The 72,089-nt window shown below is 39.7% G+C and overlaps 1 protein-coding gene across 3 annotated transcripts; it reads left to right on the forward strand.

Annotated features, from left to right (window-relative positions):
• The first annotated feature begins 3,643 nt into the window (after positions 1–3,643).
• Positions 3,644–44,097, forward strand: Herpud2 (HERPUD family member 2). Of its 3 annotated transcripts, none has more exons than XM_034510242.2 (8): positions 3,644–3,958; positions 18,705–18,782; positions 21,428–21,541; positions 23,994–24,145; positions 36,390–36,512; positions 41,687–42,010; positions 42,668–42,782; positions 43,233–44,097. In XM_034510242.2, the coding sequence occupies exons 1-8, from the start codon at positions 3,812–3,814 to the stop codon at positions 43,392–43,394; spliced, it is 1,215 nt and encodes a 404-aa protein (XP_034366133.1). In that variant the 5' UTR covers positions 3,644–3,811; the 3' UTR covers positions 43,395–44,097. The 3 variants fall into 3 exon arrangements, with proteins under 3 accessions (XP_034366133.1, XP_034366134.1, XP_076795829.1); XM_034510243.2 differs by having other exon boundaries at positions 41,687–41,981; XM_076939714.1 differs by lacking the exon at positions 3,644–3,958 and adding an exon at positions 4,537–4,646 and having other exon boundaries at positions 43,233–43,543.
• The last annotated feature ends 27,992 nt before the right edge of the window (positions 44,098–72,089 follow it).

The raw sequence follows: 72,089 nt of genomic DNA on the forward strand, positions 1-72,089 counted from the left end.
CGGATCCTCCTGTTTCAGTCTCAGCTTTATAGCTCGGACTATAGGTATGTACCACTGGGACAGCTCTTTCCATTTTCTAAAAGATGCTTTATAATCAAACATCTAAGACCAATTAAGATTTTTTAAAAAAATAAGTGATGAAGTGAGCTAATTTTCATAGGCTTCCAGTACTACAGGTGTTCAGTTTTTTTTTTTTTTTTTTTTTTTTTTTGAGACAGGGTTTCTCTGTGTAGCCCTGGCTGTCCTGGAACTCACTTTGTAGACCAGGCTGGCCTCGAACTCAGAAATCCGCCTGCCTCTGCTTCCCAAGTGCTGGGATTAAAGGCGTGTGCCACCACCGCCCGGCCTTTTTTTTTTTTTTTTTTTTTTTAATTGCACTACATTTGATTGATTAGTTTGTGGCATGACATCATAAAAAAAAAAAGTCAAAGGTGGTGAAAGAAAATGGAAGAATCAGAAGCCAGATGGCCAGTATCACCTTTCAAATCTGCAATTGCAAAATGACTTGACAGAGGCTTTTGTCCCAAGATGGTTACAAATGTATCAACCCACCAGCCAAAGGCCAACCAACAACATCCTGATATTTTAGATTCCTAGAAGGTACTTCAAATTTCAGATAAAGTGCCTAGATTTTGTTTAATTTTTATAAGAAGCTAGAATCTCACAGAATGAACCAGTATATGCTTTTTTTTCCTGCTGCCTTTCCCCCCACCTCGCTGATTAAAAAAGAGCCAGAAGTAAGCAAATTCCACAAATACGGGAAATTACTTTTTTGTTATCTAAAAATAATTTTCTTTTACTTTATTTTTCTAAATAAGCACTACACCATGGACAAAAGTCATCCTGAATCACTAGCGTATGTGTTCAGAAAACTTAATATTGTTGAAGAAGATTCACCAACAATCACAAATATTTCATTATCTGTTACCACTGTACTCTTAAGAGAGCAATGGGGACAATAATAAAGCAAAACCTACCAAAACCCACAAATAACTGAAAAACAACTGTTTTTCTTAGAATGTCTTTAATAACAAATTATATGTGACACATACAACTGTTCTTTTCATTTTCAAATTTATCTGCCACATATCAGTGCCATGGAAACCCTTCACCAACTGCTACCACTTAGTCATCCCTAATTCAAAGCCAAATAGTACCAATATTACAGAGAACACTATTTCCAATATTATTCTATATCTACATGTTTTAATAAAATAGAATATTCGCATAATGTGCCCCAGTTCAATAGGAGCAAAATTATTTTTAGGGACCCCCCTTTAATACAAGAGGTTATAAGGTTTAAAATTATCCCGGATATTTTAATTTCTTGATCACTTTGTTTTAATGTTTTTGTCTCCCACTAGTAAACCTTGGATGGACTCTATTTACCATTGTGAAATGTCTTAGTAATTATGAACATTTTATGGCTAATGCACACTTTATAGTGCTGCATGAGAAGGTTACATCAGCTGTAAAGGATTCCTGGAAGCTTGTGTCACATGACAGGAGCTACAGGACTGGCTGGAGGGGTTATAGGGAGGGCTTGGGTTAAACAGGATTCTGACATGAAACAATCTTGTGAAGATAGATCATAGTGTCATAAAAACCCAGCCTCCTTTATTTGTTCTGTCTTTTTCTCTTTTCCTTCTTCTTTGTTGCTTCATGTAAGTCATGAGCATATAAGCTACTCAAAGTCCAATAGCCACTAGCTTTAAGAAAGCCTGAAAAACGGTTTTTATCCTGTGGAATTAAGGTCCCATGGGAGTGACTTTGATAATGAACAGCCTTATAGAAAACCTTGAGTCTCAGGGGGGTTATGGTCACGGTGACTGGAAATAGGGACTTCAGTCTTACTAAAGAATAAAATTTAAGACAGTACGGCCTATGACATTTAGGGTATCCTAACATAAATACAAGGTTGTACAGTGAAGGAAGGTGTAGAGCAGGATTTCTCAACCTTCCTAATGCTGCCACCCTTTAATACAGTTCCTCGTGTTGTGGTGATCCCCAACCATAGAATTATTGCTGCTACTTCATTAACTGTAATTTTGCTATTGTTACGAATCACAATGTAAACATCTACTAAGCAGTGACTACGAAAGGGGTCACGACCCACAGGTTGAGAACCACTGCTTTAGGATTCTGCCCTTTTAATTACAGAGGGTAAGGGAGGGGAGGGGAGGGGAGGGGGAAGGGAGAGGGAAGGGAAGGGGAGGGGACGAGAGCGGACGGGACAGGACAGGACAGGACAGAGAAGAGACCAGCTCCTGAAAACCCCTCCCTCCAAATGGAAGCCTGAAGTCATAAAAACGCACATCTAACAAACTTTCTTGTTGAGATCCTTAAACCAGTGCAAAAAACGCACGGGACAGGGAGCAACGGTGGAGTCACCCTTGCATTGCCAAGTGTAAACTGCAAGCCAGGAACCGAACACTATCATCCACCGTCACGCACCGCTGTACTGAACTCAGGTGGCGTTAAGAACTTGTCACATTTTGTGAGAATTAAGGGAACTGGGGCAGCCGGAGATTTGAGAGACAGCCGTATTCCAGATGTCTGGCTTTACACTCCCAGCTCACTTACTCATCGGCTTGCAGTAGGACAGGCAGCCACAGCTCCAAAGCCCTGGCTCAGCCTGAGCTCCTTAGGGGACACGTGGCACTGTTTTGTAGTCAGCTGACACCCAGAAAAATTAGAGCCTAAGTCTGACTCGGCATCAGTAAAGATACATTCATTATTAACGTGGCCGAGCCAGCTCGTGGAACGATGCACTTCCTACACTTTCGGGGGGTGTGGTGGAGGCGGGGTACGCTAATGCCAGCTACGGCAGTGGTGGCGCCTCGGTAGAGACTGGGTGCCCCGCTGGCCTCTCAGCGGCCCAGAAGGCTTCGCGGGCGGGGCTGACCGGGCCAGGAGAAAGGGAGGGCCTCGGGTGACGCACTTCCGCCCCGCGCCTTCCGGTTTACCCGGGACCCCGACCCTCCGCACAACCACCACCTCGGGAGCTCGCGCGGCGCCGCGGCGCAGGCCCCGCCCTCCTCCTGCCTGCCACCTGCCGCCGGGCCGCGCCTGCGGAGACGGCCTAGCCGCATTCCGGAGGGCCGGCCGCGCTTGCGGCCCGTCACCCACAGCCACCGCGCCGCCCCGCGAGACCCAGGGGGCGAGCGCCGCGGAGCAGGAAGGGAGCGGCCCGCGGAGGCGCGGCGCTGGGCCGGCCTTCCTTCCCTCAGGCTCGCTCCGCTCTGAGCCGCAGCCTTGCTTTCCTAAGGCTCGCTCTCGGCCGCGGCCTTGCTGGTCTCAAGCTTGCTCTCCGGCCGCCGTCTTTTCTTCAAGCTCGTTCTGCGGCCGTTCCCACCCCCCCTTCCAGGCTCGCTCCCCGCCACCGCCTTCCTCCTCCCAGGCTCGCTCTGCGGCCGCCGCCCCTCAGCCGCCCAGGCTGCGCGGGTGCTCGCGTGGGGCCTTGTTGCGTTTCAGCTCGGGGGTCGCCGCAGGGGCGGGGCGCTGAGCGGACCGCCGCGGCCTCCCCTTCGCGGCCTCCCCGGGTCGTCTGCCCGCCTTCCTCCGCAGTCCCGGAGCCTGGCGGAGCCCAGACCTGGCGGGGACAGCTGCGCACCCGGCCCGGCACCCAGAGCTTGCCGCCACCACCGCCACCGTCCATCGTTGGTACCGGCAATGGCCTTCGTATCGCCCGATGTGCTTGTGACTGATTTGGACCCGGAATATTGAGAACTCACTTCGGTCCCCATCCCAGCCGTGTCCGCCCGCTGGGTTTAGCTGCAGCGCCTCTAGACCGTCCGACTTCGAGAGCACCATGGACCAAAGTGGGATGGAGATTCCTGTGACTCTCATCATTAAAGCACCGAATCAGAAATACAGTGACCAGACTATTAGCTGCTTCTTGAACTGGACCGTGGGGAAACTAAAAACGCATCTATCTAACGTGTACCCTAGCAAACCAGTAAGTGTAAAACTGGACGCATCTGTTCTGACCTGCTGCCCCGTGAACCTGGTACCTCCCTTCTCCCAGCTTGCCCCTTCCTCGGCAATCAAATAGGTCTTCACTCGAAATACTTTTGGTTCTGAGGTTACGGGTGTCTCCTGAGTGATCCATCATTATCTTCCTAATGAGGTTCAGTTAATTAGTGAGTATACAGAAATACCAAGAGACAAGAATTTGCAGTTACTGCAAAGGGACCATCTTCCATGGAACTTAAAGTCATCAAATGTGAATGTCAGATGCTATTTTTGTTTTTCAGATAAAGAATCGCTGTTCATATTAGAACTTTGGTTGCTTTCTAGGCTCGGAAACTTGTTCGTGGTGAAGAGAATTTTTTTCCTCTTGGAAAAAGTTTGTGACTTAGCGAAAATTGTACTTTAACCATCACTTTATTGCACTGGTTTTAAGTTGCAAATTCACTTTTTTTCCCACCTCCCACCTCCCACGTCTCCTGAAGAGGATACAGACACTGAGACAAGTGCAGTCCTTCCACATACCCCAGTCATTTTATGCTTGTTTTGTTTTTTGTTATATCATCTGTTTGTCTCAAATCAGTGTGGCTTTGTTTCCAGTTCTAACTATATCTTGGTATTGGAAAGATAACAAGAATGGAGCCATTTCTCCCTTCATTCAGATCTGAAGGGATCTGGTTAGTAAGTTTTGGAATAGTTTGGAGAAGTATGTCATATAGAGGATATTAAAGTGAGACTTTCATATTCCGTATTGTATAACATCTTCATTTTTAAATATCTAGTATTCAGCTCCTAAATCTTATTTTAAGATAATAAAGAGTCTTGTATTTAAGGTGGGAAATATTTTGACGTATTTACCACCAGCTGGTTGGTGGTGCACAAACTGCTTTTTAGGCCTGTTCTGTGCTCTGAAGTTTGGAAGATGCTTGATCAGTAACTTAAGTAAGATGTTTATGAGTTAGAACCTTGTCTGTTGGAGTATTAAGATTTAGACTTCTGGAATAACCACTGGATTGGCTTATTGCAGAAGCTGTAGGGTTTATATATATATCTTATTTGGCATTAGCTGAATTTGTGACAAATATTTTTAGTATGTGGGGGAACACTAAGTTACTTAATTAGTTGAAAAAAAGTACTTACAGATTTAGAGCTTTTGCTTATTCAAAGCCTAAGTTTGAAAGTTGAGATTTACACAGTGAGGATAACAATTCACAAAGAAACTGAGCTCTATGATAATTTTCTATTATACATTTTTGATTTCCCACATTTTAAAAATAGAAAGCACCTTGCAAGAATAGTTGTACTTGAAAGGCTTAGATTTCCACAAAACTGTGGAAACACAGCCCAGAATTTTAAAGTACATTCTTAAGTCTATATACACCTTTATAGTATATACATCATATATACCATATATGTGATATATACCATACAGTGTATATAGACCATAAAATACTAAAGTACATTTTAAGCCTGTATACACATGTATGTACTTGGGTTAGATCTATGTGTTATACTATTACACAGTTAAGACTCTTGGTCTTCAGTGTGTGGATCAGGAATTTGCATTAAGCCTAATGTGTAATCTTAGCACTTGTACTAGCTGGTTTTATGTGTCAACTTGACACAAGCTGGAGTTGTCACAGAGAAAGGAGCTTCAGTTGAGAACATACCTCCATGAGATCCAGCTGTAAGGCATTTTCTCCATTAGTGATTAAGGAGGGAGGGCCCATTGGGGGTGGTGCCATCCTTGGGCTGGTAGCCTTGTGTTCTATAAGAGAGCAAGCTAGTTAGTAACATCCCTCTGTGGCCTCTGCATCAGCTCCTGCTTCCTGACCTCCTTGAGTTCCAGTCCTGACTTGCTTTGGTGATGAACAGTGTGGAAGTGCAAGCTGAATAAACCCTTTCCTCCCCAACTTGCTTCTTGGTCATGGTGTTTGTGCAGGAATAGAAACCCTGACTAAGACAGCACTTGAGCTAGAAGCTGAGGATCAGCATTTTAGAGTCATTTTAGTTTGAGGCTAACATGATCCTGTCCTCCAAACCTAAACAAATTTAATAATATTCTAAAAACTTTTCCCTTCAAAACAAAAGCAACATGTAAGATAGAAATGTGAAGACTTTTTGTCTTATGTGCCGTGGGATAAGCCTTCTTGAGGCTGGAGGTTTTCCCTTGCACAGGTGGAGCACTGTTGCTGCTGCTGGGACACTCCTGCCTGAGGTCACTTGCTAGACTGTCTCTTCTGACTTGTCTGCCTCATAGACACACTGGAGATTCTTTTGGAGGCTGCACCACATACTATCATTAATGACTTAACCTTGTAACATCTCTCCAGAAAGTTTTCTGAGGAGATTGTAATATCTTGTCAAGTTCATTTCTAGGTTGAAAACTTTGTGTAATTATTGGACTTGACAGGTTTCTGTTCTGACTTATCACTTGAGATTACATTGCAGTATCACAGTTGTTGAGTAACTGTAGTGGTACCATGTAGCTATAGAAGACATCAGCTCTAGAAATTTGGAGTCATAGATGTGGTCTTTGTAGGGTTATTTAGAATCCAAACATTTTGTAGATAAGATTATAAAAGGAATTTAGATTCATATGACTGCCCACAATGACTCACACTGGCTTTTTAATTTTTTAAAGTATTGTATCCTACATGTGTGTGCACATGTGTGCATGCTTCACCTTCCTTCTGAGTCAAGGTCTTACTGTGTTGTACCCCATGATCTCAAATTCCTGGGCTCAAGCGATTCCCCCATCTTAGTTTCCCAAGTTATATTATAGCTGTACATGACCCTACCCTGCTGCTATTGCTCCTCCTCTTCCTCCTCCTCCTTCCTCTCTTTTTCCTCCCCCTTTTTCCTTTTCCCCTATCCATCCCACCAACAACTACCATTCTTTTAGAGTTACTGTTGCACTAATGACCCTATACTTTATATTACTGTAATAATTTAGCAATACAGCTATAAGTAAAAAGACTAGATATTTAGTGGGCATGGAGGGGAAGATATATTCTAGTTAAGAATTTAGACATTTGTCTTACATATGTGAGAAGTGTTTATAAATCATTGAAAACTTCCTATGTGAAATTGAGCTCTTGGAACTCAGTTAACTTCCAAAGATATTGGTAATTGGTTTAGGGATTGGGAAGCACCAGTTCATGTTCATAGTGTTTTAGATAATTATAAAGTATATTTTAATAGGACATTTGCTGTTACTTATGGATTTAGTTTTTCAGTCCTAAAATTGGCCTGAAGTGTGAAATAATCATTCTTAAATTTCAGTAATTGCTACAAGATGTTGAAAATACCTGTCAAAAGGTTACTGTTTCTTGAGTGTTGGGTTCTAGTCTGAACTTGGACTTAGTTATTAGATATATAAGCACCAGAATTGTTGAATTTTGCATTGGTCAGTAGAATATACTATTCAATAATAATTAAAAATACATAAAATTTACCTAAGTCCAGTTAGGCACTTTCCATCACTCCTTACTTATTGTTTGTTCTTATTTGCAAACAGCTAGAGATGGAGTTGACCTACCCTGAATTTGATGTTGAAGACAAACCTTTCCAGTGCTTGGTGTCAAAATGCCTTGTGATTGTGTGTCTCACCTCTGGGCACTTACCTCTGTCTTTGCTGTTTATGGTGGTACAAAATCACTTTCAGTATGTAGGTCTTCTGTCTTCCCTAATTGGCTCAGGAGGCTTGTGCTGTCTTTTCAAGCTGTTCTTTTACTTTAATGTTCTATTGGAATCAGAGAAGCAAGAATAGAACCAAGTGCATTGGTTCTGTTCTGAGAATTTAACATTCTGCAACCCAGAAAGAAGGAAAATTTTCTTCTGTGGAAATAGTGTGTTTTTGTAGCTTTTTAGTTTGCTATTTATAATTCCCTATTACCTTACTTAGCTCATTTAAAAAATATAGTTGCTTGACCACTTCATAGAATCCACATACATGAATACTTTTTACATCATAAGACAGTTATTTTATATGATTTTAATAAATTTAAGAGGGTTTCATGTCGTCTATCAGTATGGGTTAGATTTTAAAAAACACTTTGTGAGCAAATGGTACTCTCAGATTTAATGTGAAGATGAAAAATAGAAGTTTGGAGTTTTTAATGCTGCCGATTAAAATTTATTTCAGTGTTTTGTAGTCTTATCCTCATATCTTTTTCTTGGGAAAATAAAATGTAAAATTTTGTTTAATAATACATTAATACCTTTGGGTGGTGGTTCTAGAGGTTTTAGTTTAAATTTCTCTGTGTGTAATCCTGGTTTGTCTAAAATGGTTTTATTTAATTGCTCTGATTTTAAACTGCCATTTAAACTAAGTAAGCTACTAAATACTTGGTGTGCTCTGTAATGTTTATTTGTGGAAGACATCTTGTGATGTTAGCTCTTTTATAGGTGGGGAAACAGACTTGATGATTCTTTTGCCTAAGGTCATAGAACTCAAGTAGAACTTGGATTTGAACACAACTTGGTTTGACTTACAAGGCAAGGTCCTTAGCCAGACACACACACACACACACACACACACACACACACACACGTACACACACGTGCACTGCCCCCCCCTTGCCTGCCCTACTCCCAACATATGGCTATATACAATGACATGAAGGCTGCCATGTCACTTGACTATCAGTCATATATCTATACACAGAAAACAATGAATTGAACTTTAAAAGATGTATGGGGCTAGAGAGATGGCTCAGCGGTTTAAGAGCACTTTTTTTCTCTTGCAGAGGATCTGGGTTCAATTATCAACACCAACATGGCAGCTCACAAATGTCTCAAACTCTATTTCCAGGGATTTGATGTTCTCTTCTGGGGTCTGTGGGCATATAAGTCAGACACGTGGTACGTAGGCATACATGAAGGCAAAATACCCATGCATAAAGTTTTTTTTTAATATAAGAAGAAGATACATACTTGGATGCTGTAACACCTAAAAACTACATAGTGGAGTAGCATAGCGTATTGTGCTAGCACCTAATCGCTTACTGTGTGGTTATTACTGTTTATTCTGACAGAACTATAGAAAAAAATGTGGAAACAATGTTTTAAGACTGCAGGACATATTGCTTTGGTCTGACTCCTTACTATGTATTAATCTTTGTACTTTGCCATTCTCTGTTGTATATATACCTGGTAGGAACCTTTAATCAGGGCATATTCTTTTAGAATTCCAGATAATGTATTTTCTGAAGATGCTGTATGCAGTTTGTTGCTAGAAGGAGATAGGGGCTGGAGGCTGTTTCATACTTCCATTTAAACAGTATTTCTAAATTCCCCAGGGCTTTAGTCTGAGTGAATTTAATTGGAGAGGCATGTTTAAAAGTTTTTAAAATTCATTTTTCACAGAATCTGTATTTTGTGTGCCTCCTTGTATTTAGCTCTTTAAAGCCGTCTAACACTCATGACTGAGCTGTGTGGGAAATGAAATGTAATAGTTTCTATTTTTAAAGTACTTGCATGCTACTTACTAGAACTTAGCAGTTAGTTGTAGATTATTTTAATTGAATCAGTATATTATTTTAAGAATTCACGTGTTTTAAAGTTTGAAATTATGTGGATTTGATTATGCCAAAGTTCAGTATAATGGGGGTATGGCTTTTCAGTACAGAGGGTTGTTGGACTTTTTTTTTTTTTTTTTTCTTCTGTTTTTCTTTTTTGTGGAGACAGGATCTTTTTAAAAATAACTCACTTTATTCTGACTAACTTATAAATAGAAGGATTACACAAACACTTGCCCAGTCACAAACTCTATACATCTCGTTAAACTACTATACAGATAAAATGACCATTTTTTTTAAAAAGACTTATTTACTTTAACATATGAGTGCTCTGTGTATACCTGCATGCCAGAAGAAGGCAGCATCAGATCCCATTACAGATGGTTGTGAGCCACCATGTGGTTGCTGGGAATTGAACTCAGGACCTCTGGAAGAACAGTCAATGCTCTTAACCACTGAGCCATCTCTCCAGCCTCTAAAATGGCCATTCTTTTGCCCACATTCTATCATTCCTTATTAGTTATAGCTTTCTTGGTCTCTTTAAAATTTTATACTATACCTACAGTGATACCTATTAACATATGTATATGTATGTATTATAGGCTAGGACCCACATTTGAGGGCAAATGTGTGGGGATTTTCCTGAGTTTGACATTAGAGACCGATTTAGTCCTCTATCTGCCTATCTATATACATATACATACATGCATAAGTATGAAAATATAGTTGGTTTTATAAATTCATGTATGCCAGGCTGTCGTGAATATTTTAATTTTCTAGGTTTTTATGTATGAGTGTTTTCCCCCATGTATGTTTGTGCACCATATGTGCCCAGGAAGGTCAGAAAAGACCATCAGATAGATACACAGCATTCCAGGGCACCCACCCTGAGAGACCTTTGTCCAGATGATGTGCCACATCCTACTTTCCGTTGTATCTCAGTAAAGCCATCAATTTGACTCTATTAGTAGATTAGTCTATCAGAATTTTCACAAACCAATCACTTCCCAGAAGCCCCATCAGCTGACAACTAATCCAATGCATTGATCTTCAGGGACATTTCAAATTCAAGCCAAGATATTTATAAAAGCTGGGCAGAGAGTCACACATGCCTGTAATCTTAGCTGTGGCAAGTCAGAGACAGGAGGATTTCTAGGTTTACTGGCTGGTCAATGTAGCCAAGTTCAGTGTGAGCACATAGGGTGAAGTCTAGAATTCCGAGCTCAGGAGCTTCTGTCTTATATACTTGGGCTGTGGTTCAGATCTATCTCTGTTAAAACCTCTTTTTTTTTTTACCTTCTCCAGAGTAGTAGTTTGTGTGTGTGTGTGTGTGTGTGTGTGTGTGTGTAAGTGTAAATATTCCATCAGGTTTCTTGCTTTCATTTTTGTCCATTACGTGGGTCACAGTTTTTTGCCCAGCTGGTTTATCAGATGTTTGAGTACAATAGCTCTGCCTCTAGGTTCCTGAGAGACCCACCAGGATCTTCCCACCTTGTTAGTTATCTAGCCCTGCTCTGCCATACCTGACTACTTTATTTAGGAAAGACTTAGTGAAGAAGTGTACTGATGGGATTGGCTGACTGTTGGTTGTAGGAGTGAATACCAAGAAGAATGGTGTTGCTACCAGTGATGGTTTTATTGAATTTGTGCTGCAGAGCCATAGAAACAGTTCAGTACTTCTGACTTGCTAATACTGACTCTCTTAAAATTAAAGTGCAAAGTTCATTTTTAGTGTGTTAAGGTACTGAGGTCTGGGGCTTTGTTGCAGACACTAGCATCACTCTCTTAACTAGTAGAGAAGGTAGATTTTCTCCCTTCCCCCATTTTAAAATTTGCTATTACAAATATGTTTTGATCATATTCACACTTCAGAGAAGTGGGTTTTCAATCAAGGAAAAAGATGAATAAATGAAGTTATATCATTTGTTCAAGGTAAATTCCTATTGAGATCCCACCCTCATGAACTCACACACAATAATAACAAATGGGTTTTCTGAATTAGAATTAAATTCCATGTATTTTAGAATGGGTCAGAGTGGATGCAAGAAAATGAGCTGAGAGGCTGTTGGAAAAGCATAGTCAAAAGAGAATGATTTGTATTGGGGCATTGGCCGGTAGAAATAGGTAAGCGGTAGATCTGAGCGGATATTCATAACAGATCTGATGCCAGTTGTATATAGAAGGCAAGATCAATGAGGGATTGGTTATGCCCAGGTATTTCACTTTAAGAACCAGTGGCAGGTTTATACATAGGGAAGAAGAAAGGAACGAAGGGGGGAACTGACAGTTGGCATTCATTGTTGGTGTTTTGCCCATGAGTTGCCTGTTAAAACATAACCATGTTACATATTCCCCCCCCCCCCCCCCCCCCCCCCCCCCGGATATATGGGTCTCAGTCAGAGAGAAACAAATCACTTTGATGGAAGGAGAAGAAAATGGCCTTTTGTATTGAATAGCAAATTGAACAAAGGGTCAAAGACCAGTGATACTATTGAAATGAGAACAGACCCTTTAATCTGGCCTGCAGTGATGTAAATGGGGAAGGCTGTGATATTATCTTGTAAATATAAGAACCTTTTGTTGGGTGCTTCCAAGTCTTACCCTCAATCTGTTAAAAAAATTAGTCATTGTTCCATCTTTCTGTTCAGTAGATAAGCTTTAAGAAGAATTTTTGGGGAAAGGGAATCTTTCTGAGCTATTAACTTAGTCATTGGATGACATTTTTTAGGTTAAATGGGATATGCACTAGATCGTTTATTGTTTGTTTATTTTTGACATAGGGTTTTTCTGTATAGCCTTGGCTGTCCTGGAACTTGCTCTGTAGTCCAGGCTGGGTTACAACTTAGAGATCTGTCTGGTTCTGCCTCCCGAGTGTTGGGACTAATGGTGTGCATCATTATGACTGGTTAGTTCTTAAATTTAATAATTATGTATACTTTCACATGAGAGACCCATAGTTTGGGAGCTAGGAATTCTCAAAATACTTGATTTTGAAATTTTATCTTTGGTATAGAAGTCATTATCAATAGTCTGGATGATCACTCCATAGTATCATGAGATTTTAGTACTTTGGTTACTTATTTTTTAATTTAATTTTTTGGGTGGTTGTGGAGCTAGAGTTTTAGGCAACTGTGAGACACCCAAGTGGGTTCTGGGAACAGAACTTGGGTACTCTGCAAAAGCTGTGTTCCGGTTAAGGTTTTTGTTTTTTGTTTGTGTTTGTTTTGTTGTTATCTTGACACAAGCTAAGCTCATCTGGGTAGAAGTGATTCCAATTGAGAAAATGTCTCCGTCAGAGACATTTGGCCTGTAGGTAAGTCAGGATACTTTCTTAAAGTTCAGTGTGGGAAGGCTCAGCCAGCTGTGGGTAGTGTCACTTCTGAGCAGGTGCTTGTAGGTTGTATAGAAACTAGCTGAGTGAGCCATGGAAAACAAGCCTAGGTAGCAGCACTCACCTGTAATCCCTGCTTCAGTTCCTGACTCCTGGGTTCCTGCCCTGACTTTCTTAGTGATGGAATGTGACTGGTAGTTGTAAGATAAATCAAACACTTATCTCAGGTTTTTTGGTCAGTGTTTTATTACAGCAATAGAAAAGCAAACTAATGCAAGCAATATGCACACTTAATGGCTGAACCATTTGCTCAGCCCATGAGACAGGGACTCTCATTAAACCTGAAACTCACTGATCTGTCTCATTAAACCTGTCTTTGTCTAGTGAGCACTAGAATTGCAAGTGTTTGTTGCTGTGCCTGGATTTTTGTGGGCGCTAGGGATCCAAACTCAGGTCCTCATTTGTGAATGGTGGGCATTTTACTAACTGAGGCATGTCCCTAGTCCTAGGACTTGTGTTTTAAAATGAGTAATACTGCTAAATGTGTCATAACTTATATTGTAAGTTTTTCAAGCATGTGCTTCTGAAGATAAAAGTGTCTGAAGCTACTGCCTCTGGGAAAATTTAATCTCAGTCTAAATTATAAAATTGATTTTCTAGTGTACTTAATATGTATTATTAACAGTGTATAGATGAGTGTATTACACTGGAAGTGTGTGTGTCAGTGATCCTTAATACTGCATTTTCTAACATTTTTTTTCTTTCTCAGAAGCAATAGTTTCTGATTAATTTCATTACTGTTATAGTTTTAATAAAAATGTAGAGGTACTCTATTTAGAATGGAAAGTAGATAATGTACAGGTCACTTACTTAGAAGCAGCTGGTAAACATGGTGTTTTCCACTAAAAATCCAAGGTTAAATGACTGAAGCTTTGGACACGGACTTTTTGCCAACATCAAAATGTATTTCTGTCTGTACAGAAAAGGTTAAAGACTTGTGTTGTTATTAGAAACACCATTTGAAACCAAGACTGGGAAGTTGCTTTAGTATGGGTCAAGACTTTCTTGTTCAGCTAGTTGTAGCTTTAGCCAAGTTTGTTTTTGTGTCAGTTGTGTTCTTGAGCATCATGAATGTTTGCTTTGATGCTAGACATAAGTTCCCAACAATTTCACAGACTCCTGTAGGGTGTCATGAAACCGTGTGAACAGAGATTAACATGTGTAGATCCCTGAATGTTGTGCTGTGCTTTAAGAGGTTGATATATCTTCTCTTCGTAGACTCCAGCCTGTGCAGTAAATACTGTTATTATCCTCCTTTTGTAGATTAGAAATTCAAGTACAGGGTGGCGGGTATAGGATCCTGTACACATTTCCTGACTCATATGTATACCTGCACTGTATTCTGTGAGTCCAGCCCCTACACACAAGAGGAGCAAATCAACAGTGTTGCTCTTGGTATTCTATATTTTCTATTCTGCAATTTTTTCTTTCTATTAGACTCTTCCTTTTGGCATACAAATGTTATTTCTTTCTTTGGAAAAAGAAAGAAAGAAAGAAAGAAAGAAAGAAAGAAAGAAAGAAAGAAAGAAAGAAAGAAAGAAAGAAAATAGAGCCATAACCACAAAAGAAAATTCAGGAACTGACCTTCCCTAGAATCTTGTTTCTCTTGAAAGTATGCTTTCTTTCTCTCCTGTGGGGAAAAGTGCCCTGTTAGTTTTTTATATGATTTCTGTTTTATTATATTGCTGTTCTTTTCTCTTGAGTCTGTTCCAGTTAGGTTTGGTTTGTAGTGTTTTGGTTTTTTATTTTTGTTTTTGATAACTGTTATTCTACCAAGATTGTTTTCTTTATATTACAATGTTCACTGGCATCCCTAAGGATCTTTTTGTAGGGTGCTTTGTGAGGAAGGCACAGACAAATCGACTAATGTGAGAGAAGGTCCCTGTATATCAGAAGCCTGGAAACATTTGAGTAAATATAAATATATTTATTGGCACTTAGGTACAGTAGAGTATTATAAATTTGTCAAAAAGAATTAGGAAGCTGTTTGTGTATGCCTAAGGTGTTATCTACATGATATAGTGAGAAAGCATGACATCAGAATACAAGCACAGTTGGTTTCCTGCCTTTTATGTAAGAAGGAAAAGAGAACTATGTATGTGTATTCATATAATATATTATATGAATATATAATATAATATATGTATTGTATTCATATAATATATAATATAGTTATAAGGGGACTGAAATTTTCTTTACTTGAACAAGAGGCACTTCCGAGGAATATGCTGCTCCCTTTCCAGCCACCATAACTGCCCATAGCTCCTCAGGGAGGAATGGGCCAACGAATCACTCCCTGGGCCCAGACTTGTTCAGGTAGCCTCTGCTGCTGTAAATTTGTGGTTGACTAGTCATGTCACGTCCAGAAGATAGTCTTTCACACTTCTTTCCATTCTCTAGCTTTTGCATGCTGTGTATCCCTTTTTCTATGATGTTTTCCTGAATTTTGTTGGGGGGAGGCAATATAGATGTCCTGTTTCAGACTGAACTCTCTTCAATCTTGTATTCTCAGCCCTTTGACCAGCTATGAGTCTAAATTAACTATTTCCCACTGCAAACAGAAGCTTCTCTGACATGACTGAGAACGGCACTAATTTGGCTTAAACAAAAATATTTAAAAGGCAGTTCTACACCATATACACTTAGCAAAACTACAGTAGCAGATTCCCCCCCCCCCCCCCAGGGACTCTGACCTTCTTAGCCTTGAGGTGAGTCTATCACCAGGTTCTCAGTAGCAGGCATGAAGTATTACTATGGTGTGTGCCCCATATCCAGTTAGAACCTACAGCAGTCATGCTACTATTGTACAGTGGCATACTTTGCCTGGCAGGTTCGTTTGTAGCTCCCAGATGGAGCTCAATATTTTGACTGACCCTACTGGCAGTTATCTTAAGGATAGGGGGTGGGGGAAACTATCAGAAATCATAGACTTCATTCAAATCATTAGTAAAAATCTTGTGATTATTATTTTGTGATTATTATTTTGAGACTATAAATAGAATTAAAACACTTTTCAAATAACATATTAATGCTTTAACAAATAGTTTTAAAGGTGAGGGAAGAGACAAATAAGTGAAAATGTGAAATAGGAAATACATAGCTGGGCATGTATAGTGGTTCTTTTCATTTCATCCACTTTATGCAAAAGAATTATTTTTATATTGAAGTAAATAAAAAAATCTTGCACAAGGACTGTTCTTTAAGTCAAGTGATAGTACAACACACAGATATCTACTAATGTTTAGTCTGGTGGAAAAAGTGATGGTTTATAATGCTATAATACTTCCACAATAAACTTCTCTAGGGTTTGTTTGGTCAGTATTACTCATTGCTTAACTTAGCATGAGCTTGTGTGTATATAATTTACCACTCACTGCCTGTAGGCTGTAGAGCATTCAATTCAAAAATACTTTGTGACTTCGAGTCACTACAGTGTGAAAACTCTGAAGACACCAGCTGAATGTCATCTAATTCAGCTTACTTCTGAAGATGAACTGTCAGATGCCGTATCTAAGTATCATGGGTCTGTCCCTTCTTCCTTCTTCAGATGGGGTTTATATAAAGGATAAAGAGTTAACTGGATAGCCAGTGGGAAGAGCAGCATAGGGTGAAATATGAGAGAAGGGAGCATGCTAAATTTCTATGCACCCTTACTTTTTTTAAAAAAATTTTATTAGTCTTTAAATTTCAAGTCTCATATGTGTTTTGATAATATTTAACCCCGATTTCTTTCCAGATTCACTCTCCTCTTCTTTATCCACCCAACTTTGTTTTTTCTTAAGCCCTTCAAGACCAAATTTTGCTGCTCAAAATATTCTTGGATGGGCCTTAAACTCTCAATTCTACTTGCCATTAGGGGATAAAGGATCGAGCTGGTTAACTAGCTGGGCATGCTGCATATGGTGAAGTATGGATAGGTAAAAGGGTAGTGAAGAAGTTTTAGGTCCTCTCCAGCCATGTCAGACATCGCTACTTGTTTCTCTGGTAGCTATCCAGAAACTCTAGGGACTCAAGCTTTTTGCTGTTTTGTGGAAATAAGTATAGTTGATCAAATCACTGACCATTCGTTAACTCAAATTGGACCCTCTTTCTGGATATTGAGACAGAAAATAACAACTCTAATCACAGAGATGGTTCCCCTGGAAACCAAGCCTTATCCCAAGACTATTTATTGCTTTCTAGATACTAGTTATCTCATTAGCAAACAAAATCTAGAGGATTGGTTCTCATCCTGTGTGTTGTGACCCCTTTTGGGAATTGAACGATCCTTTTTTACTGGATTTGCATATCATATATCCTGCATATCAGATACTTACATTATGATTCATAACATCAAAATTACAGTTATGAAGTAGCCATGAAAATGTTATGGTTAGGGGCCACTATAACATGAGGAACTATAGTACAGGGTTGAAGTATTAGGAAGGTTGAAAACCACTGTTTTAGAGTTAAGGATATTGCGGAGAGAGGTTAAATGGCAGGAAATGAGATGAAGAACAAATGTATTTTTCTAATGTCATAGAGATTTATATACTGCTTAGAGGTTTCAAGATTTGGTATTAAAACAATACTTTTGGGGATGGCATCTGAAATGTAAATAAAATATCCAATAAAGATTTTTACATCTCAAAACAAAAAGATTTATGCAACACACTGTATGTTATGTAACATACACTGATCAAGCCAATATAATATTCAGATGTATCTCCATGTATAATAAAATATGTTAATTGAAAAAACTTGTATTTGTTTAATAATAAGAATTTTCATGTTGCATTTTAGATATAGCACACTAAAATCATGTCTGTCTGTTAAGCATCTTGAAAAGATAACTGCATTTTTCTAGTGTCTCCAGTGTCTAAGAATGCCTGAACTATAAATCTCACTCAGCATATCTATTCTATTATGACTTTTAGATATATGACTCTTGCCATAGCCATGCTGAAAATACAGTTTGTTTAAAATTATATTTATAGCTTAGATTAGATTTTAGATTTAACATTTGATATGGCTAATAAATAGTTTTCAAAGATATGGTTTGCAAAATAGTTTTCAAAATAAATAGAATTCAAAGAATGGTTCGCAAATAGTCCTTATAGAGACTAACAAACATACTAAGTTAAAATAGTGCTAACAGTGTGAACTTTAGCAGATGTATCATGAAGCACAGAATGTAACAGCCAACCAAAGCATTTCTGTTAGGTACTACCTGTAGAGGGGAATTTCCACGGACTGGGTTGATTTTTTTTTTGGTTGGGTTGGTTTTGCTGTTTTGAGTGTGTGTAGATATTGTGAGTGGCAGGAACAGTTAAAGGTAGACCAGATATGGAGCTTGCTTTTAAATACAAATGACTTTCAACTTAAGACCAATTAGTTCTTCTGTATTATATTTGGAAGGAAGAAATTAACTCTGTATATATTTCTTATTTTAGAAGTACAAAAACAGTTACAAATAACTGGTGATCTTGAAAATGTATCTTCTATTGACTAGTGCTAGAAAGTCCTTTGCTTTTTCATTAATACTAACCTGAAGGCTTTTAGTTAAGAGCACTACATTACAGCTGATTAAAGAGACTTCTAGTTTACCTTGTTCTCAAGTTTTATGGTGCTGATCTACATTTTGTTTGGTTATGGATATGCTGTAATTTACTCAGCTCTTAAATGCCTTCAGTAAAACCTGGCTAAAAACATCTTAAAATAGGTGTTTTCTCTTTATTTGTCCCCAAGGAGAGCTTGGTTTTATCCATTTTTACTCATGTTATCCCCAACCTTAAATTTGTGTAATTAAAAAGCTGAATTTTTTTCTTCTATCCCATTTCTAGTTGACAAAGGACCAGCGGTTGGTGTATTCTGGCAGACTACTTCCTGACCATCTGCAGCTGAAAGACATTCTCAGAAAAGTAAGCTCTCCTTCTACCTCAGAAGAGTGAGAGAAGCCATCTCTCAGATTTTGTCTAGCCAGTATAGTTCATCAACCCCTGTGGGTAGCAGAGCAGATAAAAATAAGTAAGAAAGCAACAAAATGACAGAACATAGAGGTTGTTTGGCTAACAGTTTTGTATGCCCATATGAGCTAAGTCTGACATATTTGTGTTCAGATAAGTTTTGTCTTTTAGAAGAAAACATTGGCTTGCCAGGACTGCAGGAGTGAAGTGTTTAAACAGTAAAAGATTGAGAACATCTCTTTAAACCTGTTGTTTAGTAGTAAATCTATTGTTTGAGGTAGGCGTTTAATTTCAGGAAAGGAAATAGGATGGCACCTCAGTGGCGTGTCTGCTGCCAGATTGTACATGCTGATGCTCAGGCAGAGCCGAGTATGTTTCAATGGAAGAGCTGAGTATGTTTCAGTGTAGGTTTTGACAATCAACTTGGTTGCTGGTTATTTAATGGCACCCTTTAGCTCATTGTCCCTTGGAAGTTCTTACTTTTAGAACTTCTTACTCTTGGCGTGCTACTTTTTTTTTTTTTTTTTTTTTTTTTTTTTTTCGTGACTACAGCAAAATTGAATAGCTTTGTATTTTTGTGCTTGGCTCTTTAACATAACTCTTAATGCAGGCATTTCTAATCTGTTCTGCTCTGTTTATTATCACCTGCAGGAAACAAAATAAATATGTTTTGTGAGCCTAGCCTTTAACAGCTGAGGCATCTCTCCGGCATGGGAAGCTTAAAATGTAATTTATTTTTTCTGCTTAATATTTTAGTGTTTATAGTTAATATTTTAGTGTTTATAGCTCAAAGATTTCTCATCCACTTTCCCCCTATTGTGTAGCCTTCCTCAGCTGTTGCAACCCAGATTTAGTGGTTTATCTGTTGTGATCAGTGGATACTACTGCTCAAAATTATGCATACTCAAAGTTATCACTCTAGATGATGCATGCCGTATGGATTTTGACAAATGTACCAGTTGCTTCCACCATTATGATATCATATACACTAGTTGTGAGCCACACTCACCTATTCATTGTTTGCACATTTGTTTTGTTGTTGTGATTTGGGGATCCTCCTCAGGACTTTGTACATGCTAGGAAGAGCTCTCCCAGTGAGCTGCCCCTAGTTGTTTTGCTTTCTTGTTTAAAAACTATTAATGCTGTCTGCTTTTTGAAATACAGATGCATTTATTGTTCATTGTTTTCTGAATAACAGCTTGAAACCTACACATTAATACTCTCAAAAGATGGTTTTAGACCTCTGTCAAGGGCCATGTTATATTTTAAATAATTCTTTGAACTGTTTCTCTTAAAGTTGTTTTTGCTTTGTTTTGTAAAATGTTGCCATTGGCTCTTCAAACTGTTTAGTTATAAAATATTCTGTAGATGTATTCCCTGGAGGTGAATGGGTGCTGTGGTTAGTCATTATTAGTATGATCTTTTGGCACTGGGTTTATAGGGATGCACAATGGATATTTTTAGTATTCCCATATTAAGAAAAACCACCTCATGCTATGTGTCTGAAGCCTTTCCCTAAGCTGCATAGCCCCAAGAACTTCATCCTTTAGACTCCTAAAGCAATTGTGGCTTATGCTTCTCAGTTTTATGCGGAAGACTTTCATGTATGTCTGCAGTTGTGCACTAGCTTGCTCTGCTAGCAGTGTCTAGTGTTTCTTTAAGGTTCCTGGAAGTTGATCAAGTCTCTATTCCTCACTCCAGGCTTCTTTCTTGACTCCGCTCATGTGCATGGTCTCATGTGACTCATGTATCATTCTGCTGTTGTTCTTAACTCTCTAGCTTATCAGCTTTGTCTTTTGTAAATGTGTATACGATCTCACGAAAGTATAAAAACCAACCAAGTCATTATTTAGAATGTGTTCCCTCATTTGTAGCTGTAAACTTGTGGAAATATAGACTATTTATAGAATACAATTCAAGTATATGTTCTGTATCTGGGTATAAATGTTATAGATAAAATATGTTGGCTTACTTTGGAAAGCAATAAAAAGCTATACTTCTCCGGGCAGTGGTGGCGCACGCCTTTAATCCCAGCACTAGGGAGGCTGAAGCAGGTGGATTTCTGAGTTCGAGGCCAGTCTGGTCTACAGAGTGAGTTCCAGGACAGCCAGGGCTACACAGAGAAACCCTGTCTCAAAAAAACAAAAACAAACAAACAAAAAAAGGGTATACTTTAAAACTAAGGCAATTGAGATTTAGTTTTTTTTATCAGTATATTCAGGTAACCAAAGTATTTCACTAGTACATCATGCTTATATTCTTTTAGTAAGATACTACATGCTTTTATAGTGAAATAATAGTTTGTGTTGAAAAAAATTTTATACTATTTGTTGCTTCAAGTCTGCTTTATGTATGCCAAGTACTGTTACCATAAAAATTATTGGGTATTTAAATAACTCTTCAAGTATGGAGAGAAAATATTGAATTCAGAAGGCTTTGAAGTATTAAAATGGCAAACGTATCTCCAAACACCGAACACTTTTTTGCTAACAAAATGGCTGGGCTAGAAAGGAAAGGAATTTAAGTCTTAAGTAGTTCAGCTTAGCTAGTAACTTTTGAACTGTAAATTTTCCTTTAAATGTGATCTTCTTTAATTTTAGCAAGATGAGTATCATATGGTTCATCTAGTCTGTGCTTCTCGGAGTCCTCCCAGTTCTCCAAAATCCAGCACCGACAGAGGAAGTCATGAAGCACAGGCATCCAGCACCAGTTCTGTGAGTTATCTTGAGGGGAGTAAACATTGAACTTTTCTGATTCTCTTTCTGCTCTGAAAACTAAATAAAGGGTTGGGTTATAGTCCCATGGTACAAGACTTGCCTAATGTACATGAGGCTGTGTGTCCAGTCCTTCCTTACCACAACAGAGAACAAATATGTAAACAAAACAAACTAAACTGAATAAAAAAAATACAGAACACTTGGTGTTTGTGGGTTTGTTTTGTTTCTGATCATTGTTTGATTTTTTTTTCCCCCTTTGGTAGAGGGTCTCATGTAACTTTGGCTGGTCTTAAATTTATTGTATAGCTGAGGTTGACCTTGAGCTGCTGATGCACTTGCTGCTTCTACTTCCCAATGCTTGTGGAGGCCTGTGCCACCACACTCAGTGGGATTGTTTGGAAAGGTTAGAATACGACATTTAACATTTGTTTAACTACACAATGGTACTTTGAAGCCTGTGTTCACCATGAGTTATAATTTGATGAATGGGCAGGTCAACAATGAAGTCAGCCTTTACAGATTTAATTACTAAAATACTCTGGTAATAGAATACTGATGTGGATATATAATATAGATCTTTAGGCTAGTAAGGTTTTAGAAATATTAAGATATAAAATTATTTTTTAGTCAAAGTGATTTAAGTCATTTAAATCTAAGTGACCTAAATTTTCTTAAAGTAGATTACTTGGCAAAGACCTTGAGTTTTTATTGTTGTTCTGTTTTTTAATTACTAGATTCATGCATTCACAATGAACGGGGGAGGAGAATTACTTAATATATTTACCTTTTACATAATTGAATATCCATTTTTACCCAGGATTGTTTGTGGAACCTTTCAGGAGTTTAGTTTTGAGGGTGAGAGGATCGAAATTATGGAAACATCCTTTATACTTCTTGGCTAGTCAGGGAACTTTGTGCTAAAGAGATTTCCTCTGTTAAGAATCCAATCAAAACTTCAAGGCCAAGGTGATCAATGGGGTATACCAGCTGAGAGATCTTTTAATATATTCTATATAACCAATCCTTTAAGAAACAAGATTCTGAAATTGCCATACTTACTCAGTATGTCTTTCTTCTGGACCCAGCCATGGAAATTGAGCTTCTATTAAATTGAATATGAATTTTTTCCTACCTTGGCATAAAAAGGGACAAATTCTGGACCAACATAGATAATTTTATGTAGTTTTTGAGACAAGTGTGTTCCAATTTTTGTTGACTGAGTGGTTTCTTAGCCATATTTTATGTTATTAGCATGTATATTTTTTCAGTATTATGAAAATATAAAAAGTATCAAAGTAAAGTTTAATTTCCCCTAAGTTTTTATGGTTCAAAATTTCAAAGAGATCTAAAATAATAAATATAACTATAGAACAATTGCCTAATAAGATCAGAAGTAATTAGTTTTAGAGGAACTTGGCTGTGTTGAAATATAGCTGGACTTTTCTATTGATCATGCTAATGAATAATATAGCTTAATGTTTGATGTAGTGAGATTTTTAAAAAGCCTTAGTTATGTCCTAAAGAATCAGACTCATTTAAAAAGTATTAGGCATCTGTTTTTCATGAAGTAACTTCTTTAAAAAATGTTTTGTTATTTGGCAAGAGACCTGTGTGCTTGGGACTTTTCTCTGGACATAACATAGGAAAATAGAAATGTCAAAAGACACCCTGCCTATCAGGAGGCAGGTATAATTTTAACAAGCTTCGAAGGACTTCAAAATAACACTGTGTCTAACTTTTCAAGATGAGAGTGCTATAATTTACACAGAATGTGATCATGCTTTAAATATATAATATACTTGAAAACAAATTTTCTAACAGTCACTCATTGAGCTTTTCAAAGTTATACTTACTGAATCATTTGATCATTGCCTGAGCACTAAACTCCTGATCTTGTTGCCTTGTAAAAACAAAATTGTTTGTGGCATTTATAAAGTTTAGATAGAAGTTTAGACTTGAAAACAGTCTGAAAATCTAGGACAGTCTTGTTTTTTCTAAGAAAGGGGGAGATAGAGACCTTAAAAGGCTTTTTAAGGTTAAGCTCCTTGTTAGTGTCAGATATACCAGGGAGTTTATATCCCTGCTTTTCCTCACATTCCTCATATGTTACAAGATGTCTGGCATATAGTAACAGTTCAAATGACTAGAAATTGGTGGCATTATTTAACACTTTTTAATGTGTTAGGCATTGTGAAAGGAGCTTTGTGTGCTATAGTTTAATCTGCATAGTTTTGTATGTCATTTTTTGGTAGATTATTCTCTTGTCTAACTGATAAATGTAATACTTTTATAATCTTGGCTTTCTGACCTTTTTAGTCTTATTAAAATTAAAGACTGTTTTATTGGATATGAGATTCAATTCAGTTTCTAAAATTCAGCTATTTTACAAATAAATGTTTAGCAAGATATAATTTTTTTTTTGTTTGTTTGCTTGCTTGCTTGTTTGTAGAATTCAGATCATTCAGATTCAACAACTCCATCACCCAGTCAAGAGAGTTTGTCATTAGTTGCTGGTTCTTCAGAAGGATTGAGGCAGCGTACCCTTCCACAAGCACAAACTGATCCAGCCCAGAGTCATCAGTTTCCATATGTAATCCAAGGGTAAGTGAAAATATGGGTTATAATTAGGGCCCTGTAAAAAAGTATTAAAAACATTTACTTTTGATTTTTTTCATGATAATATCTTTTTGATTATTAAAGTACATTTGAAATTTATTTACTTATTTTTAAGTATTTTCTCATGCTTCATATATTATCAGATGAAATAGAAATAAAACTAGGAAATTACTAAAAGTGAGAAGCTGAAAAAAGTAACAACAAAACAGAAAGTAGCTAAGAATATTAAATACACTAAGTGTATTATGTCACAACAGTATATAGTTGATTGGCTGAATGGACAAGTTGTTTTAATTTTTTTTTAAATTTCATGTATGTATACAATGAAATATTGCCCCCATATCTCACACCATGTTCCCAACATGCCCTCTTCCCCAGCTTCATGTATTTGTTTGTTTTGCTTTTTGAAAAACTCACTAAGTCCAGGTAGTGCTTCCCATATATGCATGGGTGCGGGGCCATCCACTAGAGCGCAGGAAAGCTAACAGTGGCCATATCCTCAATAAAGAATGGCTCTTCCCCAGCAACTGTCCACTTTCAGGAGCTCCTAAGTGGTTTTGCCTAGAGGTCTTTTGGCTGGGTTGTTCTTGTGTAAGTCCTGGTCTTGTGCAAGTAACACAGCTGCAGTGAGATCATGATTATTATTAAACTGTGTCATGTCCAGAAGACTGTTTTACAGCAGTCTCAAACCTCACCCAAGCGGTCATGTTTCTTGTACGTCTTGTTTCCAGACGTCCCCTTTAGCCTCAGTGGTGTTGTAGTGCTAATATAGGTGTCTCAATTAGAGCGAGCTGTCATATTTTACTCTCAGCACTTTGACTAAATGTCCATTCTCTGAATTGACTAAAAAAAGTTTTTCTGACCAAAGTTAAGAGCAGCCCGTACTATGGGTACAAACATAATATTTAGGTGTCTTAATTAGGGTTTTATTTCTTGAAAGACATCGTGACCAAGGCAACTCTTATAAGGACAGTGTTTAATTGGAGTTGGCCTAGAGGTTCAGAGGATTAGGCCATTATCATCATGGTGGGAAACATAGCAGCATAAAGGCAGACATGGTGCTGGAGTTGCTGAGAGTTCTACACTTTGATCTGCAGGACTGGATCTTACAGGGGGTGGAGCTTGAGCATAGGAGACCTCAGAGCCCACCCCCTTAGTGGCACACTTCCTTTAACAAGGCCACACCTACTCCAACAAGGTCAAACCTCCTAATAGTACCACTTTCTATAGCCAAGTATTCAAACATGTGAGTCTATGAGAACTATTTTCATTTGAACTACCACAGAAAGCATTTATTGTCATGCAGTGTTCCTAATGTTGGCCATTCTTACTAGGGTGAAGTGGATTCTCAAAGTAGTTTTAATTTGTATTTCCCTTATGTCTAAGAAAGTTGAGCACTCTTATGATTCTTAGACATTTTTTTTTTTGTTTTTTGAGAGTTTTCCGTTCAGTTACATAGCTAATTTTTAAAAACTGGATTGTTTATTTTCTTAATGTTTAAAGGATTTTTTTTTTATTCTACACACTAATCCTCAGTTGAGTGTAGAGCTGGCAAAAATTTTCTGCCATTCTATGGGCTGTGTATTCATTTGCTTCACAGTTTTTTTTTTTGTAACATGCTTTTAGTTTTATGAAGTCCCATCTGTTGCTTGTTGGTCTTATTTCCTGTAACACTGAGGCCTCATTCAGAAAGTCCGTGCCTGCGCCTGTGAGTGAAACATGCTCTGCTTTTCAGCAGTTGAGGTAGCTGGTCATATATTCAGGTCCTTGATCTATTTGGAGTTGAGTTTTCTGCGTGGCGAGAGGAACAATGAAACAACCAACTCAAAGTCAAGTTGTAGGTCTAATCTGACAGCCTAAGTTCTGCTCGAGAAGCCTTTCCAGATTGATCTTTGTGTTCTTCTTGAGGCAGCTTTCACTCTTCCAAAAACTCGCTGGATAGCTCAACTCTTGCCGATCCAAAACCCAGTTTTTTATTTACATATCAATTCATTCATTTACTCCAGGTTTTCTTTTGATTACATCATGAATCAGCATCCCTTGACCCTAGTCTTTTGATTCTTAGAGACAGCAAGCACAAGCACAGACAATAAGAAAGCTGGGTGGGACCCAACCCTGAAATGACCATTCCTACTACACCCAGTCCTGTATCTAAGTTCCTTACTTAGGCAGTTCCATAGGAAACCAACAGTCACAGGTACAGCGCATCTTTCAGATAGTTCAGAGAGCAGAATCTTGGAGACTACTCTTTGAACCTGCGTGGTATAGGAAAGCAGAATATATTACAGGGTACTTTTATTTTTATTGTGTGCTTTTGAATATAACAAGGATAACTGTTGTACATTGTAACATTTTGTATCAAACCACAGTCCTACAGTGGTAATGGAGCTGGAAATGGAAAAGTAGGTAGTAATAGGGGTGATAAAACCAAAGATAGGTTTGGAAAACAAGAAAGCAGAAACAATTCATATGGCTTAGAACTTTTATCAAAATTCATTTTTCTTAATGTAGGAAAGCCAAGATGTGTAGTAAACTGCAACAAACCCCATTTCTCTCATATTTCTTGAATATGAAGTCTTTCCCACTTCCTGTCAAAATAAGTGTTTAGACAGAGCTGGTTATAGACTTCTACAAAGTGTCTTATGAACCCTTTTGTCTTAAGAAAATGATTACTATGGCTGGAGAGATGACTCTGCAGTTAAGAGTACTTGCGTTTAGAGAGGACCTGGCCTCACTGCCTATCACTTGTGTTAAGAAGCCTCCAGCCACCTTTAACTCCAGCTGCTAGCTTCTGTAGGCCTGTAGGCAGGCACACACACACACACACACACACACACATTTTTAAAAATGATTGTTATAAATCAGTAGTTATTTGTAAAATGCAATATTCTCAGAATTTCCATATAGTTTAAAATATATTCTGTATTATGACAGTGACTTTTTTATGGTAAAACAATTCAGTTTTTCTCAGTGTATACTGAATGATTTTATTGATTTCATTTGATAGTAGTGAGTTGAGAGTGTCATAAGTGAACTTAGAGGGATGAATAATAACTTTTTTTATTTTGGGTTTTCAAGACAGGATCTCTCTGTGTAGTTCTGGCTGTCCTGGAGCTTTCTCTGTAGACCAGGCTGGCCTTGAACTCAGGGATCTGCTTCCTTCTGCCTGCCAAGTGCTGGGATTAAATGTATGAGCCACCATCAGTGAATAATAACACATTAACAGCTGTTATCTTTGATTGATAAGATTTTTTTTTTTACTTTTGTATGCTTGTAGTGAATATATTGTATAAAAGAAAGCTGTGAACCTGGCATAATGATACACACCTGTAATCCCAGCACTTGGAAGGCAAAGACAGGAAGTTTACAAGTTCAAAGTCAGCCTGGCTACATAGTAAGACCCTGTCTCCAAACCAGCCAACCAACCAATGAACTAAGTAACCATCCATCCAAACAAACAAACAAGTTTATAATATTGTAGGTCTTCAGAATACACACACACACACACACACACACACACACGTAAAAATGAATAACTTCTAAACTGGGTTGTGAAATTAGTAGCCATGAAAGGAAAAGACAGTTAACACTTTAGAAAAATGTGGAATGTGTTTATTTTTTTCAAAGTGAATGTTTTTGAAGAATGAATATTGGAAAGGCAGTGCTCGTGAAGCTGCCCAGGCATCTTCTAATGCCTGGAATTCAGTGAGTTTTCACTAACTTGAATTCTCAAAGGGTTTGTAGTTTACAAATCCTAGGGAGTCATGAAAGGCAACTCACAACAGAAAAAGTTGTTTCTCTTCCCAAAGTGAAAGTCAAGTTCACTTATTTATGAATTATTTCCAAATAATAAATCAGGAGGATGTTTAAGGTCTCTGGCAGTGGAAGAAATATTTTTAAGAATATAGTTTTACCTTCCGGTCTGTGCCAGAGCACCGAGCAGACCTCGAGTGTCAGCTCTGCACCCAATCTCACAAAACCCAGAGGAGGCTGGACTGGCAGGAGCTCTAATATGTCCAGGAACATAGGATCATAGGATCACAGGACCTCAGGAGATTGATCACACCAGGATTTCAGGATCCCAGAGGCAGCCTGACTTCCAGGAGCTTTTACACCCAGGATCACAGGAACATAGTATCACAGAGACAGCTGGACTCTGAGGAGTTCTGACACAACCAAGATAACAGGAACGATAGGTTCCAGTCAGTGACTGTGATTGCAGTTAGCACTGGAGACAACCAGATGGCAAAAGGCAAGTGCAAGAACATAAGCAGCAGCAACTAAGGTTACTCGGCATCATCAGAACCTAGTTCTCCCCCCATAGCAAGTCCTGAATACCCCATCATATCGGAAAAGCAAGATTCAGATTTAAAATCACTTCTCATTGTGATGATAGAGGATTTTAAGAAGGACATAAATAACTCCCTCAAAGAAATACAGAACACAGGTAAACAGGTAGAAGCCCTTAAAGAGGAAACATAAAAATCCCTTAAAGAATTACAAGAAAACAGAACCAAACAGGTGAAGGAATTGAACAAAACCATCCAGGATCTAAAAATGGAAGTAGAAACAATAAAGCAATCACAAAGGGAGACTACCCTGGAGATAGTCTATTACACCCCTAATAACAAAACCTAGGAAAGAGGTCAGGAGTCATAGATGATAGAAGAGAGAATTTCAGGTGCAGAAGATACCATAGAAAATATTGACACAACTGTCAAAGAAAATGCAAAGTGCAAAAAAGCTCCTAACCCAAAACATTTAGGAAATCCAGGACACAATGAGAAGGCCAAACCTAAGGATACTAGGTAAGAGAAGAGAGTGAAGATTTCCCAACTTAAAGGGCCAGTAAATATCGTCAACAAAATTATAGAAAAAAACTTCCCTAACCTAAAGAAAGAGATGCCTGTGAACATACAAGAAGCCTGCAAAACTCCAAATAGACTAGACCAGAAAAGAAATAACCTCCCGTCACATAATAATCAAAACACCAAATGCACAAAAAAAAGAAAGAATATTAAAAGCAGTAAGTGAAAAAGGTCAAGTAACTTATAAAGGCAGACCTATAGGAATTACACCAGACTTCTCGCCAGAGACTATAAAAGCAAGAAGATCCTGAACAGATGTCATACAGACCCTAAGAGAACACAAATGCCAGCCCAGGCTAATATACTGAGCAAAACTCTCAGTTACCATAGATGGAAAAACTAAGATATTCCATGACAAAACCAAATTTACACACTATCCACAAATCCAGCCCTACAAAGGATAATAGAGGGAAAACTCCAATACAAGGAAGGAAACTACAACCTAGAAAAAGCAAGAAAGTAATCTACTTCCAACAAATCCAAAAGAAGATAGACACACAAGGATAATTCCACCCCTAATAACAAAACTAACAGGAAGCAACAATCAGTTTTCCTTAATACCTCTTAATGTTAATGGACTCAATTCCCCAATACAAAGACATAGACTAATGGACTAGATATGTAAACAGGACCCAGCATTTTGCTACATACAGGAAACATACCTCAGTGACAAAGAAAGATGCTACCTCAGAGTAAAAGGCTGGAAAGCAATTTTCTAAGCAAATGGTCCCAAGAAACAAGCTGGAGTAGCCATTCTAATATCAAATAAAATTGACTTTAAACTTAAAGCTATCAAAAAACATAAGGACACTTCATACTCGTCAAAAGAAAAATCTGCCAAGATGAACTCTCAATTCTGAACATCTATGCTCCAAATGTAAGGGCACCCATATTCATAAAAGAAACTTTACTAAAGCTCAAAGCACACAATAATTGTGCCCCACACAATAATCGTGGGGGGACTTCAGCACCCCACTTTCAGCAATGGACAAATCATGGAAACAGAAACTAAACAGATACAGTGAAACTAACAGAAGTTATGAACCAAATGGATTTAACAGATATCTATACAACATTTCATCCTAAAACAAAAGAATATACCTTCTTCTCAGCACCTCATGGTACCTTCTCCAAAATTTACCATATAATTGGTCACAAAACAGGCCTCAACAGACACAAGAAAATTGAAATAATCCCGTGCATCCTATCAGATCATCACAGACTAAGGATGGTCTTCAATAACACAAAAAACAATGGAAATCCCACATACACATGGAAACTGAACAACACTCTACTCAATAATAACTTGGTCAGGGAAGAAATAAAGTAAGTCTTTAATGAAAATGAAGGCACAACGTACCAAAACTTATGGGACACAATGAAAGCAGTGCTAAGAGGAAAAAAACCTCCTAGCTCTAAGTGCCTACAAAAAGAAGCTGGAAAGAGCATATACTAGTAGCTTGACAACACACCTGCAATCTCTAGAACAAAAAGAAGCAAACACAACCAAGAGGAGTAGACGACAGGAAATAATCAAACTCAGGGCTGAAATCAACCAAGTAGAAACAAAAAGAACTGTACAAAGAATCCACAAAACCAGGAGCTGGTTCTTTGAGAAAATCAACAAGATAGATAAACCCTTAGCCAGACTAATCATAGGGCACAGAGACAGTATCCAAATTAATAAAATCAGAACTGAAAAGGGAGACAAACAACAGAAACTGAGGAAATTAAAAAAATCATCAGATCCTACTACAAAAGCCTATACTCAACAAAACTGAAAAATCTGGATAAAATGGACAATTTTCTAGACATACAAGGTATCAAAGTTAAATCAGGACCAGATAAACCGTCTAAACAGTCCTATAACCCATATATATATATATATATATATATATATATATATATATATATATATATATATATATATGCAATCATTAAAAATCTCCCCACCAAAAAAAGCCTGGGACCAAATGGTTTTAGTGCAGAGTTCTGTCAGACCTTCAAAGACTTAATACCAATTCTCTTTAAACAATTCCACAAAATAGAAACAGAAGGAACACTACCTAGTTCGATCTATGAAGCCACAATTACACTCATACATAAACCACACAAAGACACAACAAAGAAAGAAAACTACAGACCAATCTCCATTACGAATATTGATGCAAAAATTCTCAATAAAATTCTTGCAAACCAAATCCAGTAACACAGCAAAACAATCATCCACCATGATCAAGTAGACTTTATCCCAGAAATGCAGGGATGGTTCAATATTCAGAAATCCATCAACATAATCCACTATATAAACAAACTCAAAGAAAAAAAACCACATAATCATCTCACTAGATTCTGAGAAAGCATTTGACAAAATTCAACACCCTTCATGGTAAAAGTCTTGGAAAGATCAGGAATTCAAGGCCCATATCTAAACATAGTAAAAGCAATATACAGCAAGCCAGTAGCCAGCGTCAAACTAAATGGAGAGAAACTTGAAGCAGTCCCACTAAAATCAGGGACTAGACAAGGCTGCCCACTCTCACCCTACCTATTCAATATAGTACTGGAAGTCCTAGCCAGAGCAATTAAGCAACAAAAGGAGGTCGAATGGATACAAATAGGAAAGGAAGAAGTCAAAATTTCACTATATGCAGATGATATGGTAGTATACTTAAGTGACCTCAAAACTTCCACCAGAGAACTCCTAAACCTGATAAACAGCTTTAGCAAAGTGGCTGGATATAAAATCAACGCAAATCGGTAGCTTTCCTGTACTCAAAGGATAAACAGGCTGAGAAAGGAATTATGGTTATGACTTCCTTCACAATAGTCACAATAGTGGTGTGACACTAATCAAGCAAGTTAAAGATCTGTATGACAAAAGCTTCAAGTCTCTGAAGAAAGAAATGGAAGAAGATCTCAGAAGATGAAAAGTTCTCCCATGCTCATGGATTTTTGGTGGTGGTGGGTAATGGGGAAAGGGAATAACATCTGAAATGTAAATAAATACAATATCCAGAAATAAAAAATAAAAGAATATAGTTTTAGGTGCTGGAGAGATGTCTCAATGGTTAAGAATATTTGTTGCTCCTACAGAGGACCTGGAGTCAGTTTCTAGCATCCACATAGTGGCTTACAACCATCTGTAACTCCAGATCCAGGGGATCTGATGCCTTCTTGTGATCTCTGCAAGTACCAGGCACATGTGTAGTACACATACATAAACATTAATACACATAAAATAAACAAGTCTAAGAAAAAAATTTTAAAAGTTTAAACCATAGTTCTATGTGGGGGTTACATTATCAAGTTGATTATAAAAGCTTTTTTTTTTTCTATTACTGCTTGCTGTATTTTCTTTATGAAGTAGCTTTTTTTCTTAGTTGTATAAAATGAGTTTATGGGTCTACTATTCAGACACATTTCAATACCTGCTTCATTCTGCTTCTTCCTGTTCTTTCCTTAATGTGTTTTAAAAAATCGTCTTCATTATTTTTTAGTTTAATTTCCATTGCTTCCTAGTGGAAAATTTAAGAAAACTATTTTTGTACCTTTACATATGGTATATGTATTCAAGTATATTCTCCTCATTCTAACACAAACAGTAGCATATTGTATATACTTTTGTATAATTTGCTTTTAAGAAAATATTGAAGAGATCACTCAAAGACATGTATAGAAATGTTCATTTATTTCTGTAGCTACATAATAATTCAGTAGGTACATGATTATTAATACTTATTGACAAATATTTGAATTATTTCCAGTCTTTGCTATTAAATAAATGATGTAACACCTACTCTTTTATTGATAAATATTTGAATATTTTCCAGTCTTCCTGTTAAATAGTTGCATAATGAATAACTTATGCATGCATTTTTTTGTTGTTATATTTTGGCTATCTTGTATTTTGGATGGATTCTTTGATTTACCCATGGGTCAAAGTATATGGGATTCTTTGATGTACACATGGGTCAGTGATCAGACACTCCCAGACAGAAATTAAGAACAGTTTTAACATGAAGGTGAGTGTCAGAGCTTTCTGTAGCTTTAAGTCAATTACCTATTGTCATTGTGTCTCTGTTAGTAGGACAAGGAAGCTGTTAGGAGGTTATGACAAAAGCATGCAGGGACTCAAAGGCAAAGATGGGCAGTTACTGTCACTAGCAATCAGAGAGATGGATTTCACATGTGCTCTTTGTCAGTTCTAGGGGTATGTTCAACAGGGCCTGGAATATTGCTAGGTACTTTTATTAGTGTCTTTTAACTTAGGAAATAAACAAAGGCTATCATCGCTTTAATTTGTATTTAGTGCCCTAACTGAACAATAGGGTCTTGTTTTTGTCTGTCTGTTTGTCTGTCTGTCTGTCTGTCTATCTATCTATCTATCTATCTATCTATCTATCTATCTATCTATCTAATTTATCTATTGCCCTGGCTGTCCTGGAGCTCACTCTGTAGACAGGCTGGCCTTGAACTCACAGAGATCTGCTTGCTTCTACTTGCCACCACAGCCCAATAAGGAATTGTTGATTGTAGAAACCTAACTTAGAACAGTTTGGAGAGGCTAAACTGTTGAGGGGCGTATTTTCAATTTTATTGGTATTCTACCTGTGGAGAGGCATCTATCTGGAAATAGAGCTCCGTGAATTCCTACCATCAATGAGAAATGAAACCTTAAAAATATCTATTGTGTCAACTTCAGAATGACAAGACTGGATTTTCTCTCTCTCTAAGATAAAGGGAAGGAAAAAGCTACTCTTTAAAAGTCTATAGTTTTCAGAGCTGAGAAAATTGTAGTAGAGCCCCTGGACCCACATGAAAGCTAGTGCTATATGTCTATATGCCTAGGTCTAGGAGTGGGGCTGGCCAAGGTGGTGGTAGAGATAGGCAGATCCCCGTAGTGGCTGTGGATCACTCTAGGTGAATTGGTAAGCTCCAGGCTCAGTGGAAGACCCTGTTTCAGAAAAGGGAGGTGATGAACAGCAGGGGGAGGCATCCAACACTGACCTTTGGCCTCTCCATATTTCCTCCCTCCCTCCCTCCTTTCCTCCCTCCCTTGTCCTTCTCTCCCTTCCTCCCTCCCTCCCTCCCTCCCTCCCTCCATTCTTCCTTCCCTTCTTCCTTCTTTCCTTCCCTTCCTCCTTCTCTCCCTCTCCCTCTTCCTCCCTTCCCCTCTCTATGTCTCTCTGTCATAACACAAACATTCACATCTGTGCATGCTATATTAATAAATGTGCATACACATGTAGACACATACTCAAAAGAAAATAAAAGAGCTAACACATTCACAAGTACTGTTTACTGGGGTATATACCCCATAGTTGTTTGATTTGTACAAATATCTCTAAGTATTTTTTAAAATTGAAAATAGATTTTTGGTTTTCATACAATCACAGTTTCTCCTCCCCCAACTCCTCCCAGGTCAGTCTCTACTCCCTACCCACTCTAATCTACACAGCTTCCTTACTTTCTGTCATTAAAATACACACAGGCATCTAAATAATAATAATAATAATAATAATAATAATAATAATAATAATAATAATAATAATAATAATAATAATAATGACAACAACAACATAAGTAGGCATCTGAATAATAATACAAACAGGCATCTAAATAATAATATGTTTTAAAAAACAACACTAAGAACGACAAGAACAGCAGCAGCAGCAGCAGCAGCAGCAGCAGCAGCAGCAGCAGCAGCAGCAGCAGCAGCAGCAAACATACTGGAATAGGATGAAGCCAACAAAACTACCAGGAGGAAAAAAAAGCCAAAGAGTAAGCACAAGAAGTACAGTGGAGACGCAAAGACTCACATATTCACACACACACAAATCCTATAAAAACTGTAATTTATAGGCAAAAGAAAAAGAAAGAAGGAAAGGGAAAAAATTAAAAATGGTGTCCAGACAAGTCAATTATGAAACAACCTCCACAAATATCATTGAGTTTTTTTGTGTTGGCTCTCTACCTCTGGGCATGGGGCTTGGCTTTAAGAGTTGTTTGACTCTACTGAGATTCCATTGGAACAGACCAGTTTTTCATTTGTGAGTGGTTATCAGTTGAAGAAGATAGCTTTTGCAGTGGGAGTGGGGCTTGTGACCTCTCCTCACCCACACTGGGATCCCATTTGGGTTAGATACATGTCTTTATGAGTTCCTATGTGTATCATTCCTGGTGTGTTGGAAGGGCTTGTTTCCTTGGTCTCCTCTATCCCCACTGGCTCTTACAGTGTCTCTCTCTCCTCCTCCATAAGGTTCCTGAGCTCTGAGGTAGGGTTTGATGGAGACACCCCCGTTAGGACTGAGTGTTTCGTGATCTCTCACTCTGCAGTCTGTTGTGGATCTCTGGTTTTGCTTCCATCTACTGCAGCCTCTGAAAATGTTGCAGAAGACATTGATATATGAGTATAGCAGAATGTCATCTTTATTGCTAAGTCTTACATATTTTATAGGTTGGGGAATAAAAGTGGAGCAAGTTAACTATAACTTTCTTCTTTGCTTTGATCAACTATTTGAAAAGAAACTTAAGGGAGGAAGGGTTTAGTTTGGCTCACAGTTGGAGGGGATGTTACCCATCGTGGTGGGGCAGGGACAGCTGTAGAAGTGTGAGGTAGCTGGTCACTGGAAGTGGGGCTTGGATAGGACATGCTCCCCTTGACTTACATTCTCCAGCAAGATTGTATCTTGTAAGGGTTCCAAAACTTCCTAAAACGGCACTACCAGCTGGGGACCAAGTGTTCATGAGCATGCCAGGGGCATTTTACATTCAAATCACAAAACTAGTGTTTATTGAACATTGAGTGACAACATTTTGAGGAGGATTTCATTTCAGAATTGGACAGACTGAAGCATTAAGAGGTTAATAGTGACTTTCCACAAGTTTTGTTAAATTAATAGAATTTTAACTTATTTTGAAACCATATTTAGAAGTATGGTCTTCACTCTTGGCCCTTTAAAGGACAGTTTATATTTGAAATATTTGTATTTGAATGTTTATATTAGTTTAAATTATTTGGCTGCTGTACTTTTAATAGAATTTTATTACTTGGCTATGACTGTTCCTCAAAATAATATGTCACAAAGTTTATTTGATAGTTTTGATTCTTAAAGGGAATGTACTTAAAAATCAAAGTATTCTTGGCTTTGCTCACAGTTGCTACATATTTTTGTGGGTGACTTATTGTCTGTCAACTTAGGTAAAATGTATTGGTTTATTTGAAGACTATGCAAATTCACTATGTTTTCAGTAAGATTTAAAAATACTGTCAGTGATTGACTTACAAATTAGTTGAGATTTTTTTTTTTTTTTAGTTTTTTTGCATATTAAAAGGCTTCATTTGTTCTTTATTGCAGAAATGTGGATCACCAGTTTCCTGGGCAAGGTGTGCCCCCTGGGTTCCCAGTGTACCCTGCGCTCAGCCCGCTGCAGATGCTGTGGTGGCAGCAGATGTACGCTCATCACTATTATTTGCAATAGTAAGTGTGTCTGAGTTCACTGTCCTCTCTTACCTTAGCTGTTGGTCTGGGATTGCACTTGTTGCTATTGATTACTTCAAAGTTACCAAGAAGGAATTTACAAACTCCGTTAACTTACTTTAAGTTAATTGGTGAATGGATAAAGCATTCCCCTGTTCACATCAGCCAAGCCTGCTCTTAGCCCCTTCTTCATGCCTCTGATTTCAGTTAGCAGTATTCAGATACTTTTAAAAAATTGATACAGAAGTCTAAAAAGAGAGTTTTCCTGACAGGCTGCAGATCCACATGGAGACAAAAAGTCAAAGGGAAAGGGGCCATAGGAAGTATAGGACTCAGTGCGACACATACAGCCACACACTCAGTGCGACACATATAGCCACCACACTCAGTGTGACACATACAGCTGCCACCACAGTGTGACACATACAGCCACCACACTCATTCTTTTTTTTATTTTTTTATTTTATATTTTATTTACATTTAAGATACCATCCCCTTTCCACATTTCCCCTCCCTAGAACACCCCTGTCCCATGCCCCCCCTTTCCTTTTTACTTTTATACGATTTTTTAAAAATGTTAATCAAAGGATTTATAAGTTTGGTAATGCTCAATCAGAAGCGTAACCCAATACCCAACCTAGATATAAAAACTATCTTTGACTGGTGGAGACATGTGAACATCTGCCTCCATGCCCCCTCTCTCTTTCTCTCTCTCATCACCTAGCTTCTCCTCTTTTTCATCTTCTCTCCTTGTTCCATCTCTTCCTCTCAGTACTCCTTCCCACTTAGCTCCTCCTACATATCACTCTTCCTGTTAAAGTAAAACTTTTCTCTCAAAATACAATTAGAGCATACTTATTCCTAATTGTACCAGTGAGGTACAAGATAGTCCTAATACCCAGTCCATCATTTTGTTGACTATCCTCTGTCATCTCTTCTAACTAAAACACTTACTTTTGATCCTGGCTTTTTTGGCTTTAGAATGAATGTCAGCTAAAAACCATCTACTCAGATCTTTTCTCTCAAAGTAAATAGCCAGGATTGGCTAAGACTATAGGTCTTCAACCCCATCAGAAATCCAGAATGACTGAGTTAACTGAAATTATGGGAAGCACTAAACATAACTTCTAAAACTTAGCCAATTTATAGAGACTGCTGAACACCTGAAAAGCCCCTATACTACTGAACGTTGGAGCATCAAATCTTCAGCCTTCTGGCCCAGAATCATCTGACAGACCTTAGTGATGCAGGATTATTAAGGGCTGATTACTCTGTCTAGACAGATATAATCAGTCAACTATTCTGCATGTGTGTCCTTTTCTGGACAGTAATTTGTCTGTAGATGGAGAGAGGCAATTCTTGCCTAGTGGCTGTCACCACACAACTGGAGTAACTCCAAGGATGCTCAATTTCTTCTTAGAATCCACGACAGGAAGCTGTCAGGAGCAGACAGGTCTCTAATCAATATGAACATTAATATATAAATATTTGTAGCATCAGTTCTATGGACTTCTGATGTTTTGAAAACCAACTATCCATGTAAGGTCACCTGGACTGTTGTCTGTTCACTCTTCTCAGCTATTTCTAAATAAAATATGGAAAACACCCTAACAATAAACTCAAAAATATGAATTTGCTATAGTCCCTTAACTCATAGGTTAACTGTCCCAAATCAGTTAAAAAAGTTAAAAAAGGGCTGGGTCTAGGCCTTGTATTCCTAAATGTGTTATACAGGCACAATGCCCATGAGTGTATCAATATTCATCTCATTTTTATATTAATAAGAGGCTCGTACCAATGAAAACCTTAAATTTGAGATCAAAGTAAATTTTGTACCATTTAAGAATTTATAACTTCATCTTGATAATAATTATACAGATTTCTACCAATAGGTTATGGCTATGCAATAAGTCCTAGCTAATCCCCCCTGTTCCAACAAAACCACTACTTTTCCTTAGAAAGACAGACCATTATTAACCACCTTAGTCCCCAAGCTCAGGGAATAGGGGCGCTGACTCTTCTTTAACTTCTTCAAGCTGATTACGGGCGTTGAGATATTAGAAGGGGTTGGGGGGAAGAGTAAGTTGATAAGCCTCTGATGCTGTGTCTTCACTGAATCCAGATGGAATTCCAGGACATCGGAGGTTTGGGCAGGTCTGCTCAGTATGCTTGATGAGTAGATACACCAAGGCTGTGTATTCTGCAATATACAATTCTCAGAACAAGTTTTAGTATCAAGAAAAAAAAAAATTCCCCCCCCCCCCAGGGGTTGGCATTTTTTTTAAAGGATGTTGGTTCTCACAACTTTTATTTTTCAGTTGTTAAAATTAGTTGTAGTATTTATGTTTCAGATTTTATCCCCTTACCCTACTTCCTCCCACCATCCAGAAACCTCCTATCCCATCCCCCTCCTCATGCTTCTATCCCCCCTCATTATCCCCTCCCCACCCTCACATTCCCCCCACTCTGTGTTCATTTTTTTTTTTTTAATGGGACCAAGAAACTTCTCTTCCACCTATGTCCGACAAGGCCATCCTCCCCTACATATACCTTTGGAGTCTTGGATCCCTCCATATGTGTTCCCAGGCTGGTGGTTTAGACCCTGGGGGGCTCTGGTTGTTTGGTATTGTTGCTTTCCACCTGGGGTCACTAACCCTTTCTGCTCCTTCAGTCCTCTCACTAAGTTCTCCATTGAGAAACCCCTGATCATATCAGCGGTTAACTGTGAGCATCGTCCTCTGAGTGTGTTAGTCTTTGGCAGACCTCTAAGGAGACAGCTATATCAAGTTCCTCACATTATGCACTTCCAGCCATCCACAACAGTGTTTAGCTTAGGCGCCACACTCAGTGTGACACATACAGCCACCACACTCATTCTTGATTGTGGCTGGAGGAAGTTGGAGTCTCATCACTGAGGTATGACTGCCCTGTTCTCCATCACCCTCATCCTATACACCAATTCCATGCTGCAGCTGCTGTTCTGTGTTCTCTTCTGTCTGTCCTCCTCCTCTTTATCTCCCTCATCATTTTCTCTCCTTCCCTTTAACAGCAGCATTTCTCTTTCAGTTTGACAGATACGGACCTGCTGCCTACTGTGTACCTGCTGACACCCAGGACTTGGTCCTCTTAGATGTCTTTCTTGCATGACTGCAGTTGTTAGTTCTTTTCCCCTGTGCTTCCTGCTACTGCTCCATTTCTATAGGGTAGTGGCTTTTGCTCTAAGGTCAGAACACCTAAGCTTTGGCTCCTTCGTTCTTTTAAATGTCCTTCCTCCTGACTTCTTTGTCAGTGGAACTTCCCTAGTAGTTGTCAGGAAAGCTCTTGGCCTTAACCTTGTAGAGTGTAGCTTCTGTTATTCCTGAACTTACCATCTTACAAAAATGATATAATTGAGCTTCTTTTCTTTCTTTGAATCCTGCTTTCAAAATTTCAGCCAGATCCTCATTATAAGTCCGTTTTACTTTACACTAGCTGCCATTTTTTTAAAATCTCATACCATAACCAAATCCTACTTTATATAACTTTCTTACATATTACTGTATCAGGCTTTTTTTCCCCTCCAAATGTCTACTGACTTTCTTTCCTCCAGCCTGAAGGAGATTTGGTACACACACACACACACACACACACAGCTTACCTGCTTTATGAACCTCGTATGTTAGTGCTCCTTCATAAACACTGGCTTCAGGGAGGCTGTTTGTACTTTTGATGTTGTCATGGTCCGCTATTGTTTGTGAAGACTTTGTGCTTAGTACTGTTTTACACCTTTTGCTTGTTTGTGACCTCCATGCAAACCATGTAAGATGAGTAAGACTTCACTGTAGCTTACTGTTGAATCAAATTACTGTGTGTGCATCATTTAACTTTTGAATCTCAGCTTCTTACCTTTAAAGTAGCTCACCCATCTATCAGAGTGGTCATAAGATAAATGTTTTAGAAACAAAAAGGCTTATTTAGAAATAAAGTCCTAGTGAGCACATTGGTTTAAATTGGAATTTATAGCCTAGGGAATATAATTCCCTTAATTTTCCTCAGGTACCTTGAATAACTTTTTTGACAGTTTAAGCATTTAAAAATACGTAGTAGTAAAACTTAATACATAATACAAAATAAAGTAAAAAAAAAAAATCCTTGTGTACCCATGTTTCAGCCTCAGTATTTACAAAACCATGTCAATCTTGTTCTATAACTTTCCCCTTTTGTTATCATTTAAAGCAAATCCCAGCCATGTTATTACTTTTCTGGGGGAAAAATTATTTTTCTTTGTGAGACAGGCTCTTATGTAGCCAAGGGTGCCTCAGAATGACTTTGTAGCCAAACATGGACTCCAAAGGTTGCTTGTAGTGCTTCCGACTCCCCAATGCAATGACTGTAGGCTTGTGCATGCTACCATGCCCAGTTTTATGTGGTGCTAGGTATAGAGCCCTGGGCTTTCACTATACCAGCTGAGCTACATCCCCAGACCCTTTTCTGACTTAAAAAAAAAAAATCAATAAATAAAATTTCTTAAAATTAGATTTTAGTGTGTGTGTATGCGTGCATGTATACTGTGTCACACATGTAGAAGCAGAGAGCAGCTTGTGGGATTGTTTCCCTCCCTCTATCATATGAGTTCCAGGGATTACACTCTGGCAGCCATCTTGCTCACCCTGTTGTGACTTACACGGTCACATCATCAGCACCTTTTGGGATACAGTTCCTTCTAACATGACAGGAACCAGCGATCCTCAGATAGAGTTGCCCAAAAACCAGGTTTGAGGTTAAGAAGTGATTCCCCACCCCCCAAGGTTTATTTAATGTTGAAATTCATATTTAGACAAGTATGCCAAAGCTTGGCCTGAAAGGAATTTGGCAGCTCTGAGGTATTATTTCATTTAGAATAATAAAATTAATTGAAAGATTAATTTCAGCTTGGAATCGATTTAACCAGAATATTTGGTTATTTCTTCCTCCTCTGTGTGGTCTTAGATGGGCAGGCTGAGAGAAGGACCTTCACTAGCCCCTCTATTTAACTGGAAACTGTTTTCTAAGAAATACAGAGCAAGAATGTGGTACTGGAGATAAGAATGTGGTACGGTTATACAATTCATAATTCCCAAGACATTTAAAAATACATGGTATGGTAAAGTTTTTTTTTGTTTGTTTGTTTATTTATATTTTGATGACTATTTCAGTCAAGCTGCAGTTACAGCTCAGGCCACATCAAGTGCCAGCTCAGCCCAGCATACTGCATCCTCACCTCTAAATTTGGCACATGTTCCTGGAGAAGAGCCTCCACCAGCTCCCAACCTAGTGGCCCAAGAAAATGTGCCCATGAATGAGAACGTTCAAATGAATGCACAGGGTGGCCCAGTGCTGAATGACGAAGACTTGAACCGCGACTGGCTGGACTGGGTGTACACGCTCTCCCGAGCCGCCGTCCTCCTCAGCATCGTATACTTCTACTCCTCCTTTAGTCGGTTTATCATGGTAATGGGAGCCATGCTGCTGGTTTATTTGTGAGTGACGGGTATTAACTGTTTGTTCATTAAAACTGTTGACCACAGACTCTGGCATAGCATAGTCAGAAATGCTGAGTGAAGGAGTTTTAATATTGCCCTTCATGTATCCGGCATATTGATGCTACCCAAAAGCAAGGACACGAGGTATTGTGTAAGGATATTTATCAGAACTGGCTAAAAGCAGAGATTTAGTTAATCATATTTTATATAAATGTTTAATTTCATTATTCACAGACAACCAGTTATTTAGAACTCAAGTGCTCTATAAGGATGTTCTTTTATGTTATATTTATCAATAGTAAGTCTTATAAACATAGGTCACACTGTTTTTTATAAGTAGATTTTTTTTTCCTGGCCTTGCCTTCTAAGTGGCAAAGAAATATACCTAGTTATATTTAATTTTTTTTAAAAAAAAGACCCAAAAGATTTTGTGACTTAATGTGTCACACGGAGCCAGTTATGTCCAAGATAAGCTTTTAGATTTGAATTGCCTTTTGTTTTACTGTTATTACCTTGAGAACTTCCCTGGCTTGAAGGGAGATACTTGTTTTTATCATTTATAATAGCTCCAATAGTTTTTTTCTTGAGGGACACTTTTCTTGTGTTACAAATACAAGTGACTGTGGCTTCTTTTCTTTTTATTTTACTGAACAGACACCAAGCTGGATGGTTTCCTCTCAGGCAAGAAGGTGGTCAGCAGCAGGCTCCCAACAATGTGGAAGCCAACAATGATGGGCACAATGCAAACAACCTAGAACTCGAAGAAATGGTAGGTTGTGGACGTTTGTGCAGATTTTAAAGGTAGATAGCCCTCAGCTCTACCTGGGACAGAGATGGTGACAGGCCTTGGATGCTCCATAGATACCTGTGGAAGGGACAGAGAAAAGCTAACGTAGAAACTGTGGTATTCATCTGGGTACTTAGCATGTGATACCCAGTCAGTCATATCATCTGTTAGACTTAGTGAGAAGGAGTAGCTTCCAGAAATAGTTTAGAGAGAAAATTATGCCTGTGGTAAAAATGTATTATATTGGCAGTGATTTGCACACTGTAGAATTTATGAATTTTAGACTTCACAAAGATTTCTAATGGCTCTGGATCTACTATTAGACTGACATACCCAGATTTCTTCTTGCTACAGAGAGTATTAGCACTCTGCTGTTATACATTTGTTTTTGTGGTACCGATTACTCAGGAGTATGTTTATGTTGTTTGAAAGGAGCGCCTTATGGATGATGGACTGGAGGATGAGAGTGGAGAAGATGCAGGTGAAGATGTCAGTGCAGCTCAAAGGCCGGGGTTAATGGCTTCAGCTTGGTCTTTTATCACCACCTTTTTTACTTCACTAATACCAGAGGGGCCTCCCCAAGTTGCCAATTAGACCTGAAAAACTGTGCCAGCTGCAAAGGAGGGTCTGACTTTAGGAAAGTGGTTTAAATAACAGTGCAATTTAAAAACAATGTATAACTTTTTTTTTTGATGATCATGTACAGAGGTTTTCTTTAAGCTTCTCATGCATATGAATATTTTAAGCACAAATGGACTACTAGGCTTGTGATTTTTCTTTGTTTAAGATCCTAACAGAACATATAGCATAAAATACTGGTCTTCCAGTCTTACTCATTTCAATTATGTGTAGTGCACCAAGCAGAACCACTGTGTGTTATTTCCTTAAAGAGCTGCTACACCTTTAAATGTTCATAACTAGATGGCCAGCCCTTCAGTGTGTACTTTGAATAAATATATCTATTTTCTGTGAATTATCCTGAAAGTTTTAAACAGAAATGACCTCATAGTTTTTAATAAAGTTTATTTACCTAAAATGTGCTAGTAGCATCTTGCCCACCCATAAAGCAATAAACTTCTCAAAAATATTAATTTTGACATTTGAATAAATGATGGAAACTTTCTATTTTAAGGACACATGTCCCATCGGTTGGAATTAGTACCTTAAAAGAAAAAAAAAAGGCAGCTCTTCATTGGAATTAAGTGATACAAAATGTTTGATATGGCAGTACTTTTATAAAATATGCTGGAAATTACTCCCTGTAATTTTTTAAATAAAAAGTCAATTATGATAAACAGCCTTATGGGATATTTATTCAAGCTCTTCAAAACTAACTTACCTGCAAAAGTATATTTAAATTTTACAAGTTTTTTTTTTTTTTTTGCAAGGGTTAATGTTCTTCAGGTCAGTTTGACCTTCCATTCCAAAGAGTACCTCTTAGGTTTCAGGCCAACTGACACTGGCAGACATATTCCTGGGTTGGAGCCCGAGACTCCTACAGAAGTACCTACAGTAGTGGCAAAAGAATGCAGAGCTGTTGAAACTCTTGATGATTTATTTCCTTCTGTTGGGAGCTAGAGAGAAGCCTTGTGGAATTTGCTGAGGGGACGGCACCTTGGGGGACTTTTGTGGAAGTGTAGTTACAGGGTCACTGCAGGGCACTATGTCTCAGCTCAGGCAGCGCCTCAGGAGGAAGGTCCTGGTCAGATTTGTCCTGAGAGGGGAACAGCTATGGGTTCTAGAAATAGTAAATGTGTTCCTATTTTAAATTATCTCTATTTTGTTAATTTCCTCATGTCAACCTTACTTTCCGTAAGTCTTGGTAAAAACAAAACAAAACAACAACAACAAAACCTAGTCAGATGTCAGCCATGTTTTGGAGGGGCCTGTATGGTGTCAAACAGCTGTGGTGCTTAAAGATGATTTTCAAACAGCAAAAGAGCATATTCAGAAGCCGAGAGGCTGCTCTGAAGGCCAGGTGCTAACTATGACAACCAGGATGATGTTTTCTAGAATGCTTCTAAGGATTTTTCTATTTCTTACACTTGATAGAAAGGATTAGGTTATCTCCAGTGAAGGATTCTGTTATGTGTGGGCAAAGAAGGGTGATTCAAGGGCTGGAGAGAGAGGATGGTTGCTCCTTAGTGTGACTCCACAGCCCAGTATACTAACTAGTCTCTCTGCCTCTCCACTACTGAAATTAGACATATCAAGGTAGTGGACTAGAGACCAATTTTGGAGCCAGAATTGTGTAGTCCAGTGGCAGGTTGGTTGGTTGGTTTGAATCAATGATTAGTTTTTTTTACCTCATAGTTAAGACTTGATTTCCACCTCACATTTTAGTAGATTGTGGTAAGGTAGCCTCGTGTCTTGTTGAATCTGGAATGCTGTCACTGGAGCTGCAGAACTGGGCCAGGCTCTGGGAAGTGAGTTCTTTACTAGCAAGCTGTCTGGGAAGCCAGAGCGGCTAGCCGGCTCATCTCCGCTGGTGGAAGGTCCAGCCTTGCGACTGACTGCAGGGTGGTGGCAACCTTCTATGTGGTGGACACCAAGCGTATTTATTGTGCCTCATTTCTCACACATTCGTTATACTTTGGATGTTCTGATATTCAAACATTTAGAAACGTTTATACAGAACAGGAATCTATGACAATGCTTTCTGTTATGGAACAGTGCAAGCCTTTTCTTAAGGGCCCCTGTGGAGCCTTTGAGAATCGTCCTCTTAAAGAGAGCACTGAGTCATCACTCAGGGGTTCTGTTGCTGGGCTCTTAGGGGCTTCTTTCCTAGCTGTGACTCTTAGGAAGCTGAAGCTTTGCCCAGCACAGTGAGGCTTCATCCCTACTGAAGACTTGATTCTTCTATAGCCAGCCCTGTGGTTGCAGCCATCCTTGCTCTACACTTGGTCCCAGTCTTGAGCACCAGTTTGGAAGTCATCTTGTCAACACTAACTTCCCAGTCCTTCTGCTGAACTTGGACACTTCCTCTGACCTACTTTACAAATGAGCAGACCACCGCCTGCACACACAGTTCATGGAGTATGTGCAACAGCTCAGGTCTCTCCATGTGACCCAAGGCTACAGTAGAGGCAAGTGGGAAAACTGTGAACACACATGGTCTTCACCAATCGCCATCCTCATGGAAGAAGCACAAAAGAGGCTGGTTTGGGGCCACCTTGCCCCGTCACATAATAAGTAGCTAGAGACTTTGGGGTTGATGTTCAAACACATGCCATATTCCTGCTGTCCTGTCATAACCACTGTGACCAAAAGCAACTTGGGGAGGAAAGGATGTATTTCATTATAAAACAGTTTACCTTGAAGGGAAGTCAGGCGGGAACTCAAGGCTGGAACCCAGAGGCAGGAACTAAAGCAGAAAGTATGAAGGATTCTTGCCTACAGGCTTGCTCGCCATGGCTTGCTTAGCGTGCTTTCTTATATCACCCAGGACCACTTGTCCAGAGGTAACGCTGCCCACAACTGGCTATGTGCACCCAAATAAATCACTAATCAATAAAATAACCTATACAGGTAGTCTGATTGAGGCATTTTCTCAGTTGAGATTTCTCTTCCCAAGTAACTAACTGGCTTGTATCAAGTTAACAAAATTAGGTTACCTGCTCTCTGCTAACACCATCATTTTAAAATGTTTTCAAAACAACTCAAGTTTGTAACTTCCAGTGTTACTTCTGTTTTCAGATGAGAACACCACACCTGATTAAATAACTTGCCTCAGACCGTGCGGGTAGTGTTCCTTCTGCTTTGTAGGGTGCACTTCTTGACATTCACAGTCCAGTCTTACGAACAAGGCATGTGGGGTTCTTAGCTCTGAAGCAAATTGGGATGGGCTTGTTTTGTACCAACCCTTCTGTTGTGAAAACAAGAAAAGTCATAGTGCAGACACTTATTACGATGATCCCAGGGCTGTCAAAAAGATGACTGTGCCAGAGCTGAGGAGAGTGATTGGCACTTGCTGATGTAAGGGATGCATAGAAATTTTAGAAGACTTATTGGCAACAAAAGTAAGAGTTCAGGAGCCTTTCATGAACTCTCCTCTGATCATTTCAGGACGATATGGAAGATTTTGGTTTACAAAAAGGTATAGAGCTGTGTGTCTCAGTTGTCTTAATGCTGCGACCCTTTAATGCTCATGTTGTGGTGACGCCAACCATAAAGTTACTTTGTTGCTACTTAACAACTATACGGTTGCTACTGTTATAAGTTGTAATATAAACATCTGATCTGCAGGGTATTTGCTATACCACCCCTGTGGGGTCCCAAACGTTGAGAACCACTGGTATAGGAGATGAAAGGGCCTGGAACGGGTTCAGCACTTACATATTTGTAGGGAAAAGAAGTATGAGGAATGGTCAGTAGCTGAACAAAGTGAGAGGACGGATCATTAGACTCCAGAGTCTCTCCCTGGGAAATCTGGTTTGTCACACTGGAAAATTAGAGCAAACTTGTCAAGTCTTTGTGTGTTGCTCCTTGAAGATTGTGAACCTGTTATTCCCAGTGATGGGCAGAACCGCAGGGGTAGATGGCTGCATTGTGTTATTTCGAACACTAGGTGGTGGTGTAGTACCACACTGTCTATGCGATTGACAGTTTTTCTTCAGCTCTTGGGGAGCCTGGTGGGGAGGATGCTACCTTACCTTAGGAAGAACAAGCATGTAAGAGAAGACACTTTTAACCTTGATAATGTGGTCTTGATGGAAAACTCCAAGGATGGTTGGCGACCACTGTTAGGACACCTGGTCCTAACCAGCCCTGATGAGTTAAAGTAGGCATCCACGCTGCCAGCAGATTTGTGAATGAGGCAGGATGTCTAGGTAACTTGAAGCTCTGCACTGAGGAAGGTGTTCAAAGAGACAAGAGATCAAAAAACCTTCCTTTATCTGTAAGGCAGGGGTGGTGGAGTGCGATGAGGGGTGGTGCAGGCTTGCACCCACCAATATGTTCCCACCCTCCTCTGTCTACTTTAGGGCTTGCTGGTGATTGCAGTTCTTCCTGCAAGAAAACCCAGTTCTTCCAGACACCCTGGAAACTAACTGCAGAGGTACTTTGAGTGAAGCCACTCTGGGGGTTTCCATGGTTTATAACACTTCTCAGAAGGATAGAGGTCATGAGAGAGGAAGGCGGAGAAACTGCCTTGTCAATGAGGGGCTGGGGACAATAAAGAGCCAGGTTAACTAGGTGCACTGAGGACTTCAGATGAAGGATGTTTGTGGGACAACTATTATCTTCAACATTAGCATTTTGAAAAGATGGGTAAAGTGGTATACAGGGATTTTTTTTCAGTGCTGCTTATAATGTATTATAAATTTTGAAATTGTTTCAAACTTGAAAGTAACATAAAAATTATAAAATTTTACTTTTACATGATTATAGAATATTTTAAATAAACATAGAAATATAGAGAAAATAGAATCAGTTCTTGTGCAGGTGACTGAAAGGTTAAAGATGGAAGAGGGCGCTCCAGAAATGAAATACTTTGTGCAGAGTTAGCCATTCATCACAACTGTCCAAGGATCGCTCTACATCCAGAATCAGTTCCTAGTGGTGGAACTGGACCATTGTTTTCCAGGCAAGAGCCATTTCAATATTGGAAGACTCCGTAAGAGCACAGATCTATTCACGTTCTAAGCATTTGCTTAATGAGGCTCTGTTCTATGCCTTATGCCCATTTTGCTATTCTCTAGGAAGTCTGTCTGTCTGTCTGTCTGTCTGTCTGTCTACCTTCCTTCCTTCCTTCCTTCCTTCCTTCCTTCCTTTCTTTCTTTCTTTCTTTCTTTCTTTCTTTCTTTCTTTCTTTCTTTCTTTCTTTCTTTCTTTCTTTCTTTCTTTCCCTAATTCCATAATTCAGGAATTTAATTATTATTGCCTGAAACCAAAGGATCTAAATCACGATGGTCTTAATTGCTAAATTCTGGTTTTGACATCATTCTTTAGCTCTTAAGATCTGAACTTATAATTCTGGGAGTTTTTAAAATGTTACAATAAAGTTAAAAAGCTAACACAGAGTCATGCATGACCACTCAGTGTTTTTCCCTGTTCTCCTCAGCTTACATTAGTTTGGGACATTTGTTGCCATTAATAAACCAATTTTGATACATTATTTTAAAACTATTACTTATACTTTCTCAGATACCCTTGATCTTGAGCAAATTTTCCCTCTTTTTATTCTAGAATCCTCTTGGTGTTCTGGTAAGTTTCCTTCTCACTATTCAGTCTATTCACAGCTTCAAACCTCTCCTAGACCATTTTGTTTCTGAAGATCTTGTTCATTTCAAGGGTTATGGGCCAGATGTTTTATGAGTTGACCCACTGTTTTGAATTGTGCTGATATTTTTCCCATGACTAACTGGGGTTTATGTGCCTTTAGGGAGACCTCAGAAGCACAGTGCACATGCCATCAGCGTGGCTTAGCACTAGTGATACTGACTTTGGTCAGTTTATCCTCTGGGAATCTCTTCCTTCCTCAGCCTTTACTTAAGGACTAAGTAGGTTCACTCCACTGAGTCATGTGTCTACATAAGCATTAGAAATTCTTCCACATGGAGCTCATCTTTCCTTAACTGTTTTTTTTTTTTTTTTTTTTTTTTTTTGTGTGTGTGTGTGTGTGTGTGTGTGTGTGTGTGTGTGTGTGTGACCTGAGTCTCATTCTACTTACTTTATACTTTGGGTTTTTACCTGACTCGTATTTGTTTTGTTGTTACTCAGCCCCACCCCACCAGTGCCCCTCTTTCAAAGGGCTCCTGCATCCCCTGAGATACCCCACCACAGTGCTTTTTTTTTCAGGACTTCCTCGTGCCCTAACACTTCCTGCCTGATGCCCAGGCTCATCTCATGCATTTTCTCCACCAGTTCTAGAATCAGCCACTTTTGCAGTGAGCTGGGGGAGAACGGCCTTCGTTATTACAGGTAGGATGTCTTTTCTAGGATGTCTATTTGTAATGGTCTTGTAGTGAAAAGTCAAACATTTTGTGATGTGAAAATCACATCTGTCCTGTAATCTGCATATAATAAGCTATAATGTGACCTGCAATGAAAGAAGTAATGTGAGCCAGGCAGTGGTGGCAAGCACATTTAATCCCAGCTCATGAGGCAGAGGATGTTGAAGCCTGGTCTACAGAGTAGATCCAAAATGGCCAGGCCTACACAGTGAAACCCTGTCTTGACAAATCAAACTAACTAGCTAAATAAATAAATATACAAGAAATAAAAACAAAAACCCCACAAGAAGCACAAAACTTTCACAAAGCTACAAAAAATGAAAATCAAAACAAACTAAAGACCAACAAGACAAAAAGTACCAAAACAAAACAACATAGAGGGAAAGTCCAAAGCACACCATTGAGTTCAATTGGCCAATTCCTCCTCCTCATGGGGGCTTCCCTTGAGTGTGGTTGATGAGTTCATGTGTGCGTTATTTCTCTTGTGTCTGGAGGACACTGTTTCCTTGGAGTCATCCATCACCTATGCCTCTTAGAGTCCCTCCATCTCTTCATCCCTGGGCACTGAGTGAAGGGCGTTGATGGAGACGTTCCATTTAGGACTGAGTGTTCCAAGGCCTACAGTATCATACTGTAGTCTGCCTCATTTTTTTCAGATCCTCAGATCCCAGGTCGAGCAGGCAAAATCTGCACAGGACAGCTGAAAAGTCAACAGTGGTAGCCCTTAAATCCAATAAGAAGTGGTTGGTTACCCCCTTTGCATTTGTGCCACCAATTCACCAGTCTATTTTGCCAGCAGATCATTGTTGTAGGTCACAGTGTTTATAGTTGGGTGATATTGATTATTTTTCTTCTCTGGTAAGGTATAGAGTACCTCACAGGACCATGTTCAATAAATAATTATTGTCTTCAGAATAGAGCCCTACTCTATTATGGAAAGACAGGTTTTAGAAAGCAACCAACAGTCTTGGCAACAACCTATGATATTTGATGGTGTTGTAATTAGGGATTTACTGCTGTGAACAGACACCATGACCAAGGCAACTCTTATTAAGGACAACATTTAACTGGGGCTGGCTTACAGGTTCAGAGGTTCAGCCCAATACTACCAAGGTGGGAGCATAGCAGCATCCAGGCAGGGATGGTACTGGGGTTTCTGAGAACTCTACATCTTCATCTGAAGGCTGCTAGCAGAATACTGACTTTCAGGCAGCTAGGATGAGGGTCTTAAAGCCCACATCCACAGAGACACACCTACTCCAACAAGGCCGCTTCTCCTTAGTGCCACTTCCTGGACTAAGCATATACAAACCATCACTGAGGGAGAGGTTCCATGGATACCTTTGACCAATGACTCAACAAGATATAACCTGGCATTGGAGGTTTTGTTTGGTGGCATACAATGTCTAGTTGGGGTCTTGTCTCTTTTATTATTTGGGATGACACTTAGATTACTTTCATATATGTATTTTTTCACACAGTTTTTTCAAAAGGCCTTTAGTGTTACTTTTCTGTCACTGATACTTCCTCCTTTACCCTGCTCTCACACTTTGTGCTGGTTTGTCTTATATCAACTTGACACACAAACTAGAGTTCTCCGAAAAAAGAGAAACTTGAGAAAATGTTCCCATAAGATTTAGCTGTAAGGCATTTTTCTTAATTAGTTATTGATGGGGGAGGGCCCAGCTCACTGTGAACGGTTCCATCCCTGAGCCAGTGGTCTCAGGTTCTATAAGAAAGCTGACTGAGCAAGGCATAGAAGCAAGCCAGCAAGATGTACTCCTCTGGCCCTGCATCAGCTCCTGCCCCCAGGTTCCTGACCTGCTTGAGTTCTTGCCCTGACTTATTTGATGATGAACAGTAATATCCAAGTGTAAGTCAAATAAACCCTTTCCTCCCGAACTTGCTTTTTGGTCATGCTGTTTCATTGTAGCAATAGAAACCCTAATTAAGACACATCTCCCCACTTAATCCTCATATTCTAGTTTTCTGTTTATCTCTTCACAACCATGTGTTCTATTTCCTCTTCCTTAAGGCATCCTCTTTTCTCCCTGGCCCTAACTAGATACTTAAACTCCACAGTTAAATAGATTGTAGCACACATATGTAAAGCTAACATTCATACATAAAACATGCAATGTTTGCCTTTTGGGGGTCTGTGTTACCTCACTGAGAAAGACATTTAAAAAAAGACTCCATTTACCTGTGAATTTTATAATTTCATTTTATTAACATTTGACTAATGTTCCATTGTGTAAATGTACCACATTTTCATTTCTTGTTCATCAATTGATGGACAGCTCGGCTACTTCTGGTTATTGTGAATAGCACAACAGTGAACATGGATGAACAAACAAGTGTTTCTGTAGTAGGATGGAGAGCCTGCAGGTGAATGTCCCAGAATAGTCTAGCTGGTTCTTGAGATAGAAAAATTCTCACCTTCCTGAAGAACTGCCACAGTGATTCCATAGTGGCTGGACCAGGAAATTTATATGGGAGAGTTGAAGGGACTGCCCATGGGGAGAGTGAAGGAAGACCCCAGGATGGCTGTCAGAAGCACATAAAGAAGCTGATCACTGCATGCTGAGTATCACCCACTCCAGGTTGCTGCCTCAGTACCATACTTATACGCAAGAGTGAAATGACTTGATGAAAGTAGTCTATGGTCTCAGCACTCGCTGATGATGTACTATTAAAATCCTTACTTTCTCCTGGGTACTTGGATTCATTTTAAATACCTTCTTAGGCCTGACAGAGGGTTTCTGTGAATTTATATGAAAATACAAAGCATTTTCTTCCCTCTGATGGACATGTGGTTGATTACCTAAATTACTGTTCTGTTAAGTGCCCCATATTGACACCTGTGCTTTTCAATGACCTTGCCCAATGACATCCCTGAAAGGACTTGGAAATCCTCAGGGAATCTGAAGCCAGTTATCACCCAGACAACATGTCATCTTACGTTTTTTGAAGTGCACTTTTATAATAGTGCTAATGCTTCCTTCATATTCCATAGATATGTGCTTCTCAGTCAGAGTCTTTAAACTGTACAGACAAGCTAGGGAATACTAACACAAGAGGCAGGGATAGGTTCTCTTAGGGAAGTGGGGCATTGTGACAGTGGTCACTTGTGATGGAAAGTCCTGTGCAAGGGTAGGGCCACATTGCCAACTTCTTCAGGGTAGAGGTGACAGCCTGTGGTAGTTCTTCCCAATAAAGCAGGGGTGAGTTGAAAAAGGCAATTAGAACGATGTAGGTGCTCTGTGCTGTTTCTTATTCATCCTAGTTTTGATAAAAACCCTCCAAAGTGGTAGAATTATAAGGTGGAAGCAAGTCAGAGTCTCACTGAGTTACTCCTGGGGGTGTGAAGGCAAGCCTGTGTGGCCTGTGGCAGTCTGCTTGACCTTCTGTGGTTTCGGTTAATGTGCACAGAAAATATTAAATGGAAGAGTCCCCCAATGAGCAAAGCATGAGGTTAGTCTGTACACTGCTCTGTGTTGTTACTGCAGTGGTAGTGTTTAAGTGACCCTCATGTAACAACCAAATGGGACCTCAAAGTGCCTGTTGCCCGTCTTCTGACATCACTCCATCTTTTAGATGGTGAATCAGCACACATCAGCACATAGGCAGGGCAAGAACAGCACAATAGAACATCCTGAGCAAGCACAGCCACAGAACTTCCATTGCAACATATTGTATTTGCCGTGTTTTATTAGTCATGTAGATGCGGCTTGACATGACCACAGCCCTCTTGAGTCATCACTACCAGGATTGCCCTTGAGTAGTCCTAGCTTGTTTGTCTACATAGTTGTGCAGTAAAACACAAATAGACAAGACTTTATGTAGGTCCGTGGAGTCCTGTGTAGGTTTTTACCATCAAACCCTTGCTCCAGAGTTGTGTCTCTCCCTTTCATGTTATCTTAGGATAAACCAGGTACATCCCAGAGATAAAACAGCTACTTTTGTCTAATCCATAAATACACCTCTCTGATTCATATGTTGGGAATTCTACTGGTTTTGTTGTTATCTAGGACTACACTTTGGTCATCCTCCAGTAAACTTTGTTCCATGTAATTTCAGATCTGTCTGCTTCTCTTCTGTCTTTCATGTAGGACCAGTCTTCAAACATCAGGACCCAGCTATATATAGCTTGGATTATCTGCTGTTTCAGGCCTCCATTAGAGTTTGTCAAATGCATCTCCCACATTCAAAAGAGACTCCTGTAAATGTTTGCATATGCTTTTAAATTATTAGCATACATTATTTTTACATACGAATTGGGTTTCTTATGACATTTTGCTCTCAGTGTTTTAAGTCAAGGAGATTGTATGACCTGTCTGTGACTGCCCCAGTATATCATTGATGTACCTGAGGATCTTCAGAGGTAGTCATACTATACTTTTTCTTAACTGGGGTAATGTACACATGAGTATAATTTAGGAATTCTTTGGATTTCATACATTTCAAATACTTCTGTTTGTCCTGGGCATTTCACAAAACCACAAGTCTACTCTCCTACGTATGAGAGTTGGTTGGCCTATTTTATCTGGGTGCATCTGAGAACACAATTTGAACAGTCATTCTGGGGAAACTTTTGCAAACTATGTCAAGAAGGTATCTCTTTTTTTATAGAGTGATTTGTTTCTGGTAGTAATTGAACCTAGAAACACAAACTTAGGTAAACGTTCACTCAGAAGCATGCTCACCTGCAACATTACCAACAGTGGTAAGAAGTGGAGAGACAATGGTAGCTGCTGGGGTGCATCTACTCAGAGGTGCCAGGCAGCTTTTTCAATCACAGAGACTTCAGTGTCACCGCAGAGCAATGAAGAGGCCAAATGAGAGGAAACAGCGTACAAGCGTGTGTCTGTAAGAGGATCATCACTATGTACAACCACAATGAAGCCAAAGCCCTTGCCACTGCCACATCCAGTCCATACTGGGTGTTCCTTAGACCATTAGTTTGAAAACCAACAGTGACCTAGTTATACTCCAAAACATAGATGCCTTATCGTGTAGTTATTTCTTCTGGACTGAATTATTTTCTCCTGGAGTGAGAAGGAAGACTTAAGAAGCTAAGAAACTTAGGAACCTCAGAAAGTATGGAAAGTTAGTTCAAGATTCATAAGTCCCTCTCCAAGGTGGTGTGAGCAGAACACACTGTGGATCTGAGACTCTTAAGTGGAGCTGATGCAGGTTGGGTGAGGATGTTCAGAGATGCAGCTTTCCTTAAACGTCATCCGTACTGGGGTGGGCTGTTCAGGCATGCAGCTGCCCATGTTCCTGCAGACAACTTCTTACCCATGCTCCTGTAAGTCCAATAAACGCTACTTTACCATCCTGGACTTTGCTGAAATCATTTGTTCTGCTGTTCATGCCTTGTGTTGGGTGAATAGAGACTTGTTCACACATCTCCAAGGAAAGTTATGCAACCCGTTTAGAAAAAAAATGTAAACACATGTTTAAGGTTATATATAAGATCTTTCTTTTTCTGGATTAGCTTTTTAAAACTTAAAACACAGATTTAATGAGATTCAATTCTGCAATCCCTTGGAACCCCTGGACGTATTTATGTGTAAGAACTAAGGAGGAATGAGAGGAGGGGCCGCTAAGGGAAGGGGACAGTGGTCCCATTACAGGTGAAGTTCCCAGATCTCTGCTTAGTGAATGGGAAATGACCTTTAGTGTCTCATACTGGGACCACAAATTTGCCCTGTGTCACCTGAAAAGAATTCTCAAGAACCTCTTGTTATAATGTTTTCTTCTATCTAAATTTTCTGGTCATTAAGAGGACAGAAGACACAAGCGTCTGATCAGTGAAGAAATCAGTTTATACAAAGAGAGTTGGGCATATCGTGCAGCTCCCTCTGAAAGAACAAACTACCATTCCCTGCCATAGCAGGTCTAAGCTTTATGCCATTGCTTACTCTCTTCAGCTAAGCCTCTATATTTCAAAGCAGGAATGCATCTTACACTTCTCTCAGGTCTTTAATTGTCTTACAATTATTTCTCATTGGAAGCTGTCAGGGTGATGGAATCACAGGTTACAAACACGGAGAAGAAATAGAAAGAAAGGGAGATACAAGAAAGATGTAAAAATGCCTATAATGAACTCATGCATCTTGGGGAAACTTCTAATCTAATGAGAATAGATTTTGTTGAGATGATTGTACACCAACAATTAATTATTCATGGCAGAGCCATCATTAAGATTTCATTTTGTTTAAAGGCCTCTAAGTGACTTAGAAAATTGGGTTAAGCAGGAGAAGAATTTCAAGAAAGAGACAAGGGAAAGCTTTTCACTATATTGACTTTTTAAATATTTTCAAGATAGATATTATGAGTTGGCACATAAATTATACTTCGACTGAAAACCACCAGTGAGTTGCCTGGATAACTGTTTGTGCATTGGTAGATAGTAGGCCAGCATGGCAAAATGAAAGCAGGTTGTCAGAGGGTTGTGAAAGGCTTAGGCATTTATTACAGGATTCTATAATAATTTTATTGGTTATGAGAGTAGGAGGAATCTCTGCGAATAACAAGATTGGTGCAACCTGTGGCATTTTGTGTCTTGTAGGAAGTGAATACTCACCCTGCCCACTGATAGTAATGCAAAGTCAGGCATTACTTAGTTTTGTAAAAATGTTGGTGTCTTAGTCCTCATGACTTGCTTATCTTGAAAGGAAAACACCAGAAATTGGTGTCAGGTTGAGATTTTAATGAGACTGATTCACAGCATAGAGTTAGAGATCCAGGGTGGATTCATACAAAGGCATGGCATGTAGCACTGGTCTCTGAAGGTACTTTAGAAATGTGTATTAAACTAATGAAAGGTGCTGGTCTACCCATGCAAAAGGACCTCTTCTGTTACAGACTAAAGAATCCTGAAACACCTTTAATCAATAAAGAAAAGCAGAGTTGACCGGCACTGGTCTAGAGCCAAGAACAAAGGGGTCAGTTGCTTAAGGCTGAGGTTTCAGCTGGGCGTGGAAGCAGCATCTACCATAGACAGAGAACTTTGTCTAGAAAGTATATGCTACAGGAGGGCAGAAGGCACAATAAGAATAAGAACAATATGGTCACCTTAGAGATGAACCATTGCTATAATAGAGGGGTGAGCCCAATGTGTGTTTTTATTTCTAAAAATCTGTACTATTTTAAAAACATTGTTTAAAAACAGGGTAGTTTCTTTCATGTTCATTGCTACTCTATTCAAAATAGCCAGAAATTGAAAAAAACCTAAATGTCCCTCAACGGAAGAATGGATAAAGAAAAGGTGGTAGGTACATTTATACAACGGAGCATTATCCAGCTGTAAAACAAACAAACAAACTAAAAATCAACCCCTCCCCCTCAAAAAAACCAGCATGAATTTGCAGGCAACTGGATGGAACTAGAAAAAAAAAATCATGTATACACTTACATGTTGATATTAGTAGACCCAGACAGGTTAGGGATGGAGGAAGAGGCTAGAGGAAACACATAGATTTTCCTGGGAGGAAGAAATAGAAGGAATTGTACAGGTGGACTGGGGCTTGGGGTGGTGGTGGGGTGTTGCTTGCAACCCTAACCAAGACCCTTTGGAGCAGGGGTAGGAAGGTGCAGAGTCAATGATATAGACTCTGGGAGTTGGGCAAGTGGCAAAAGCAGACTCTATTATTATGGAAACTGGACAAACCTTTACACCCCCTCCTAGCATCTCATTGGCTCTCAAATAGCCAGCTATGACGGTGTCTTTTTCTCAGTGATTCTTTCCATCTCTTGGTCCAGTTGTCTCTAGCTGTGCTGGCAGATTTTAGGTTGGCTCAGGGGAAGTATTAGCAACAAACACATATGCCGGCATTGCAGCTGGGTCTGCTTGGCTATGTTCCTCCTATAAGGGGGCAGAAACAGAAGGATCAGGGGCAGGGAGGGGATATGGGGTTGAAGGAGGGAATATGAGGAGAGACAGCTAGAACTGAGGGGCATGTGAGGATGACATTAAAACCTAGTACACTGAAACCTTGCTAAAATATATAAATTTAGTGAGGTCTCCTCAAAATGGAGGTGATGGAGTTCCTACTGGTCATTTCTTTCCACCAAACAAAGCTTCCAGTATTGGTACTGGGTTTCATCCAATTAAGTTGTTGGTCAAAGGAGTTCGATGGAAATCCCCAAACAATCCAAGCTGTTGTCAAGACAATAGCTTATCGTTTACAAACTAAGAGTAAGGCCCCATTACTGAAGACAACACCCACACAATTCGTTGAACATGGAGAGGCTGGTACCTACATAGAACCTTCAGCTCATGTTCTAATGACTTTGGTATGTGAAGGTACTCTGCAGGCTGCCAAAAGAGAAATGTAAACACTGACCCAACCACAAAACCTTTGGTCTAAAATCTGTCCTGTCTGCAAAATGTCCTAGGACAAGGGTAACACAAAGCTCATGGGAGGAACCAACTAATGTCTAATTTGACACTTCACAAGAGAGAACTCATATCTGACACTGTTTAGGTGAGCATGAGCCAAAGACTAGATAGCCCAGAGACATAGAGTAAAGTCAAATACAACTGGTCTAAAAAAAATAAATGTAACAATAAAATGGCACTCAATGATATTCTGCTATACTCATAGATTGGTGCCTTATTCAGCCACTGTTAGAGAAGCTTCCTTCTGTAGCAGATGGGAACAAATACAGAGACCCACAGCCAAACATCACACACACACACACACACACACACACACACACACACACACACACAGAGACAGAGAGACAGAGAGAGAGACAGAGAGAGAGACAGAGAGAGAGACAGAGAGACAGAGACAGAGACAGAGAGACAGAGACAGACAGGCAGACAGAAGGAAACAGAGAGAGAGAGAGAGAGAGAGAGAGAGAGGAAGAAGAAGAAGAAGAAGAAGAAGAAGAAGAAGAAGAAGAAGAAGAAGAGGAGGAGGAGGAGGAGGAGGAGGAGGAGGAGGAGGAGGAGGAGGAGGAAGAGGAAGGGGAGGAGGAAAGACCTTGATAGCTTTAAAGAGATGTCTCCATCAAATCTCTCCTCTTGGGGCTCAGGGAAGTCAGTGACAGAGGAGGCAGAAGGAATGTGGGAACCAGAGGTGTGGAGGACACCAGCAGAACGAGGCCTCTAAATCAATTGATCAAAGCTCATACGAACTCACAGAGACTGAAGCAGCCAGCACAGGGCCTGTGCAGGTCTGTACCAGGTCCTCTGTGTATGTATTACAGCTTTCAGTTTAGTACTTTAATGGACTCCAGAATGTGTAAGCGAGTGGGTTTTTTTATTTTTGTGCCTTCTTGTGTGGCTTTTTTTTTCTTCTGTTGATTTGTCTTGTCTGACTACAATAGGATGGTTTTTGTTTTATCTTACTTAACAACAACAACAACAACAACAATAAAAACCAAGGTGGTTTCTTCTCTTGATTATTTTCCAGGGACATGTGTTATAGCCACTGTTTCATTAATGTCAATATCAAGTCAAAATGCACAGGCCTTTCTAAACCAGTAGCTTTGCTTTCCAATGGCAGAGAGGCGCTATGGAAAGTCTGCAGCTCCCTTATCCTGACATCAGCTAACAGCCTGTTTATGTGTCTCCATCTTCTGTGCTATGCAGATGAGAGGGTATGCTTAGCTCAACAAACACCACAGCTGAATTCCACGATGATTTACACATTTCACAGCAGACTATTTAGGCCTGGAACCTAAACATCTTCCTCTCTTGAAACGCAATACATATCTTTCAACGCGGCTTCCTTCACGTGGGGTGAGATGGAAGGCTTCTCCCCTGAGTCAGCTCCAGGGCCCTGGTCTGGTGGTGCACCAGCTCCAGGTCAAAGCAAAGGCCAGGCAGGATGCCTCTCTCCTGTGAACCTAATTCGGGGCCACCCAGGGAGGATTAGTTTTCATGCCAGACAAACAGACACAATTATGTCTGTGAGGATCTTGCCACATTTCTCCTCTGTCCTGGTTTCTTTCAGCTGATTAGTAAACTGTGACTATTTGCCTTTTAGGTCCCAAGAATGCTAGGATTCTGGCAGCTAATCATAGTTTACAGTCAAGATTTGGATTCTTGGGGCTGGGAATTTAGCTCTGTTAGGATAGTACTTGCCTAGCATCATGCAGGAAGCCCTGCGGTCAAAGCCTAACACCACCACGCAAACCAGGCAGTGGTGATGGGTGCACAGAATCCAAGCTCTCAGGAGGGAGGAACAGGAGGAACACGGTCATTTTTGTCTATGTAGTGAGTTTGAAGCCAGCCTGAGATACACTGGGACCATGAGACCCTGAAGGGGGGAATGAGGGAAGAGAGAGAGAGAGAGAGAGAGAGAGAGAGAGAGAGAGAGAGAGAGAGAGAGAGAGAGAACTGTGCTGTTTTTTCTCTGAAGCTAAGATGCTTTCTTCCCTGGCCCTATCCTACCCAGTCCCCCTCTCTTTCTTTCCTGGAGTCTTGGCTGCTGCTGACCACACATCTGTGCACTGTAGTTAGTACTATGGGGTGTAGGGAGCCTTAGCATATCCATAAAGGGATGTTATAAATCTAACTGGAAAGAGTAATTCTGGAATATTCAGGATGCAAGGAACATTCCAGCCTCTTACAAAGGCATCATTCATGACATTCCAGACACCCCTGAGTCAGTCCTGAAGCTTGCGCCTAGCTCTTCCCCTCTTAGCATCTATTGCCAGATCATACCAACTACAGGACATTCCCAATCTACTGCTGGCCCATTTGCCATGGTCAGGGACTCAGTTTGCAGCCTTCTCAGGCTCCTGTATGTCTGTGGCCATCTGGGATCCTCTGAACTGTTGCTGATAGAAAAGTGAATGGTTGGAGAAGCCCTTTCACTCTGAGTAAATAGAGCCTCTGTCTCCAGTCCATTTTAGCCTACCTGGTCACTTGAAGCACATGTAGTCTGAAGTCAGCTGAGTCTTTTTCCTTTTTTATTCACTCACACCTATGAAGTACTTTTGTCAGGAAGCTGAATGTGAACCTCCCTTCTCTGAGCCACAGCAGAATATCCAGGCAATACTTTGCTTCAATTCTATTCCTTCACCAATTCAATTCTGTGATTGACAGTAAGAAAATAAACATGGTAACACCCAGATGGAAGGGAAATCAGGGCAGTGGGATGCTGCTTGCCAAGGTTTGAGTGGAATGCGTTAAGATGCCCAGCATCTCTCGTGTTCCCAAGTATTTAAGCGTAGTGCAATGTGTCTGTCCCTGCTCCCATTTCCCATCTCTTCTGACATGTTCCCCCTCCTTGTGCTCTCAGCAGCAGATCTTTCTCGTATAGATGTCGGCCATGAAATGGGGCAGCTTTCCCATAAGCACAGCAGGAGGTGGGTTTCAATCCCCGTCTCTACTTTTAGTCATTTTCTCAAGGTTCTTTCTATATGGCTAAGTGGAGGCTGGGAAGATGGCTCAGTGATTCAGACGGTTTACTGCTCATCCAGAGGATGCAAGTTCAGTTCCTAGCACCCATGTCAGGTAACTCCAGCCTGCAATTTCAGCAGATCTGACACCCTCTTCTAAGCATGTGCACATATGTGGCAGATATGACAGGTTCCCCCCTCTCCCCCCTCTCTCTCTCTCTCTCACACACACACATAATCTCTCTCTCTCTCTCTTTCTCTCTCTCTCTCTCCTCCCTCACATATAAATCTTTTTAATAAATAGATGAACGATTTTCCCTAATGATAAATGTGATGACTATGTGACTATGACTATTAATTGATATTTGAGTACATAAAATTGACCCTGAACCTTGGATTTACTATCTTATGATATGAGATGAGATTGTACTAGTTTAAAAAAAAAACAGCTAATACAATTTTAGAGAAAAAATACCCAGAAATAAATCTCACCCAAGAGGATAAAAATACCCAATCAGAAATTACTGGTTCCTAAGGTTTGAAAAGAAGCCACTAACTTTCAGGGTACCACTAAGGGAACTAATCTTTTCCCAAATATTGCAACTAAGGACCCCAAATAGGTTAATAACCTAGTAACAAGACAACACATAAAAGTCAGTGTAAACATCTCACCTGAAAGGCAGCTCTACAGGAAACCCAGGATACATACCTACCTGAAATAGCTAACAAAAACAGCCCGGGCCTTAGAAAGTATGAAAGAGAAGTGTAATCATGGGGGAGTATTTGAGCGCCAACAGTGCATAGTATCTCCTGCTGATGGTATTCAACCAATTGTTGGCAGAAACACATTTATCTCTAACTCAGTATTGGAAACCACTCTAGAACAGTGGGTCAGGAGAGACGGAAGACAGGGTCCGGGAAAGAAGTCTTATGCCAGGCTTCAGTATAAAACCTTTTAGACATCACCAAGAGTGGACACATGGGTGCTTGTTTCTTGTGTCCAGTAACCACTAAGATTGTGTACTTTGTCAAGCCTCCCCCATCTCTGAAGAAATGATATATATTGAAGAAATGAGGAGGAAGCAGAGGAGGAGGAGGAGGAGGAGGAGGAGGAGGAGGAGGAGGAGGAGGAGGAGGAGGAGGAGGCAACATCAGAAGTGGGGTCCAGGAGACAGAGGAGTAGGCCAGAGAAGAAGAAAGAGGATAAGTAGGACTAGAAAAGAGTGGAGATTTTGAAGGTGAAAATAAGAGGCAGTTGAAAGTAAATTAGACTAGCAGACTCAGAAGACAGTTGAAAACAGTTGAGCCAGAAGAAGCTGAGCTGAGCCAAAGAAGTTATTGTTAGGAGATAGAAAAAAAAAAAAAAAAAAAAAGAACCCATGAAGAACCCTCAAACAAAGTAGCTATATTAGTTTAAAGAGACAAAAAATTGTAAAACAAAAAGCAACATTTGTTACACAAAGCTATAAATATGTACCTTTAGAGACTTTGTCTTTAGATTTCCCAGACTTGTAAATGAAAGTTGATTCAACTCACTTGGGAATGTTTCAAACCAGAATCACACTACACTGTTTCTTACCAAGACCCATTTGATACTTCTCTCTCTCCTTAGGAATGTTACCACTGCCCACCCACACATCAGCCTGAAAAACACACACACACACACACACACACACACACACACACACACACAACACACACACACACACACACACACACACACACAGACACACACAGACACACAGACACACACACACAGACACACACACACAGACACACACACACAGAACACACACACACACACACACACACACACACACACACAGACCCCACTGACTTCCCTGTACTTTTTCATGCATTCTATAATACAATTTGAACAAAAGCTGGATAACAAGAGGGTACCAAATAGCAAAGTTCTGAGTGTGGAGTCCAGGGTCAGGCCTCCAAACCTGATGACAGCTAGGTCACTGTCAACTTCTTGAATGTATATAAAGTTGGAACTGTTCTCACTTTCTGGTTTCTCCTATGAATCAATGTGGTCAACAGTTTCTAGAGTGGAGGGTGCTCTGAGTATTAATGGCCTGGGTGTGGAACAATAGAGGCCGAGTGCCCATCAAGACAACCTGCAGCTTTCCATCCAGCCATTCCATAGCATCAGCCCACCTAGGAAGTGTGAGCTGCTTTTATCTGATGACAGACTCTTCCAGTATTCCCATTTGACACTGGTACGTCAAGCATCATTGAATCTTAAGGGTTCTGTGTCCCCAGTGAGCAGCCTGAAGTCCAGCCTGGTCCTATTGTAGAGTTGCTTTTTATTCTATACCCCAATCAATGCCAGATAAAGGGAGTAATGTGCCTAAATGAGTTTAATTGTTTTATAACCCAAAGAGGTCCTGCAGGAGAAGCCTAGGACAGCAACATATACTTCAACCTGGAAAGAATGTATAGATACACCCTAGCTAGACCCCTCAGGCTTTCAGTGAACTACAAAAGCCACTGATTTTTTTCTATTCCTGACAAACAAGCAAGCATCTTAGCCTTTGTTTAGAACAGGCGTATAAAGAGGCATTCCTGCTTATCAGAGCCAAGCAATGTGATGAGCTGTAGCAAGAAAAATATGATCAAATTCCATGTATAACCAGGGCTGGAGAGTGGTCCTCCCCAGCACCAGAACACTGCAGGGAAACCACTGGCCTTAATAACTGAAAGGAAACCATTGTTGTTGGTCTTCACTAACACACACAGAGAAATGATCTTTGCCACACCAAGGGCAGTGGGCTGGGGGCCAAGAGATATGCTGATCATTACAATAATAAAATGACACCTGGTTGAGTTTGTGAATATACTGCACGAGTCAGTGAGTTGCATGGGGATGTGGTAGAAGTTGGCACCCTGTATCTTTGATGGGCACTCGCATATGCTTTCCATCCAAGGGCTTTTGGATTATTGTTGTCACAGGTAGAAATGCTTGTAGAGCCTTTTACTGTGACTTTCCTAGGATGGCTGCCTGGCAGTGAAGACCAAACGTCTGTAGCTCTGTTCTAGCCTCTCACACCAAATCATCCCTTGGGACAGCCTGAGTCAGAAGGGTTCTGGAAGGGATGTTCTGCTTAGCCACGTTGACATATAAAAACCACTTAAAACACTCAAAATAGACTAGTGACATCTTCACAGTATAGCAAGCTTTTGAAAAGTGAACTATAACATTGCATTAAGACACCATGGCGACACTTGGAAATTTATAGTTGAAGAGACAGAAGCACAAAGAGAAAAAACAGAACGTGTAAGTGGGTGCCCTGCAGTTTACATCCAGCTCAGTTTTAACTCTAAAATCTTGTTCTTATTATTATATTCATTCTTGTTAAGGTGCAGGGGGTACAGGAGTTATATTCTATGGTGTTTAGAAGGACTTTATATGGTATGTAGACATGGGATAAGATTATTTTCATTTTAATTGTCACTATTAACAACAAAAAGTTTCATTTAGAACCAATATGTTTCTAATAGTTAGCCTTTTAAATGGCTTTGCTTTTGTTTTTGTTTCTTTATTCATTGTGTGATCATTGCATCTAGGAGATCATGAAACCTAGACACATGAGTTTATGGACAAACTAGTCTGTTCTCAAACACTTAGAAACTCCCAGTCTTAAAAAAAATCAAAATCGGTCCTTGTAGGGCAGACAGCAGACAGACAGACAGACACTTTTTTATGGAAGGAAGTCTACAGTTCTTTTTAAAGCAAATTTACATAAGTATTAAATAAAAAGGAGACTAAGCTTCCAAGAGAAAGACACCACTTCATTATTGGTGTGTGGGAAAAGGTCTGAATTCCTTAGTAGCTCTTTCAGAGACTATCCCAGGCACACTTCCTGTCTCAAGGCAGGACCTTTGTCCCCGAGAAAGTAAACATACCCATAGCATCATGGAGTGAGGGGCACTAACACAGGAACACCCTGCGCATTCATAACCGTAACCGAATCAGCTTCAATTTGCCAGATAGATGGGCAGTTTAGTGGCTCATAGCAAAATGTAATAAACTGAATAATTGCAGACTTTAATGTAATTTCATGCAATCCTAGTACATCTTAATTACTTTTTTGACCCTTTTAGGATAGTTCTTGCCTTAAAAACACACAATCTGCAGCTCTGAATGTCTTCTTCCAGTGTTACGCCAAGGAAATCAATTGATCAGGATGGATTACTATCCCACTCTTCCACTTGTGGTGCAGGCTGTCTCAGGAAGGCATAAACACATGCCTCCTGGGTGTAATAAATGCTTATTAAGAATCAGTTGTGAAAAGCTCCCTGTTTTCCCATTCCCATGACTTTTAGCATCCTTAACACTTCTCATTTCCCTAAATTAACAAACAAATCCAGGATCCACTCTATTGCTATTTTACACACCATAAAAGGTGTGAAGAAAGCTGAGCCACACATAGGTTTTCATGCTAGAAAGAAACAGCTTGTAGAAATGAGTGTATAACGTGTGGTTGTGACAGTGGTAATTACACAGTGTGCATAGAAATGCACAGCATGGCAGTCTCTAGACCGGACACTCAGTAGGAGCTTGAATCCACAGTCACTTTCATGTTTGCCAAATGGGTAAGATAATAATAAATTGTGCTTATCCAAAATTAACTAATTAAACTGTTATGTACTGACTGTATGTTCCAGGCTCAAAGATAGATTTGAGGCAAACAAAGTGGGGGAAAGACACTGACTGTCCTCTGGAGGCTTGGCAATGGTGACTGCAAGATGGCGTGACAGTGCTAAGGTGTCAGTAGTAAGCAATACCTGGAGACTGGAGGTGCTGTGGGCTCTGCTTGGACAAAGCATGAGGAGGAGGGAGTCATCAGGGTCCTGAGGGCTGAGTGGAAGTTACAGGTCCTGTAAACAAGGGGGTAGTCTCTCACAATGGAGACTGAATCCTAGGAAGGGGATTCATCCTAAACTTGCAGGCCTATTTAACCTTTTGACTTTGTCACATGATATTGTCAACAGCAAAATTCACCCTCGAGACCTGCACAAGACTTACCTCTCCCCTAAATTGCCTAATTTTTTGTTATTTATTTGTTTGTTTTACATCCCAAATACTGCCCCTTTCCAGTCCCCCTCCTTACAGAGTCCCTCCCCACTTCCCTCCCCTTCTCCTCTAAGAGGGTACCCCCCTTGGGTATCTCCCCACCCTGGTGCATCAAGTCCTCTGCAAGATTAGGGGTGTCCTCTCCCACTGAGGCCAGACAAGATAGCTCAGTTGGGGAATGGATTCCACAGACAGGCAGTAGTTTTAGGGACAGCCCCTGATTCCGTTGGGAGAACTACATGAAGACTGAGCTGAACATCTGCTACATATGTGCAGGGGCATCAGCTCAGCCTATATATGCTCTTTGGTTGGCGGCCTCAGTCTCTGAGAGACCTCAAGGCCCAGGTTAGTTTGATTATGTTGGTTTTCTGCTGGAGTTTTTATCCCTTCAGGGCCTTCAATCCTTCCCCCGACTCTTCCATAAGAGTCTGTAAGCTCAGTTCAATGTTTGGGTGTGAGTATCTGCACCTGTTTCAGTCAGCTTCTGATGGAGCTTCTCAGAGGATAGTTATGCTAGGCTCCTGTCTGCAAGCATAACGGAGTACCATTAAATAGTGCCAGGAGATTGGTGCTTGCCAATGGAATGGGTCTTAAGTTGGGCTGGCTATTGGTTGGCTATTTCCTTAGTCTCTGCTAGATCTTTGCCTCTGCATTTCTTTACACAGAACACATTTTGGGTCAAAAGTTTTGTGGGTAGGTTGGTGTCCTTATCCTTCCACTGGGGTCCTGTCTGGCAAACAGGAGGTGGCCTCTTCAGATTCCATATCCCCACTGCTATGCATCTTATCTAAGACCACTCACATTGACTCCTGAGAGCCTCCCCCATCCCAGGTCTCATATCCTGACCTTTGTCAGCTGCAGTTTTTTGTCAATTCTCCTGGCCAGATGGCCCGCTCTCCTGTCTCCCCACACCTGATCCTGACCCCTTCATTCTCCTCCTATCCCCATCTTCCACCAGGTCCCTCCCTCCCTCTGCTACTATGACTATTTTACTCCCCTTCTAAGTGAGATTCAAGCATCCTCATTTGAACCTTCCTTCTTATTTTAGCTCTTTTGGGTTTGTGGTTTGAATTGTGAGTATCCTGTACTTTATGGCTAATATCCACCTTATCAGTGAGTACATACCATGCATATTCTTTGGGTCTGGATTACCTCACTCAAGGTGATATTTTCTAGTTCCATCCATTTGTCTGCAAATGTCATGATGTCATTATTTTTTAATAGGTGAATAGTATTCCATTGTATAAATGAACCACATTTTCTGTATCCATTTTTTGGTTGAGGAACATCTGGGTTTTTTCCAGTGTCTGACTATAACTAATAAAGCTGATATGAACATAGTGGAGCATGCATCCTTGTTAACACAGATGGTGCAGCATCTTTTGGGTATGTGTCCAGGAGCTGGGTATTCAGGTAAAAACTGTTTCTGATTTTCTGAGAAATGGCCAGATAGATTTCCAGAGTGGTTGTACAAGTTTTGCAATCCCTCCAGTACTGGAAGAGTGTTCCCCTTTGCATCCTCACCAGCATGTGATATCACTTGAGTTTTTGATTTTAGCCATTCTGATGGGTATAAGGTAGAATCTCAGGGTCATTTTGATTTGTATTTTCTTGATAACTTAGGACATTTCAAACTTAACTTTAAGTGCTCTTTGCCATTAGAGATTCCTCTGCTGAAAATTCTCTGTCTAGCTCTGTAGCTTCTTTTTAAATTGGGTTATTTGGTTTGTTGGTGTCTAACTTCTCAAGTTCTTTATATATTTTGGATATTAGTTCTCTGTTGGATGTAGGGTTAGTAAAGATCTTTTCCAAATCTGTAGGCTGCCATTTTGACCCATGGACAGTGTCCTTTGTCTTACAGAAGATTTTCAGTTTCATGAGGTCCCATTTATCAATTATTGATCTTAGAGACTGAGCCATTGGTTTTCTGTTCAGGAAATTGTCTCCTGTTACCAACATGTTCCAAGCTATTTGTCACTTTCTCTTCTATTAGATTTAGTGTATAGGTTTAATGCTGAGGTCATTGATCTACCTGGACTTGAGTTTTGTGCAGGGTATGGATATGGATCTATTTGCATTCTACATGCAGACATCCAGTTAGGCCAGCATAATTTGTTGAAGTTGCTTTCTTTTTTTCCACTATATGGTTTTGGCTTCTTTATCAAAGGTCAAGTGTTCATATGTATGTGGGCTTATTTCTGGGTCTTTGATTCAATTTCATGGATCAACATGTCTGTTTCTATACCAATACCATGAAGTTTTTATCATTATTGCTCTGTAGTACAACTTGCGATCAGGGATGGTTATAAATCCACAAGTTCTTTTATTATTCAGGATTGTTTTTTAGTTATTCTGATATTATTTGTGTGTGTGTGTGTGTGTGTGTGTGTGTGTGTGTGTGTGTGTGTGTATTCCATATAAAGTCTTTCAAGGTCTGTGAAAAGCTGTGTTGGAATTTTTTTCAGGAATTGCACTGAACTTGTAGACTACTTTTGGTAACATATTTCACTCTGTTAATCCTACCTATCCACAAGCATGAGAGATCTTTTCATCTTATATCTTCTTCAGTTTCTCTCTTCACAGGCATGAACTTCTTGTCATACAGGCATTTCTCTTGCTTGGCTAGAGTTATGCCAAGATATTTTATATTATTTGTGGCCATTGTAAAGGCTGTTGTTTCCCTAATTTCTTTCTCAGACCATTTGTCATTTGTATAGAGGAAGGATGCTGATTTCTTTTAGTTAATTTTGTATCCAGCCACTTTGCTGAAGGTGTTTATCAGTTGCAGGAGTTCTCTGGTAAAATTTTGGGGTCCTTTTTATACACTATCATATCTGCAAATAGCCATTCTTTAACTTCTTCCTTTCCAATTTGTATCCACTTGATCTCCTTTTGTTGTTTAATTGCTCTAGCTAGAACTTTGAGTACTATATTGAATAGGTGGGAAGAGAGTGGGAAGCCTTGTCTCCTGATTTTAGTGGGATTGCTTTAAGTTTCTCTCCATTGAATTTGATGTTGGCTATTGGCTTGGTGTATATTGCTTTTATTATGTTTGGGTATGCACCTTGTTGTCTTGACCTCTCCAAGATTTTTAACACGCAGGGCATTGGATATCTTAGGCTTCGTTTTGTCTCTTCTGAGTGGTGTGTTTGTGTCTCACGGGCTTGGCACTCCAACAGGGAGAAAGGAATGAGCCTAGCACCCCTGCATTTTGCCTCCCCAAGCAGTGTCTTTGAGTTGATCCAATACTCCAGCCGTAAGGCAGAAACACAGAACCACAATACAAATCTAAGCCAACATCATACAGCCATAGCACTAACGGAGTGCTATATCATAGAGGCAACACAGCTCTTGTAAGCCCTTTATTCTGTAGATGAGATGACTCCCCTCAAGAGGCCAAAAGGCTTGCAGAGAATTACAGAGGGAGCTTGTGAACGCTGAAACTTGAATTTAAGCCACTTGGTTGCAGTCTTAGGTCTTCTTAATTATGTGCAATGGTCTCTTAACCTCTGATTATAATTTACAGTTTGTATTGACCTTAAGTTAAAGTATACTTATAAAATTATGGAAAGTTTCTATAATTACTACAACAAGAGTAGAAAAATAATTAGACATTCAAACTCTGAGGAAATGAAACAGCACAGGACTCTTGAGCAAATCATCATCCTTCAGTATGAGAAAGTTTGTTCCAGAGACTCTCTTCCAAGGACAGCAAAAGGCTCTCCCCCAAGAACAGCAAAATCCTCAAATGCTTGCCACATATGTAAAATGTATAGTGTTTGTGTATACCTCAAACATCTTTGCATTTCCTTTAAATTATCTCTAACCTGTTTACAATATCCAGCATGGCTATGTGTTTTATGTGAAGAGTAGTTATACCATACTGTTTATCGAAAATGACAAAAGAAACGTAGGTATGTGTTTATTTAAAATGCAATTGTAAACTCTCTTTCTAACTGAAGTTGGGTTGAGCCGTGGTTATAGAACTTCTGTGTACAGAGGGCCAACTGCACAGATAAGCTGTCTCAGTGCACTGCAGGTATCTTGGTATAATGTTTGCCTGTTTCTGAATTTTTTGCAAATGAATGAATACAAGTAACATTTTGCCTGGCTCTTTTTTTAAATCAATACAATTATTGGCAAGATTCATGAATATTACTAAAGGGGCTTTTAACATACGCCAGTGCTTCCTCAGAAAGGTGGATATGAAGTCAGAGCCTGGCTGTCCACGTGCCTCCTCTCCAAACCTTTTGGCTTTCCCACTCATAACAGCTCAGTCACTTTCATGAAAGTCGTTTGTGGGTTGCTTAACTAGAGTATTACAGATTTACATACATGTGACCCTGAAACCAAAATGTCAAAGTTCATAAGCCAGGTGAATATCCCCGTAATCTAAGACAACTCTAATTTGTTGCCATGGTAAATTGTTATTCCAGGAGCAAACTAACTATAATCTTTGCCCTCATAGAATTTTTTTCCCATTGATCAGTATTGAACTAAATCAGAGAGCTGGTTGGTTAGCAGTTGGCCACAGACCAGCTGAAGATCTGAGCTATGGCTTCCTCATCTGTCGGGTGACAGATGACATCATGTTCATTGCTGGATGAACATGATGAGAGCTACTATGGTGGCTGTAGCATGCCTAACATGACATCTGGAACATGTACACATAAAGGGAATTTGGTTTCCTACCTTTTTCTTTTTCTTTCTCTATTTTTCCCATTTTACTATGACTCTCTAAAAGCATCAGTGTGTGGACAATATTGGTTGGAATGAGAACCCCATTCCATGTAATACAAGTCGAGTGACAGACCTGTGACTTCCATATAGCAAGTACCCAGTGATGTGAGACATCTGTTTGTCTGTCTGTCTGACTGTTCATCTGTCTATCTATCTATATATCTAATCTATCTATCTATGCTTATGGAACAATGAAAGATTGTATCAACACAATCTTTGAACTTTCTTACAACAAATACCTTTACCTGCCAAAGGAAGGAGTTGACTGTCACTAGTGTTTCCTTCTCCCTTCAAAATGATTCTTTCTTTTCTTTGCTTGCCTTTCTTTTTTTCCCCATTTTTATTGGATATTTTTTATGACACTTCAGATGCCATCCCCTTTCCCCCCCGCCCTTAGAGAACCCCTATTCCATGCCCCCTTTACACGTTTTGCACTTATACATTTTTTAGAATGTTAATCAAGAGGCCTTTATAAGTTTGGTATTGCTCAATCAAGAGGTGTAACCCACTCCCAACGCTAGACATATCAACTATCTTTGACTGGTGGAGATACAGAACATCTGCTCCCTGTCTCCCCCCATCTTTCTCTCTTCATCCCTAGCTTCTCCTCTCCTCTCCTCATCTCTTCTCCTTCTCTTTCTCTCAGTATTCCTCCCACCTTAGCTCCTCCTACTAATCACCCTTCCTGTTAAAATGAAACTTTTCTCTCAAAATACAATTAGAGCATAATTATGCAATTTGTACCAGTGAGGTACAAGATAGTACTAATACCCAGTCCATCATTTTGTTGACTAACCAAAACCTCTGTCATTTATCCTAATTAAAACACTTAGTTCTGAACCTGGCTTTTTCCTTGGCTTTAGGATGAATGTCAGCTGACGACCATCCACTCAAATCTTTTCTCTCAAAGTAAATAGCCAGGATTGGCTATGAGGCTATAAGTTTTCAACCCCGTCAGCAATCCAGAATGACTGAGTTTAACTAAGCACAAAGCATAGCTTCTAAAACTTTTTTGCTTGCCTTTCTTATTCTTTCAGATACTACTATTTAACTTTTCTCCAACAAGGAAATGTTCATGGGCGTATTCCTTGGAGGTTATAGAGACAGGACCACTGAATCTGTTCCTGCTGTTTCAGGACCTGCCTT

This window comes from Arvicanthis niloticus, chromosome 8, assembly GCF_011762505.2.
Source record: "Arvicanthis niloticus isolate mArvNil1 chromosome 8, mArvNil1.pat.X, whole genome shotgun sequence".
Classification (NCBI taxonomy): domain Eukaryota; kingdom Metazoa; phylum Chordata; class Mammalia; order Rodentia; family Muridae; genus Arvicanthis; species Arvicanthis niloticus.

Excerpts from the sequence above, each read along its gene's own strand:
- Herpud2 (XM_034510242.2), top strand. The coding sequence starts at position 3,812 with ATGGACCAAAGTGGGATGGAGATTCCTGTGACTCTCATCATTAAAGCA. Across the intron at positions 18,783-21,427 it reads TGAAAGACATTCTCAGAAAA|CAAGATGAGTATCATATGGT; the intron begins GTAAGCTCTCCT and ends CTTTAATTTTAG. Across the intron at positions 36,513-41,686 it reads CATCACTATTATTTGCAATA|TCAAGCTGCAGTTACAGCTC; the intron begins GTAAGTGTGTCT and ends TGACTATTTCAG.